The following is a 72089-nucleotide window of genomic DNA, read 5'->3' on the forward strand; positions in this document are numbered from 1 at the left end:
CTGCTTATTAAACATGGGAAGTTCTGAGGGTTAAATCAGACAGAATATGAAGATATTTGAAATAAATACTTTGCCCGACATTTTCCCCTTCAAAAATCAATTTCAACACTGTACATCTGAGATGTCAGTTTGAGTTGAATTAATTGCACGAGGTTTTAAATGATTATTTTTACAAACGAATCCTACTCACATCCATTGTTGGATGTTATAGGGATAGCTTTGCCTTCATTTTATTAGGGTTCCATTGGGACCTGAGAATTAAACTGATACATGACAGATGACCAGGGGAAAGCATACACAGTAGTTGGATGGATATGAGTTTTACTTGCTGTGGAGCCCCCATAAAGAAATGTAGACCCAAAGAAGCAGTTAGGGACCGTGGGAAATGGTGAGCCAGTAAGAAACTTGCTGTTCAAGCATGAGGACCCGAGTTTGAATGTTGGGCAGGACAGAACGCACCTGGAACTGCAGCATGGGAGACAACGGCAGAAGGATCCCTGGAACTCACCAGCCCACTAGTGTAGCCTTATTGGAGATATCTGGGTTCAGTGAATGACCCCCATCTCCAAAAACAAAGTGGAAGACAACAGAGGAAGATGCCCGGTGTTGACCTTTGGGCTCTGCATGCCCACCTGCATACACGTGTGTACACACAAGAACATGCCCTCACCCTGTCACACACACACACACACACACACACACACACACACACACACACACACACACACACACAATATACGTACACAACCAATAAACTTAAAACCATTTAAAAGGCAGCAGTTACTTTTCTACTTGTCTAGACAATGAGTAGCGGAGTGTGACGAGGCTGCTTTATTCCATGGGGAGGCTTCGGAGATAAGAACAGTTTTTTACCACGGTCTGGACAGAATTCTTTCAGCTTTGATTGAAGACCTTGAGAATAAGGAACCTGCTTCTCCTTCTAGTTAGGGGAGAGTCCTCCATGTGGGAATTCTATCTCCTGCTTTTATGTAACAGAAAAGATGCCAGCACAAGCCTGCTGATTTAAAGCATCTTTTATTCAGACTAGTACATGTATCAGATGTGTTACTTACTGTGAACTATTTATGAAGTCAAATTCCACATAGGGCTCTCAAGACATGGGCCTCAGTCTCAGAAGGAAGCAACTACTTTCTCAAAAGTCTTAACCCCCTGTTGTCCAGAATAAACTTGAAAATACTTAATCATTTAAGACCACTTGGCCTCAGACTCTGTCTTTCCTTTCTAGCCTTCTTTCCCAAGGCTTTTAATTGTATTCCCAGAGTCTTCATTGGGGCTGAATGCATGTTGCTTTCTGCCCTCTCCCTAGAATGGCTTTTATTTTAAATGAACCCTAGTGGCCATGTGATGAAGGTTTGGTACTCAGCCTTGGGTGGTTTGGGGAGGGATAGAGCCTTTAGGATGCAGAGGGATAGTGAGACTCCTGCCTCTTCAGCTTTTCACCGACCACGACATTTCTTCTGTGAGATGCTCTAATTACAACATTTCTTCTGTGAGATGCTCTAATTATGATGCATTGACTTCATAGTTCCAAAGCAATGTGCAGTAGTTTGAATGTAATTGGTCCCATAATCTCATAGGGAGTGGCATTATTAGGAGGTGTAGCTTTGTTGGAGTGGGCATGGCTTTGTTGGAGGAAGTGTGTCACTGTGGGGGTGGGTTTTGCAGTTTCCTATGCTCAGGATACTGCTCCGTGTCTCAGTCCATTTCCTGTTGCCTGAAAGATGCAGGACTCTCAGCTACTACTCCAGTACCACATCTGCCAGCATGCTGCCATGTTCTCCAGCATGGTGATAATGGACTAACCCTCTGAATCTGTAATCAAGCCAAGCCAATTAAATGTTCTCTTTATAAGTGATGCCACAGTCATGGTGTCTCTTTAAAGCAATAAAAATCCTAAGTCACAAGGACATGGTACTAAGGAACCATAAAACCTTTGGTATGTGAGCCAAACAAGACCTTTCGTCCCTGTAGGTTGACATGTCTGAGGTGGTGTTGGTGTTGGGATGCTAACACATTTCCGGGACCCCGCTGTGCCCATAGCCCTACACGCCAGTGTTCTGCTGGTAGGATCTGCGTGGTATCCAGTCTGACCTCCCTCATTTGTCCTCTACAGAAACAAAACTTTCTGCGACGTAATCTAGTCCCAACACTTTCTCACCCACTCCTCTGTCCTCCGTGACCTATTTGCTTCCAGCTTGCAGAGTAGCAATGAGTTGATTCCTGAATTACCCCACTGGCCTGAGGTGGGATGACCTTCACCATCATCTTCTCCAGAGTTCTTAGACCACAACGGACACAAAGGCTCCCTGAGTGATGTGGGAAATCACACTGTAAGCAGGTGACTGAAGGCAGCAGGCAGTGCATTGCTTAGCGCTCAATGAGAGATATACGGCTCTTTACAATTTTATCTTGAACGTCCAGGTTTAGAGATACGCTTTAAGCACAGTGGGAGCCCTTGGGTGCCCTTCATCTGGATTTGTCTGTCATTGCCACTTTGCCACATCTGCTGTATTGTTTCACATTCTGTTTGCAGGCTATTTTCAGAGCCATACGGGAATAAGTTGAGGGGATTATGGCACTTGTTCCTAAATTCGTTGGTGTATGTTCACAAAAATGAAGGGTGTTCCTGACAGAGCAGAGCTACAGTTGTCAAAATCAGGAAAGTTGACTTTGATATAAGATTACTCTACATCTTCATTAAATTTCTACAATTATCCCAAGAACTATTGCGTTTTCCCATCTCTTGTTCAGACCACACATTCAGGATAGATGATGTTTTAAAGGACAAAATGAACTAATTTTTGAGCCAGATTCTACTCAAAACCAAATAGATAGTAGGTTTTGCTCATAACAGCAAAGGAAGTTAGCAAAACCAGACTCCTGTGAGTCTGCTTTACCGGCATGCTTTGTTTGAAGCCTGGTCAGAGCTCCTGCTCCCCATCACAGCTATAGTGGAGGGAGGGGCCTCTGGCCAAATATAATGATTGTCATCTTGCAGCTTTTCACAGCCTCTTGGAGACTGATGAGGAGCTGGGCTCCTGTTAGACCAGGATATTCATCCCAACATGGGGATTTCATTGTGGGAACTAATATCACTGATGGTAATGATTAGCGCTACTTCTTTTAGGGTTCTAAATTAATAAGGAATCCATATCTTATGGATTACAGAAACAGCAATATTAGCCCCATCCTTACACATGTGCGGAAGTCATTTCAAGTCTTTCTAGAGTTAAGAGATAAATGACCCCAGCACTACCACTGAGGGATGCTGAGGGAGAACAGAGGCTACCCTTGTTGTCGCTTTATTGTGTAGCTGGGAGTTTAGGAATTTGTGTTTCTGTTTAGAATCAGATCTTCTCTAGGAGGCTAGGAAATCCAGCCTGGCTGCCACCTCCCAACTCCTCTCAGGGAGGCCAATTCTCCTCCAGGATATTTGGGTCAGAAGGACCTGTCCACCATAGAACACCTTATTGAGATTTCTTTGTGGCATTTCAAAGACGTTTTCCTAGTGACTTTTTAAAACATTCGTTTAAAATGTAATTACATCATTTCCCTTTCTCCCTTTCTTCCCTTCAACCCTTCTTCTGTCCCCTCCCCGACTTCTTTTCAAATATTTGGATTTTTCTTTTTTATTGATATATATGGCATAAATACATAAACACAACCTGTTGAGTTGGTTCAGTGTTGCTTGTGTGTATGTGACTTCAGGTCTGATAACCAATTAAGAAGCTCATCTCAGGAGAAGACTGATTCTCCCTCTTTTAGCAGTCAGTAGTTGCCTGTGGTTCTTTGTCTAAGAGTGGTGCCCCTTGAGATGTCCCCCTTTTATGTGAGCATGTCTATTGGTTTCGGCATTGTTGGGGATGTGTTTAGGTAGCAATATTGTTGCAAGATAGTGGATAGAGCTTCCCTGCCATTATTAGCAGGTACAGTCTCACAGCAGACTTCGCAGTTCTTTGGTTCTTTCAATCTTTCTGCCCCTTCTTCTGAGATGTTCAATAAGTTTTCTCTTTGTAGCAGAGGAAGACTATCACAGAAAATCACAACCAGTTAAAATGTAGGGGAAAAAAACTGATCATGAAATGGCTCAAGCCAACTGATACATGTGATGTGTACACACACACACACACACACACACACACACACACACACACACACACACAATGTGACATCTCAGGAGTTATGCTCTTCTATTCCAGGACAGTTAGCAGAGTCTCCTCGAAGAGCCATGACATCACTGGTCCTAGTTAGTGTCTTAGGTTTCTAGTCCCAGGCATGATTTAGTTCCTGTTGAGCTAGACTTAAGTCAAACTAGAGAACTGGTGGGCACCACCACAATATGACTGTCACTGTCATGCATTTAAGAGAATCTTGCAGGGGTGGTCATTGTTGTGGTTCATAGACACCACACATATAATTATATTACATAATATAATTCTTATATTAAATATAAGACTAATTTATTCTTACTTCCTTTGGAAGTCTGCGTATCACCTTCTGGATATTTTTATTTAAAAATGTAAAAGAAAAGAAAGCAACAACAACAACAACAAAAGTAGAGGGATACCTGTGACATAAATAGCTGGTTTTATGGGCGTGGTCGCAATCCTCAGTGAGCTTTCACAGTGCTCATCAGATAGTTCTGGCCTAATTTAATTACTGTGCTTCCTTCTAGAAACTGGTGACTCACAAATGGAGGGAGGTGCTGCCAAAAAGCGATGGCATGTCTCAAGTGTGATGGTAGTGATAGATAATTTGTCTCTGGAAGGTAAGACCTATAAAAGTTTAGTAAGGAGACATAGTCAAACTTTCTATAAGTTGAACATTTGATTGTAGCTCTCGGTGTTCTGTTGGGAAATTGGCAGGCAGCATGTTGGCTGAAAATGGAGCCGAAGGGGTACAAAAATATTATTACCTCCAAAACCTTGAAACATTTTTTAAGTCCTTGTAAAAACCAAGGCAAAATAGTTTTTTTTGTTGTTGTTCAAAGGACTGTGTTTAGCCCTCATTGTTGGAACTTACTGTTTGTTATTGAGGTCCAGGGTGGTGGCTACTTCCAGGAAGCCTCTTTAACAATTATTTATTCTTGCTAGGTGGTGGTGGTGCATGTCTTTAATCCCAGCACTTGGGAGGCAGAGGCAGGAGAGTCTCTGAGTTTGAGGCCAGCTTGGTGTACAGAAGAGTTTCAGGACATCCATGGCTACACAGAGAAACCCTGTCTCAAAAAGCAAATAAACAACAACAAACAACAACATCCCCCCCCCAAACCCCCAATTATTTATTCTTCCTTCTTTGCACCTCCAACACCTACTCAGTAGTCTATAAACTGTGTCTTTAGCTTTTCACTACTTTAAAGAACTATCTGATGCAGGGTGATTTTATAAAGAAAAAGAATTTCTGGGGCTGGAGAGATGCTCAGTGGTTAGGAGCACTGGTTGCTTTTCCAGAGGACCCAGGTTTAATTTCTAGGACCTCCAAAAGAATTTCATCCTGGCTTGCGGTTCTCATGGTTCAAAGTCCAAGATCAAGTAGATGCCACTGCTTGATCTGTGCTGGAAGATTCCTGGGCTGTGCAGAAGACCACAGTCCAAGGGATAGGGAGCATTTGCATACATGTTTCATATGTTTGTTTCTAACTCTGTGGTATTTCTCCTTTCCTCATGAAGGTGCTAGGATTTAATCTCTGGATCTTCGCCCCAGTGACTTACTCTAACTACTTTATAAAGACCCCACCTTTAAATACCATACTTAATGTTCCACGCTCTTGATATTGTTAACATATGACTCGGTGATTTAAATTCCTGCACAAATTCAGTGGACAATCATATTTTCTCCACAGTAGTTGTAGACTGTGCTGGAACAATAAGGTGGTCTTTGAGGTCATAAATGGATTTCATTCTCGCCTAGTAATATTTAGAAGGGTTACTGACAGCACATAGCTAGTGACCACGGAATAAATGAATCTCTGAGACAATCCCAGACTGACTTCCTAAGACCCTGTGACTCGGAATTCTGCGGCTCCAGTGGTTTGAATTGTCCTTCTCTGATGCACTTTTCTTACTTTACTTTTTACTTGGGAGAAATCGATATTGGAGCTTTATTGCAGTCAGAAAGGCTTTGGGTTACAGAGCATCTGTGTTTGTTTGGTGAGTGGATGGGGGTGGCAATTCCATTTGCAGAAGGCTGGAAAGCCCGAACCTTGAGGGCTCGGTGAATTTATCTTGTCATCTCTATTTCTCTTTGACTAATGGGTATTTTTCTCATTCTTGAAGACCTCTTTGGATTGCTCCTTTGTGTAGCCCATGATAGAAACTTTCACAATGGCAGCAAAGTGATGACGTATACCTGGGAGGCTAGGAACACAAAGAAAGGTGGCCTTGGATACCCTAGCATTGAATACAGCTTTCCAAAGCTGGCAGGCTGTGTCCAAAAGGAGGTCGCCCCATTCTGAGCTTTGAGTAGTGTGAGATTACCTGGTGCCACCGAGGCTTCCTGTCCCCTTCCCTGCCTCACAACACAGTAGCCTGTATCTCTGGCCCTTCTTATACTTGGGAACGTCTGCTGTTAAGGCACAGTCTCATCGCCTGTGCTTTCTTCTTTCCCAGTCTATTGCAGAATCATGGAATCTATAGTACAGCCCGCAGCCTCTGGACTGGAGCAGCTGTGCGTTCTATCTGTGCATAATGGCTTATAAATAAGGTGTGATGGAGAAGAGGAAGGGTTTGCCTGTTTGTTACCAGAATGAAACTGTTGTGTGTCTTACACAACGACACACCTCACATCCTGCGAGTAAATACTGTAATGTGCCACCTACCTATTCTAAACTCTAATTGTAAAATCGAGTGTCTCTCTTGACACTACCACAGGAATTGGCCTGTTAACGGGGAGAAGGTCAGGTGCACTCTGTCTTTTAGACCCTGTAGACATCTCTGCTCTGTATTTGTGTCCTGGCAATATTCCTTTCTTGCCGAGGGGCCTGGTCTATTGTTGGCACAGGACACGTGGACCACACTGGTAATTTGTGTCTTAGGAAGCTTCAGTTTACAAAAATAGTCCGGGCTGGGGTTTTCACAGTCACTTCCTCTGTAATTAAAGCGGCATATTTCTCAACTTAGGAAAAGGATGAGATGGTAGCGGAGGGAATAAAGCCTCTCCCAAGAGGCTGAGTCATATTCCTGAACTGTTGCCATGTATATAATGAAAGGCTTAGTATTGTTTGAAAGTCATTTTGAACACTCGAGATAGTTAGTGGTGCAGACTGGATAGATTATGCTTCAGATACTTTTAGAGAACATTTTGACTTTTTAAAATAAGAAAAAAACATTTTTTTTCCTGGTTAATCTGAAGGAAGTGGAGTGAATGGAAGCATCCTGACAGGAGTTTCTGTGGGTCAGAAAGTCTGTTTAGGAATAGCCTTCTCCTTCTCCAGACAAATGAAGGAGGGTTTTGGATTTCCACTTTCCTTTTGAACTCAGGTTCTACGGATTTAATACAGCGGAGCGCTTATGCTTGGTACTCGGTACCCATTTCACTGTAGATAGGCATGAGCTGCTGAGCTTTCTTTGGGGGTGGAGATGGTGCAGTTCTCATCCCAGGAAGGCTACCTAGCAACAGACCGGAAGCAAGCAGGCCTCAGTGCTGGATAAGTTACTGTTCATCGGAGACTAGTTAAGACAGAAGCAATGTCTCATACCTTCAAGGAGAGGAATGGGGACAACCTGCTTCTATGAGGGGCTCAGAGACATTTGGGAGAAATTTCAAGTTGAACAGAAGAGGGAAAATCTAAGAGAAAATCTGCTGCTTTCTATGGTGGAGAAAAGTCTCTCCACAGACAAAAGTCTTTCCATCATCTGGATGTCATTAAAGTGACAGACTACTCTGCTGGGCTGCTCAGCTCACTGTCCCATTTCTAACTTGTTCATGTCTATGGGGATCATAAATGCGACTGAAAAGCTGGTTCTAGTCACTACTGAAATAAAGAGAATACATTTTTCCATTCAATGAGTTAGCAGATATTGGGAGCCTACTGCATGTATAGCCTTACAGTAGAAAGGGACGGTTATAATTCTTTCCGTAGGCATCAGTGGTGAAACTAGAGTTTCAGATCGTGATATAGTGAGTCTTTCCATGGTGAAGTCAGATGGGTGTTTTCTCTTTCCCTGTCTCCTGACACACTCCTGTAAAATCTCCCTTCTCTTCTTGTGAATGTGACTGAGAGCTGAGCTGAGCCTTGCAACTCAATTCTAATGAACAGAACGCTGTCAGAGCTACGTCCTGGTCTAGGATATAACAGCTGAGAAATGAAATCAAGCTCTTTGGTGACAGTAGTCATGTTCTGAGTATCTAATCAAATTACATTCTAGCTGACCAGATAAATATTTGAATGATGTGGGATTCCCATCTGTATGCTGTGACTACCATTGGTTAGTAAAGAAAATTGGCTTGGCCCGATAGGGTAGAGTAGAGCTAAATGGGGGAAAACAAAAGTGAATGCTGGGAGAAAGGAGGCAGAGTCAGGAGAAGTCATGTAGCCCCTCTGGAGACAGACACGTGAATTTTACCCAGTAAGCCACAGCCTCGTGGTGATACACAGAAGGTCACCTTAATTTATAAATGAAACGCTACTAAAGTTAAACCACATAGTGGCCCTTATAATGTGACAGTGGATGACTGCAATATCCTACTCTTGCCAATAGACAATCCACCCTGATAACAACCAAACAGAGCTAACTGACCATATAAACCAAATGGACCTAACAGATATTGACGGAACATTTCACCCAAACACAACAGAATATACCTCCTTCTCAGAAGCTTGTGAAACTTTATCCAAAATTAACCATATGCTGGAACACAGAGCAAGTCTCAACAGATAGATACAAGAAAATTGAAAACACCCTGCATCCTATCTAACTACTACAGAATAAAGCTGAATATAAACAAGAACAGAAATAACAGAGAGCTTACAAACTCAAGAAACTGAACAAACCACTACTAAGTGAAAAATGGGTCAAGACAGAAATTAAGAAAGATATTAAAGATGTTCTAGAACTGAATGAAAATGGAAACACAGCATAAACAAATTCATGGTACACAATGAAGGAGATTCTTTTCTAACAAGCAAGTTCATAGCACTGAGCACCTACATAAAAAATTGAAGAGATCTCAGTCACATAACAGCACACCTAAAACCCTAGAACAACAAAAAGAAATCACACCCAAAAGGAGTTGATGACAAGAAATGACCAAACTCAGGGCTCAAATCAATAAAATAGAAACAAACAAAATTACAAAGAATCAGTGAAACAAAGAGTTGATTCTTTAAGACAGTAAATAAAGTTGACAAACCTTTAGCCAAACTATCTAAAAGATAGAAGATCCAGTTTAACAAAATTAGACATGAAAAGGGAGGCATAACAAGAGACACTGAGGAAATCCAGAGAATCATAAGGACATATATTAAAATCCTGTACTCCACAAAAGTGGAAATAAAGCCTGTACTCCACCACAGTGGAAAATCTTAAATAAATGGATAATTTCTTGCTATAAAGTTAAATCAAGATAAGATAAGCAATTTAAACAGACTTGTAACCTCTATTGATACAAAGAAGGCCCAGGGCCAGATGGTTTTAGTATGGAACTCTACCAGATTTTCAAAAAAGAGTTAATATCAATATTCTACCAACTAGAAACAGAAGGAACATTGCCCAGTTCCTTTTATGAAATTACCCTAATGCCTAATCCACAAAAAGACTCAGCAAAGAAGAATTGCAGATCAATTTCACTCAGAAACATAGATGTAAAAACTTAACAAAATACTTGTAAACTGAATCTAACAACTCAAAATGGTCACTCACCATGACCAAACCAAGTAGGTTTCATCTCAGAAATGGAGGATGGTTCAACATATGTAAATTAAGGAATGTAATTTACATAAACACACTGAAAGATAAAAACCATATGATCATCTCACTAGATGCAGAAAAGGCCTTTGGAAAAATCCAACACCACTTCATGATAAAAGTCCTGGAGAGACTGTGAATAGAAGAGATATACTTCAACATAATAAAGGCAATTTATAGAAACCCCACAGTCAACATTAACTTAAATGGTGAGAACTGGTAACAACTCCATTTCCAAGGAAGAAATGTACCCAGCAATAAGCCTTTTATCTACAGTGATGACCTACCTGCAAGATACACTTGTTAACAGAGGTTTCTGAGGCCCTGACACAAAACACATAATGGTGTTTATGAATAGCCGACAGCATGCTTCTTGGTGGTGGCAGGGACCTTGAAACTCCATAGAGTTGTGGCAATAAACATGGCTCCAGCCAGTACCTCTGCCATGAAGCCAGACTCAGAAAGCTAAGGAATGAGGTGGATCTAACTGTCAAAGTCACAGCTTTAATCCTAGGCATATCACTTAGCAAATTAAAGACTCTCGTGATCAGAAAAAGAGATATATACAGTAAAAATAGATTCAGACAAAAAAACCTATAAATTATTTACAGTGTGTTAAAAATATATGTAGGCTTGGGAGAGAAAAGAAGAAGATAAAGTCCTTTAAAAAAAGAGAGTAGTTGGGTGTAGTGACACATACCTTTAAGCCCAGCATTTGGAAGGCAGAGGCAGGTGAATCTCTGTGAGTTCAAAGACAGCCTGTTCTACAGAGTGAGTTCCAGGACAGCCAAAGATATACAAGATAAACACTGTCTCAAAAAAAAAACAACAAAAATTAAAAATAAAAGAAGTATAATTTAAAATAAAGCCATGTAAAGATGGAAGCTGTATGTTTTGGTGTTGTCTTTGAATTGTATGACTACTTAGGAAGGAGCAACAGCTGCTAAAAGACATTTGATTATAAATGCTGCTGGATTAATCCAACATACATATTTTGAAAATGCCTTGACTTCAAAAAAAATTTTTTTTTGGTCTTTCAAGACAGGGTTTCTCTGTAACTCTGGGGCCTATCCTAGAATTAACTCTTGTAGACCAGGCTGACCTCAGATTCACAGAGAACTTCCTGCCTTTGCCTCCTGAGTGCTGGGATTAAAGACATGCACCACCATCACCCAACTTTGACTTCAAAATTTAAGTCAAAAGACATGTTTCTTTGGAGAAGAGCTTTTACTTTTATTTCCACAGGAAATGAGAGGCCGTGGATTCATTCTGGGTTAAGAAAAATCAGGTTTGATCAAGGAAGACACCCCCCCCCCCAAATCTCCAATAGAAGTGGATAGCTCAGAGGATCCAACATTTCAGCAGACTTCTGTTGGAGTTTCCTCTGAGTTCTACATCTAGAATAGCCTTAAGACTGCTAACTGAGACGATCAAGCCTCACAGAATATTCCAGCCAGGACTTGATCATAATCCTAAGTTTTCTTTAGGTCTACATAATATTATTAACTCCCCCAATCAGCAGGAAGTAGCCTAGAAAACTATGCCCATATTTCCAAAAAAAATGGATTATGGACATTTGTGTTTGTTTAGAATGTTGGTTTCAAGTTATTATGGATAATGGTCAGGAAAGAAGCTAAACAAAGGAAATTTAGGAAAAAAGGGCGGGATGCTATGGGACAGTGGTCTTGTATCCTATAAAGATTTGTCACTTGTATTGGTTTAATAAAATGCTGATTGGCCATTAGCCAGGCAGGATGTATAGGCAGGGCAACCAGAATAGGAGAATTCTGGAAAGAGAAAAGGCTCAGTCTGCAGTTGTCACCCAGGTACAGAGAAAGCAAGATGATAATGCCTCACTGATACAAAGTACCAAGCCATGTGGCTAGCACAGACAGGAATTATGGGTTAATAAGATATAAGAGTTAATAAGAAGCCTGAGCTAATATGCCAACCAGTTTTTAATTAATATATACCTCTGTGTGTTTCTTTGGGACTGAACGACTGTGGGACTGGGTGAGACAGAAACCTCTGTCAACATACACTGGTAGACTAGGGACATAAACTTATGGGAGTAACCAACCAATAACTGCTGAATTTAAGGTCCACTCCATGAAATGGAACCCATGCCCAGCACTGATTGTGTGACCAAGAAACTGAAGCTAGATAGGTCAATGGCTTATGATAAAACCAGCTACTCCCAGTACTCGGGGGGCAGAAGCAGGTGGATCTCTGTGAGTTTGCGGCCAGTCTGTTGTACAAAACGAGTTCTAGGACAGCCAGGGCTGCACAGAGAAACTCTTGAAAAAACAAAACTACAAACAAAAAAAGAACTTTAGTTCTTTCCATCTCAGTTTTCCAGAAAAGCAGAGCCTGAGCAAACACTACATCATGCTACAGTATAGCATCCTGGTGTACACAGAAAGGGCCACAGAAGTGAGACCATGAATGACAGAGAGCTGTTTGAAGTACCAAGTATGATCGCCACTTGATTTCAATAGACCCGTCTTTCCAAGATGTCAAATAAATGATATCTTGGGGCTAGCCATTGAGGAAGATGGTGAAGAATTTATCTGTGGTCTCCATTTCTCTTGCTCAAAGTTTTGGTTAAGGTACAATAATTCCTTCAGCACTTTGAGTGTCAAACAGTAGAGGGTGCAGGCAAGCTGTGTTGCAAACTGGCACTCCAATTACTTTTCTCTGGCTGCCCATTTGTTTATCTGTCTTAGATGTTGGAGACAGGAGAGTTCGTTGCCACACGTCCCTTCCTAAGTTAACAGAGCTTTTCTGTGTTGTAAATTAGCTGTTATTAATTCCATATGACTTTGCCGTGTGTGCACATGATGCATTTTGAGCATATTCTCCCCTATTTTCTTCTCTTGTTCCCCTTTAATTCTTGCTAATTTCTTCCATCTTTTCAGGTATTCCTTTTTTTTCAATGTTTTCAATGTGTGTGTGCGTATCCTAGAGTAAACCAAATAATGTTGGTTTAAAAAAAAGAAAGAAAGAATGTAGTGATAAATTGCTCCTGATGACATTCTGATCTACTCATAGATCTTGTGTCTTGCTTAGTTATCAGGAGAAGCTTCCTGCTGCACCAGATGGGAACAAATACAGAGACCCACAGCTAACTATTATCCAGAGAGTCAGAGCTCTTGGAACACTCAGCCTTACATGGAATGTCCCATGAAATCCCTCCTCTCAGGGTTCTAGGAACCACGCAGAAAAGGGGGTGAAAACTGTATAAGTACCAGAGGGGTTGGAGGCCACCAAAAAAACAAGACTCTCAAAGTCAACAGGATCGACACACATATGTACCCACAGAGACTGAGGCAGTGTGTACAGGGCCTGCATGAATCTGCACAAGATGGGGTCCTAGAGATGAAAGGAGAAGTGAATACATGCCACCTTCTCTAACCCAGAAGCTCAGTCCAATTGATAACCATGTACAAATGAAATTCAGTTCCTCCCAGGGAGTCTCAGTGATGAAACAAGCTACTCTTCAGGGTAGGCTGCACGTCCAGTAGTAGATGACCAACAGAAAAGGAGCTCAGCAGCGTCTTTGGGGGTTCTTTGTCTCATAATGTCAATACGAGCTTTTCCTTGTTATGATTTTATCTTATTTTAAACATTTATTACATATATACACACACATATTTCTTTCTTTTCCCCATATATCATGGCTTCCAATACAGTTTTTTCCCCCATGGGATTCCTGAGTGTGCAAACGAGCAGGTTTCTGTTTCTTACGCCTTCCTTGTGCTGTTTCCTTCTGTTTGTTTCTTTTGTCCAATTTTGGTGTGTTAGTTTTTGTTATATCATATCATTATTACCCCTTAGAAGCCTGTGTGATTCCTAATGTGAGAGAGAGAGAGAGAGAGAGAGAGAGAGAGAGAGAGAGAGAGAGAGAGAGAGAGAGAGAAAGGGAAGAATCCAGATGGCATGGGAGGTAGTAAGGGAATTGAGAGGAGTGGAGGGAGGGGAAACCATAATCAGGATTTATAATGTGAAAAGAAAATCCATTTTCAACAAAAGAGGAAATATAGCTATCTCTTGGGGAGAGAACATCATTCTCCTTAACTATCATCTCAGCTACTGATGTTGACTTTGTCCTGGCTGGTTTTGTGTCAACTTGACCCAAGCTAGAGTCATCTGAGAGGAGGGAGCCTCAGTTGAGAAAATACTTCCTTAAAATCAGGCTGTAGGCAAGCTTGGAGGATATTTTCTTAATTAGTGGTTGATGTGGGAGGGCCCAGCCCATTGTGGGTGGGACTATCCCTGGGCTGGTGGTCCTGGGTGCTATAAAAGGCTTCGTAAGCGAAGAGAACAAATAAGTTAGCAGCACCCCTCAACTGCCCTGTTTGAGGTTGGGCGAAGCCAATTGGTGAATGTTCAGCCTCAGTGTCAGTTGAAGGCCCAGGACTGAAGGGGTCATGCAGAGAAATTGAGGCTTGGCACCATGATGAGGGCCTACCAGTGAAAGTGCAGCCCAGTTGCGGGAGAAGGCCCCAGTGTTTTGGAGATGCCAGGAGCATGGGATGACGACTAGAACAGCCGCAGCAGTGGAGTGGAGTCAGCAGATAAGCTGTGTGTGCTGCGGAGGGCAGAGTGGAGAAGTGACCCAAGCCCATTGGAGGAGCCCAGAAGATGGTTAGTGAGTCCCGGACACTGGACACTGAACTACTTATAGAGTTGGGCTTTTGTTTTGCTTTGTTGCAAACACAGACTGTTATTATATTTTCAGGCCACCCAGACCTGAATAATCACACAAAAACTTTGTTAATTACAACACTATTTGGCCTATTAACAAGGCTTCTTGACTAACTCTACACTTAAATTAACCCATTTCTATTAATCTGTGTATCATCATGAGGCTATGGCCTCCTGGTAAGATCCAGCATCTTTCTCCTTTGGCAGCTACCTGGTGTCTCACTGATTCTGCCTCCTTTCTCCCTGCATTCAGTTTAGTTTTCCTGCTTAGCTCTATTCTGCTTTACCATAGGTCAAGTAGCTTCTTTATTAACCAATGGTAATAAAACATATTCACAGCATACCTCTCCTACCCTTCTGCCCTTTCCCACAAGCCCCCCCTTTTTTCTTCCCATGTAGATTATAGCCATGAATGCCTTTCTTAGGGTCCTCTTTGTTTTCTAGGTTCTCTGGGATTATAAATTGTAGGCTGTTTTTTCTTTGCTTTATATCTAAAAGTCACTATGAGTGAGTGCATATTATATTTGTCTTTTTGAGTCTGGGTTACCTCACTCAATATGATGTTTTCTAGATTCATCCATTTGTTCGCAAATTTCAAGATGTCATTATTTTATTTCCTGCGGTGTAATACTCCATTGTATAAATGTACCACATCTTTTTTTTTTTTTATCCATTTCTTGCTTGAGGGGCATTTAGGTTGTTTCCAGGTTCTGGCTATGACAAATAATGCTGCTATGAACATAGTTGAGCACATGTCCTTTTGGCACAATTGAACATCCTTTGGATATATACACAAAAGTGGTATTGCTGGGTCTTGAGGTAGGTTGTTTCTTAATTTTATGAGAAATTGCCGTACTGATTTCTGAAGCAGCTGTATCAGTTTATACTCTGAACAACGATGGAGGAATGTTCCCCTTACCCCACATCCTCCCCAACATAAGCTGTCATCAGTGTTTTTGATCCTGGCCATTCTTACAGGTGTAATATGGAATCTCAGAGCTGCTTTGATTTGCATTTCTCTGATGGCTAAGGATTCTGAACATTTCCTTAAGTGTCTTTCAGCCATTTTAGATTTCTCTTGAGAGTTCTCGGTTTAGGTCTGTATCCCATTATTTTATTGGAATATTTATTCTTTTGATGACAGATTTTTTGAGTTCCTTGTATATTTTGGATATCAGACCTCTGTCTGATATGGGGTTGGTAAAGATCTTTTTCTATTTTGTAGGTTGCTGTTTTGTTTTGTTGACTGTGTCCTTTGCTTTTTAGAAGCTTTCCAGTTTCAGGAGGACCCATTTATTAATTGTGTCTTTCAGTGTCTGTGCTACTGGCCTGGGCCTGGTCCCATGTAGGTCGCTTGCTGGGGTCTGCTCTGGCAGAGGTGCCTGTCTTGGGCCTGCAGAGCTCACTTGCTTTGGCCTGCTCTGGCAGAGATCATTGGCTTAGGCCTGTTCTAGTAGAGGTCACTGGCTTGGGCCTGCTCCCACGAGTGTCCCTGTCTCAGGCCTGCTTGCACAGGTGTCCCTGTCTCAGGCCTGCTTCCATAGAGGTCACTGGCCTGGGTCTGTTCCTGCAGAGGTCGCTGGCTTGGGCCTGCTCCCATGGAGGTCATGTAAGCTCTCGACTTTAAAAAAAAAAATTTAAAATAAATAAAATAAGCTCTCGACTTTAAAAAAAATTTTAAAATAAATAAAATAAGCTCTCGACTTTAAATTTTTTTTTTAAAAAAAAACAAACAAAAAACAAAACAGAGATTCTGAGTATAGGTCAATGCTATAGCACTTGCCTAGTATGTGGGTCCTGGGCCCAATCCAATCACTATAATATCAGTAATGGCAGTAGCAAAAGCCTAAACTCTGTGATCATAGACACATTTACATCATGCTTCCCAGACCGTAGTATTCTAAAGGTTACTTTAAAGGACATTTCTCACAACTACCTGGAAGACGATGGAAATCAGTCTTATGAATTAATTATAAGGTCAGAGATGTGGATATTTGCACTACATCTCCACATCAAAGTTGGGATCATAGGAGTGCCAGGGAGCCTTGAGTTTGAGTTGGGCAACCTTAATACTTCCTTCATCACTGCCTCTTCCGGAGTCTGCTTACTGCCAGAGCAGCTTACTTGCCTCTTGCGTGGGAAGCACTTGTCCCTTCCCCATCACCCCAGTGCTACACAAAGCTTTACATTGTGGGTACATCAGGACACCTGTGGGTTTCCCTAAAATTCATTGCTCGTTCCTCAGGCTGTGGTTAAAACTAGGTTCAGGTAATAGCTCAGCTAGAAACAGGAAGTTGAAGCATGTTTTGTTCTGATAGAATTATGCAGAAGATTTGCAGGGTCTGCCAAATAACCCAAAGGAACTGAAGTACACACTTAGAGAGGGCCCAAGACTGTTACTCCTACTATGACTGTAGGCTGGTGTGGGGACATCATTGGTGGGTGCCCGTATGAAGGACTTTTTATTCTTGTAACACAGCTGTTGTTGTTTCTGTTAATAGCTTGCTGGAGGAGGCCAGGCAGACTCAATTATAGATAAAGGAGAGATACCAGAATTTCTTTGGCCTAGAAAGTGGTCAAATGCTTCAGAGAGCCTCTGGAGTTTGGAACATGGTTAGATACCATGGCTGAGAAGCCACTATGTGACTGTGACCCTCAGCTAGTTTGACATCTCTGCTTACTTAAGCCTAACGTTACTACTAGATTAATGGAAAACTTAATTCAGCTAGTCATATGTTATTTACTAAATAATCAATAAGACCCATTATAGACTCATCAATATGAGAAGATGCTGAGGACCCTTGATTCAAGGAGTTCTTTACCTAGGATAGAGGAGAGAGCAGCCTGGGGGAAAATGATCTTTTGTTGGCAAGGTCGCTGAGCAGTGAAGTCTTCCAACACATGTGCATTATAAGACAACACATGTCATCTGCACTTCATGACAGTTGTCCTGTAATGCTGCTGTTCCTATGTGACAAAATAATACGATACCTGTACAAAGGTAAGTGCATACTCATGCGTGGACCTGAAACTGTTAACTTAAAAAAAAAAGCACGGAGAAATACATAGATTCAGATGACTGTGCCTACATATAATTGGGTAATCTCTTTGTCTTTGGAGATTTGTGTTGGGAGGCTATGCAATCATTTTGAAGAAGTGACTGAAAGCATACATACTTTAATGTGAATTTCTCATTTAGATACAGCCTTAGAGGGACAGGCTTCAGGGGAAAACCTCATTAAATCTCTACACTTTGCATTTTGAAATTAATGCAAAGGTTTATGAATCGGAGGCAGAGAAAGAAAGATAAATTTCTGTCTTACTTCATTCCGTTTGCCACTCAGATATTGTTGGTGTTTTTAATGCAGGAAGAACTACTTAGTTTTTGATGATTTAAGCTCCTCATATAATTAATAGATACTTTTTCTGGTGCATCAACTTCATCTCCCCCCACCCATTCTTTAGTGACATGCGGGTTTAAGTAAGCCCCACAGTAGTAGTTAAATGGGGTAATTAATTTTCCAAATGTGCTCATCTTGATGATTTTCAATGACAATTAAAATCTTTGAACATTATTAAAAAGGTAAATGTCAAAAACATTGTTTGGAACAATTAATTAAAGCTGTTATGGTACCCAGAGGTGATCTATAAACATTTGGGTGCCTATCACAGGAAAGGCAAGCCGGTAACATCGAAAAGCAGCCATTTCCTTTATCAAACAAGTGCACTCTGTATGCTTGCATGAGAGGAATGCTTATTGATTGATTATACATAATTAAACAGAGAACGATGCATCAGGAATAGTGAACTTGGGCACTGGTAGCTGCGTGTGTTGATCTTGTTTTGGTAAATAACATTACGAGAACATGATGTTTTCCATTATAAATGTAATCTTGTTTATTCATCCATGCATATATTTTAATACAAAGAGTTACTTATAATTGCACGGCTAGGAATTAAAAATTAAAAATGTTACTATCTGATATCCTGGCCTTTGTGTTTGCAGATGTTTTATTATGTAGACTGAAGAAGAGTCTTGGATTTTCATTTTGCACCAGGGTCTCATGCATGTGAGGCAAACTCTACCACTGAGCTGTCTCTGTATTGCTAGGGCACCAATCCTTTTTCACTTCCTATCTTAAGTAATTCTGTTATTTCTTTCTTCCCTGCATCTTAACAACCTCTTTGGCTTCCTTCATAGCTTTTCTGTTTTCCCTCTTCTATGCAGTTACTTCCTGTGATAGATATGGTTACACCATGGAAACCGGAAAAAGTTTAACATCCAAGTTCCGCCCATGAATTGCAAAGTCCTTCAGTGTGTGGCATTCCCCCAGTCCAAGGGAGTTGATTTAAAGTTGCCTGATCAGTATCACGTGTGGAAAACTTGCTGAGAATTCTGGGACATAAAAATGCTGCCTCCTCTTTCTTGTGAAGGTGCTTTGGTCAAATGAAGAGCCTAGGCAAAGTAGACCCGTGGATGATTTTCCTGGCCTGATGGTCAAAAGTTTCAAAGCCTTGCTTGATGGTGTTAGCTTTCCCACACTTGTCCACAGCGGGTGCAGCAAGTCTCTGAGTGGGCTGTAGGCAAGTCCTTAGCTTCACATTCTAGCTTCCATTGGTTCCATTTCCCTGGAGATCCATGCCTACCTATTTGCTCTCAGGAGTAGAATTAGGTACAAGGAGGAATCAGTATGCAATTGTTGCATTTTACTGTACAATCTTTACTAGGATAAAATAAAATCTGTCTCTGTGTGTGTGCGCACATGTGTGCATGTTTTTTGTGTGATGTATGTGTGCAGGTGTACACATGGCTTGGGGTATAAACTCTGGTGACAGTTCTCATCTTCCATCTTACTTGACACAGGGTCTTTTTATTGTTGCCCCTCGTCTACCAGATAAGTGGCCTGAGAGCTTCTGGGGATTCCTAAGTCTCTGCCTCTCATCTCATGGTAAGAGGCTGGGATTACAGATGGTAACACGTTAGCTTTTGTCAAACTCAAGTCCTCACGCTTGCATGGGTGACACCTTACCTACTCTGTCTTAGTGTTATATTGCTGTGACGAGACACCATGAGCAACTTTTAGAGCACCTCTTAGAAAGAAAAGCAATTAACTGGGGCTCAATTGCAGTTTTAGGTATTTAGTTCATTGTCCTTATGGCAGGTACTCAGTACTAGGCTATCTTGAAATCTTCTCTGCCAATGCCATTGTTTCAAAACTTCAATTTAGCCTTAGGCAGATTTTTCAGATAAGGGCAAACCCAGCTACATTCTTCACTAAAACATCAAAAGAATGATCTCTAGTTGACTTTCTATCTGAACCTTCTTGAGCTGGGCACCCACAGTTTCTATCCCCCTCAGCACCATCTTCCATCTCCTTCTAGTATGGCCTCCTGGAGAAGTTGATGGCTACCGAGGTTCAGACTCCTCTGGCATTGCCAGCCAAAAGTTATGTTCTTTTTGTTAAAAGATTGGCTGCACACCTGTCTGTTTTTTTTTTTTTGATCCTGTGCAACAGCCAAGGTAGCCTATAATTTTTAAGGTCTATGAGGCGGTGGGGGGGAAGTAAAAAAAAATCTAAGTTTGAAGCAAGATGCTATCCTCAATAATGAAACCAGAATTTGGCAGAAACTGACCTCATTACTTCACAGCCAAATTCAGCAGGGAATTGAGTGGATGCAGAACAAAACAGTAGTGTTAGGGTTGGAGTGTAGAATGTTCCCCAAAGGTTCATGTGTTTAAATACTTGGTCCCTGGCTGGTGGTGCTGTTAGAGAAGTGGATTCTTTAAGAGGTAAGGCCTACCCGGCAGAGCCTGGTTAGGGTTTATATAGCTCAGTCCTGTTCCCACTGAGTAACATTTTTCCTTAGTAGAATTTTATTCAGTTCACTTTTTAAAAATAATTTTAATTTCTTTGGCAATTTTATACTACACACACACACACACACACACACACACACACACACACACATGCATGCACACACATACACACCCATACACACACATACATCTTTCTGCTGCATTCAAAAAACACATCTTAACCTCAAAGACAGACATCACCTCAGAGTAATGGGTTGGGAAAAATATTTTTCCAATCAAATGGATCTAGGATAGCTAAACAAGGTGGTATAGCTATCCTAATATCTAACAAAATAGACTTCAAACTAAAATCAATCAAAAGAGACAAAGAAGGACATTTCATATTAGTCAAAGAAAAAATCCATCAAGAGAAAATCTCAATTCTGAACATCTATGCCCCAAATACAAGAGCACCCTCATATGTAAAAGAGATACTACTAAAGCATAAATCACACATTAAATCCCACACACTAATAGTGGGAGACTTCAACACTCCACTCTTACCACTGAACAGATCTGCCAGACAGAAACTTAACAGAGAAATAAGGGAACTAACAGATGTTATGACTCAAATGGACTTAACAGACATCTATAGAACATTCCATTCAAACATAAAAGAATATACATTCTTCTCAGCACCTCATGGAACCATCTCAAAAATTAACCCATCAGTCCAGCTCTTGTTGCCTATAGAGGTGGTGGTATTAACACACACTTAAGTAGAAATTTTCTTTTACATTCTCTCATTTTGGTGTCCTGGCATTATCTCTCAGTAAACTACCTGTCTTAGTTTGAGTTTTATTGCTGTGATGAGACACCACAACCACACAACTCTTATGAAAGAAAGCATTTAATTGGGGGTGGCTTACAGTTCTTAGGTTTAGTCCTTTATCATGATGGTAATAAACATGGTGGCATGCAGGCAGAGTGCTGGAGAGGTAGCTAAGAGTTCTATATCTGAATTGGCAGGCAGGAGGAGGAGGGATAGAGAGACTCTGATCCTTGCTTGAGTTTCTGAGACCTCAAAGCCCCCTAGTGACACACTTCCTCCAACAAGGTCATACCTCCTAATAGTGCCATTCCCTATAGACCTATGAACCATTTTTATTCAAACAACCATACAACCTAACCAAATCCTCTTTCTCAAGCTCTGCTTTCAGAAGACAACTGAGACAGATCCTCACTCAGAATCTTGGAGCTCTGAGTACGGGTATTTGTAGGCACAGGTTCTGGGCCCTGCTGATGCGACCATGGAACCTAGGAAGTGTGGTTACATGTGTGGAAGGCTTCAACACGGAGAAGAAGCTTCTGCTCTGAGCAGTCAGCGAGGAGCTACAGAAATGGACTGTGGGGGAGGAGTGTGGTTAGAGGTGCCAGGAGGGAGGCTGTAAGTGTCTTTCTGGCCAGCCAAATAAATGTCACAGAATAACAAAGAAGACAAAAAGAAAGGAGGAGGGATGAAGTTGGCATTACCCAGAGCAAGGGGAATGTTGTATCTCCTTTTTCTCTTGTCAAGAAGGCTAAGAGTGTGAGCAGCATATTGCAAAATCATCCAGGGAGCCAAGGACACCGCCAACTTGCTATGGATGTTGGAACTAGACTCTTTATTTTTTTCTGGAAAACAACGCCTAAAAGCCTGGGGGAAGATGACCAAACAGAGACACCGCTTCCTTTGCCGTGTAGGTGGGTGAGGGTTTCCCACCCACAGGCAGCTTGGCAGGTGTGGGAGTGCAGCTCCCAGGGCTCCTGTTGGATTTCTAGTTTCTAGATCTGCCTTTTCATCTGGCTGTAGTGTCAGCTGGCTTCCCCGAGAACCCATCTACCCTTGTAACACTGCACCCAGCAACTTGCTCTTTCTCCACCTCAAGGTGCTTCTTAGGACTTGCACCCAAACCTCCTGATAGTACTCTCCTGGCAGACCCAAGTTCACTGGAGATTCCTCTTGTACTCTTTTTGGGTTATATATATGTGGCTTGGGGCTGATGTTTTTCTTCTTCGTTCAAATCCTAAAATTTTCCCTGTGTTTTTGTTGACTGCTAACTATCTTTTTTTTTTTACCCCAACCTCTTACACAAAGCTCCCAGGATTTCCATCGAGCCTCCATATGCAATGCTATCACTTAAGTGGAGCCCCAGTAATAATCTTTCAGACTTCCAAGGGCAAAGCTTCCCAGTGAAAGTCAATCTTGACATTTGTGATGATGTAAGTGTCCATTTTGGAGGGGAGAATAATTACAAGCAGATTCCCAAGGTCTCTGGGCCTCTTAGATGTCTGCAGCTGACATGGCTTTCTATTTTCCCAGGTCTGATTCCTGGCCCCTCGATGCAGGGAGTTCTTATTATGGGAATTTGTCAGTGAGTGGTCTTTTTAAGGCTGTGTTCCTAGCTTCTGTGTGGGGGATCTCAGGGAAACATGTTTAAAATCAGATTTTTGGAAACAGCCTTTCCCGCCCAGCTAGCTGGAGGAGGCAAGAAGAACACAATGAGATCTTTCCCCACACTTGAAAGGCAAGTAGTCTGCTCTTATTTCTGTATTCTGTGCTCAGAACTCTAACATTGGGGCTGGAGAGATGGCTCCATAGTTAAGAGCACTGGCTGCTCTTCCAGGGGACCCAGGTTCAATTCTCAGAACCTTTATGGTGACTTACAACCCATCTGTAACTCCACTCTGAAGGGATCTGATGCCCTCTTTTGTCTCCTTGGGCACTAGACATCCATGCTGACAAAACACACATACACACATAAAATGGAAATAAAATAAATGAACAAATGTCTCCAAGTTCCTCCCAAGATATGAGGGCAGTAGCCCTATTGCCTCAGTGCTTGTCATGGAAACTGAGTTAGTAATTCCAAAAAGTTTAGAACTCTGCCCGTAACATAAAAAGTATAATAATTACATAAAAGTATAATAATTTAAACAGTTCTTTAAGGATGGATTTCTGTTGCTCACAAACTTTTTATTTCAAATAATACAGTCCATATATTTTTACATAATTAGACAAGCAAATTCATCTAAGTGAGATAAATTTTGGCAGCTATTTTCAAATTACTTTCTAGAAGTTTATCACTTCTCTGTGTGTGTGTGTGCATATGTATGTGTGCATGTGTGTACAGTTGTGCTTATCCTTGCTCATATGTGTTATCTTACTTCTCCACTTTCGTTTTTGAGGCAGGGTCTCTCATTGAACCCAGAGATTACCGTTTTAGCTAGACTGTCTGGCCAGTGAGCCCCTGGGTTCTGCCTGTCTTTCCTCTTCTGGTGCTGGGTTACAGGTGCGTACCATCTTACTTGGCTTTTCCATGGATGCTGGAGATCCAAACTCTGATCCTCAGAGGCAAGCATTTTACCTGCAGAGCCCCTGGCCCTTCTTCAAACGTTTACCATTTGCTTTTACATTGCTTGGACTCTTTTGCTTAAAATATAGCAATGCTAAGTACTTGTTCTGGGCTAACAGGAATGATTTGCAATGTAGAGCAACATCTATGTGGTCATGCAGAGTTGGAGAACATGGGGTAGAATAACCTCAAGGTTGATGCTTTGAGGATTAATTTTATCTCAGGTCTGAATTGAACTTAAGAATGTATTGGACACTGCTCGTAGAAACAGTATGTACTTCTAGCTATGGAACCTCAGTGCACCAGCCTGCTTATGACAGTGGACACTGAGGACCCTCTTTATGTTTACATGTATGTCTGCCACCTAGCACATGTCCAATGTGGAGAATCTCAAAATCATTCCAACTGTATTCTAACTACAGAAGAAGACAAAAATATTCTTAGAAATGGATGCAGGACCTCTCCTTACTTTCCGACCATGACAGCCAAATTCTCCTACCATTTTGCAAGGCTTAAAGAAAAAGGTTGAAATATTTATTATATACAACCTAAACGAAGTAAGTTTCCTGCTGTGAAATTACTGAATCACAGAAAAATTCATTTAATTGAAATAATAAATCTTTATTATTTATTTGTTTAATTTCCAAAATGCATGGTTTGGGCTAACATATTCTAATACTGAAAAAGTGCAAAAAAAGGAGATAAGCTCTACCTGTAATCATGATACTTAAAAGTTATATGCATTAAAAATTAATTAGCCACCTAATTAACACGCCAACTCCTAACCACCTCTCCCTCCTCCCGCTGTAACTACTGTTAGCAACCTAAGGTATGTGGTGGAATTACAAAGTGGTTTGTTTATTATTATTATTATTAGAGTGGATGTGTGTGTATGTATACTGTGTATGTGTGCCCATGTGCAGCATAGAGAACCGCTCTGTGGAACTGGATCTCCGTTCACATTTGCCTGGGTTCTGGGTTCAATCACCACTTAAGAAAATGTCTTACGGGCTTGCCTGCCACCTGGTCTTAGTGGAGGCATCTTCTCAATTGAGGTTTCCTCCTCTCAAGTGACCTTAATTTATGTCACATTGACATAAACTAGTCAACACAGGGATTGAGGGCCAGGACTTGAAGGTGGAAGAGTTCCAGGTCCTCCTGCTCCCAGTGACCACCGGCCACAGGGCCCCAAAACATCAGCACTCACAGAACCCCTATTTCTGCTTTGCTCACCCGTGCTCCTCACCCGTGTTCTGGAACATGGTCCAGGATGCCTCCTGGAGAATGGAATTCTAACAGTAAGAAGATAATGATGGTAACGATGATAACATTGTAATCATTTTGGAATATTTGACATTGCCAAGTCTTCTAAAGGCATTATTTGCTTTAATTCCACCAATAATACAATTATTTCCATTTTACAGATGCAGAAATTGAGGTCAGGAATGTAAAGTATAGCCTGAGGTTACACAGTTGACTAACTGCTAGGGTTCAAAATTGCAGCTCACAGCTAGATGCCAGGCACACCCCTCTCCTCCTTGGTAACAATCCTGCAGAGGCAGCTGGCCTCCTTTTGGGCACTGTGCATCTTCTGGATGCCTCCAGGAAACAACATCGTCTTCTCAGAAACCCACTTAGCCCAAATCAGGAAGATTTCCAATGACCATTTCCCCCTTGATGGGAAATTTCAAGGAAGTGGGAATGCTGCTCATCCATACTTAGCCTGATTTGCTTCATAGATTCTGAGGCTTAAAAAAAAATAAACAGCCGGGGAAATAGAAGAATGATACCCAGGAGAAAAGTGGCACCAGGCAAAAAGTTGCCCCACTAATGTGGGAAGATAATGGGCGAGACAGAGTTGGCAATGCCAAGCCATCTTAGAAGTGGACATTTAGGGCATGACATAACATAAAAGAATTGGGGAATCAGTAAGAAGGCACAAACATTACTGTTAATTCTTGGCACGGGCAAAAGTCAAAGCAGGGATGGCTTTGGGTAAATGCTTAAAACGAACTATTGAGTTATATGGGTCTTCAGGAAGACCCGAAGAAAGGCCTGGGATTTGTGTGTTGTCCGATGAGCTCTCACTGAAGATATCTCTCAAAGACTGGGAAGATAAATGGAGTACTGGATTCTTATACCTCTTCTTTTCTTTTTAAAAATTAACCTTCCTTTTTTTTTCGTATAAAGGGAAGCATTTATCTGGGGCTGGCACACAGTTCAGAAGTTTAGTTCATCATCATTTTGGGAAGCAAGGCAGCATGGCAGGCAGACTCAGTGCTAGAGAGGTAGCTGAGAGTTCTACATCTTGATCTGATGGCAGCAGGAAGCGAATTATGTCCAACACTGGGTATAGCTTGAGCATATATGAGACCCCAAAGCCCACCCCCGTGGTGACACTCTTCCATATATATGAGAGACACACACGTGAGAGGACACAGAAATCCCACAAAACTCACAAAATTGGAAACCATAATATAGGCAGAAGACATGTAGGATAAAAAAAAGAAAGAGGAGGAAGAGTAAGAGAAGAATGCCCAGACTAAACAAACAACCCCCCCAAAAATCCAAACAAATACCTGACCCCCCAAACCCTCCAAACATTCCTTTGAGTTTGTTTTGTCTTGGCCATCTAATGCTGGGCATGGGGCCTGGCCTTAAGAGTGGTTTCTCTACCCAGTAAGATTTCTCTGGAAAAGCTCAGTTTTTATTCATCTGTGGTTATCAGTTGGAGACAGCTTCTGGGTTAGAGATGGGGGCTTGTGTCCACTTCTACTCTCATGACTGGGACCCCACCAGGTGGTATACCAACCTCTTTCTCCTACCACTTAGTAATATTGGATCTGTAGCCCATGGGTGGGGTCCGTATGAGAACTCTGTAACTTTTCATGGGCCAAAAGAGTTGCGGGCATATTTTGCATAGAAGGAAAGCCCTCAAGGGGCAATAGTCAAATACATCAAGAAGAATAGGGAAATGAAATTGACGGAAAGTCCTGTGTTCTGGGCACTGCACCTAGACAGGTTATATATTATTTCAGCCTTCCAACAAACAGAAACCTTCTCAAACAGAAAACATAGGTAAAATTATGTAAACAGATGTTAACTTATAAGAAGGTGAACCATCAGTCATGTGGGAAACAAGAAACCCCCAGGAATGGTGCTGGTTTAGGAATGAGAGTGATTGACAGCCTCTTTCAGATTTTGTTGGATGACGCAGAGCTCACAGTGGGAGGACAGAGTTTTGAAAAATAGGCAGATAGGAAAAAGGTCACTTCTGTGAGTGGTTAGGGACATGGGCTCTGGTGTCCCATGTGTGCTCACCCTTTAATCACTATGTAGCCTTGAGTAATTACAGTCTCTGCCGTTCGGTCTGCCGTCTGTGCAATGAGGCTCATAATTGAATTCTGCTCTAAGACCCGTGATAATGGAGCTCATGTATGAAAACAAACAACGGCCAGAGAGCAATGAGCTTCTTCATGACCTAAACACACACACACACACACACACACACACACACACACACACACACCCCATTACCTATTCTTGTTCTCCCTTCTCTCTTCCTGCCCTGCAGGAAGTCCAGGGCCCTCTCCACTCCATCCAGGCCTAGGAAGGTGTGCATCCAAAGAGAATAGGATCCCCAAAAGCCAGTACATGCAGTAGAGACAAATTCCAGTGCCATTATCATTGGCTTCTCAGTCTGCCCCGATTGTCAGCCACATTCAGAGGGTGCAGTTTGATCCATGTGCATTCATTTCCAGTCCAGCTGGAGTTGGTGAGCTCCTATTAGCTAAGGCATACTGTCTCAGTGGATGAACCAATCCCTCATGGTCCTGACTTCCTTGGTCATATTCTCCCTCCTTCTCTCTCTTTCTTATTCTGTTTTGAGACAGGGTTTCTATGTGTAGCCCTGGCTGTCCTAGAACTGGTTCTGTAGACCAGTCTGGCCACAAGCTTACAGAGATCTTGCCTCTGCCTCCCGAGTGCTGGGATTAAAGGTGCATTGCCACTGCGGCCCAGCTTGGTGATTTCATTTAGATTGCTTTCATATATGTATATATTTTAGGAGGCTTCTCCTGTATTAGGTTCCCATATTACCCCTTAAATGGATCTTAATTTTGGCTGTCTCCCCGTAGTCCCTCCCTGTTCTTCCTCTCCTCTCACCCTCTCCACTTGATCCTCCCATTCCAGTGCCCCATCCACCCACCACTATCTTCTATTTCCCTTTCCAAATAAGCCCCTAACTCTATAATATCCTCTGTGGTTCTATAGATTGTTACTTGGTTATCATTGATTTAACAGTTAATATCCACTTATAGGTGAAAACAGACCCTATTTGCCTTTCTGGGAGTGAGGCATCTGACTCAGGATGATTTTTTCCTAGTTACATTCATTTACTTACAAATTTTTTACAAACTTTTTAAATGGCTGAGTAATACTCCATTGTGTAAGTGTAACACATCTTTTATAAATCCATTCTTCTGTTGAGGAACATCTAGGATGCTTCCAATTTCTGGCCATTATGACTAGAGAATCTGTGAGCACGGTTGAGTATTGTCTTTTTGGTAAGCTGAAGCATCCTTTCGGTATACACTCAAGAATGGAGTAGCTTGCCCGGCAGTGGTAGCACACGCCTTTAATCCCAGCACTCAGGAAGCAGAGGCAGGCGGATCTCTGTGAGTTCAAGGCCAGCTTGGTCTACAAGAGCTAGTTCCAGGACAGGAACCAAAAAGCTACCGAGAAACCCTGTCTCGAAAATCCAAAAAAAAAAAAAAAAAAAAAAAAAAAAAAGAATGGAGTAGCTCGATCTTGAGGTAGAACACCGTCCATCTTCCTGAGGAACCACCACACAGATTCCCGTAATGGCCGTGCAAGTTTGCGCTTCCATCTGGTAAAGTCTTTTAAGACTATGTTGCCTTGAAATCTGGATAATTTGACTTCTTCTTTTAGCTGACTTGGAGCAGATGTAGTGTTCATTATGTTCAGGCGTGGTTCTTCTATTTACAGTCACTCCAGTGCTTTTTATCATCAGAGCAGTGTTGAACTGGCAAAGGCCCTATGTGCCACACAGGAGTAGGCCTAGGATTATAGGAACTTTGCTCAGCAAAGCAAGGGCAATGTTAGGCTGGGAACAGGCCCCACCATGGACTTGGACAGCTCTGTCAAGTGGGTAGCTTTTTGCTTCTGGTTTCCATGGAAACACATAAATCGATCTGTTTTACCCATAAAAAATGAATTAGAAACTTCATGTTTCTGGAAAGAAAATACCTATTGCATTCTAAGTTAAACTAACTAATCATTCAGTTTCGGCCACCAGTATTCTTGATAAATGCTGATGTGACTGTTTGGCAAATTTTACTGCATGTGTCCAGGTATGTTCATCACCGATGTCACTGACAAAATGCCCAAGAGGGAAATATTTATTTTGGTTTCATTGTCTCAGCAATTTAAGTCTATTGCTTGGTCCCATTGCTTTGGGCTTTAGGGAGGGTTGAGCATCATGGTCGAACCACGTGGTGGAATAAGGCAAAGGACCAGAGTTACATCATCCTCCTCCAAGGGAACACCTGAAATGGCCTGGATCCCTCCTCTACCTCTGAACACTACCTGCAGAGCAAGTCTGCTGCATGTATTTTTGATGGACTTTTAAGATGTAAGCCATAACACACCATGGACATAATAATAATAATGAAAGACTACTCATTTGCAAGGCTAGTGATAGGCCTTAGTGACACAAAGCTTGCCTAACCTGCACAAGGCCCTGGGTTTGCTCAAGGACACTGCTATACACAAACACAACGACTCACTAGCACTCGCTTTCTGGTATTTACTTCGGCCAGTTTTGGGCCGTAGTAGGGAGTGTCCTGAAAATTAGTTAGAAATCATCAGTTTGATATTTTGGTGACATTTTCCTTCAGAAGGACCTGATATATATATATATATATATATATATATATATATATATATATATGCACAGCACTAAGATTATTTATAAACGCCGTTGGAACATAACGTACTAAATTAATGATGCTAATTAATTCTGTCGTTACTTATGGAGAAGGACTAATTGTAAACAGAGAGCCAAAAGGAATGGTCTAGGGTATTCATCTGTCCCAGGCAAACTCCTGAGAGAGGCAGAGTTCCTCAGCAGTGTTATCAGTGCACTCCTTTTCCGCATCCGCTGCCTGCCTCCCGGAACCCCTTTCCTCATTCTGAACCAGAGGCTGCCACTGTGGGCATCAGGGTCCCCACTCTGGCCACCTGTCTCTCGTTTGTCTGCCCAACAAGGGGAATGTGACAGTTGATCTCAGTCAAGAGTCTGATTAGAAGTAGGAAGATAAACTCTTTCATACTACTGCAAAATGACTAGCATCCTGTGATATCTGTGGTGGTCTGTTTTAGAAAAGAGAGTATTTGTCATCTCTCCCCTTTTCTTCCTTTTTAAAAGCAGTATTTATTAATTTTATGTATATGACTGTTTTGCCTGCATGTATGTCTGTGTACAATATGTGTCAAGTGCTCATGCTGGCCAAAAGAAGGTGTTGGATTGTTTGAGACAGGAGTTATAGACAGTTTTGAGCCATCATGTGGGGGTGCTGAGAATCAAATCTAGGTCCTCTGGAAGAGCAGTCAGGACTCTTAACTGGTGAGTCATCTCTTTTTCTTTTTGTAGCTAGGATCCTACTATATAGTGCCGGATATCCTGGAGCTTACTATGTAGATCAGGCTGGTTACAGTGATTTTCTTGTCTCTGCGTCTAACATGCTGGGATGTATTTCATCTTGCCTGAATCAATCAATCAATCAATCAATCAATCAATCAATCAATCAATCTGTCCTCTCTCTTTCTCTCTCTCACTTTCTCTCTCCTTCCCTCCCCATTTCTCTCTATCTCTCTCCTCAACAGAAAACCATTTCAGCCTATGTGATGAGGTGAAGTGAAATACTTCAGACCTGAAAGGGTATTATAGATATATAATATTCCTGGCATCCGCATGTGGTCTTTTAAGTTCAGTTCTTCTAGTTTATCCAATGTGTTCTTGGATGCTTACAGGACTTGCCAGAATGGAGAACCCAGGGACAGGAATGTGTACAGATGGAGTAGGGCTTGATGCAAATGAAATGGGGGATCCTCTTGTTAACTTCTGCTTGAAGATTACTTAAAAATTATTAAGAATTTCAGGATACTGACAAGCAGCAAGGCTCCTTCCCATTTGCTCTTCTGTGTGGCGGACTCCTGGAGAGCTGCAATGACTTGGACCAGAGTGCACAGTGATGTGCTCGCAGAGTTGCTCTGTCCACAGTAGAGACCCTGGAAGGCATCTTTACTGCAGGTAGTTGAGAACCTTATCTTGATGAATGAACCATCTGTGAAGTTCAGTTCCAATAAAAATGGTGAGTATATTGATGAGGACTTACTCAATGTTTAGTCTATAGACGCTTGTTTTGGGTACCTGTTGTTCTTCAAAGACTCTTGGTAAGCTCACATCTGTCCCATTGTCACAAAGCTCCCACTTACTTTACTTGGAAGTTCTCTGACCTGTATTTTGCAGACTCCATTCCCAGCACAAAGCTCCAGTGGTGTGGGAAGTTCTTTTGTATATGTGTTGCTTTTATTGATTAATAAAGAAGCTGCTTTTGGCCAATGACTTAACAGAGTAAAGCCAGGCTGAAAGAGATATATAGAGAGAGCAGGCAGAGTCAAAAATGAAGCCGTGTAGCCTCTGCCAGAGACAGACATGCTGGAGACTTGCCAGTAAGCTACAGCCACGTGGCGATACACAGATTAATGGAGATGGGTTAGTTCAGGATATAAGAGCTAGTTGAAAATATGCTTAAGCTATTGGCCAAACAGTATTGCAAATAATATAGTTTCTGAGTGATTATTTCATGGTCTGTACAGCCAGGAATGAACAAGTGGTCTCCTCCAGTACTCCAATGTCCATGCTTCCCCACAGTGGCTAAAGACAAAGCTTGGGGTGCAGGTTGAACTTGCCCACTAAGGCCATTTGGGGCTGGGATGTCTGAGGAGCTGTTGCAATCCTGGGTTGCCACTGCTCCAAGCTGAATGGTAGCTTTTCTCTGATGCTGAGCATTGCCACACTTCAGCTAGGCTCTATTCTCTGCACATCACCAGAACCTCTTCAAGTGTCGTTTTGAGGGCTGAGGCTACAGATCAGTCAATGCTTGCTTTATGAGAATGGAGATCTGAGTTTGATCCCCAGAACCTATATAAAAAAAGCAGGGTGTGGTAGCATTTTCTTGTATCCCAGTGCTGGGGAAGTAGGGTTGCAACTCCCAAGGCTTTGACTTCCCCATGCACATATACACACATACTGCATACGCAAATGTATGTTAACACACACACACACACACCCTAAATAAAAAAGCCAAATCCCCGAATCCTATAAAAGAGTTCTTTGGACAGGAAGTTCAGATGAGATCTGAGCATGTCTCTCCACTGCCACAATAGCCAGTTGCGAAGGAAGGGGGCATGATTGAAACAGAAGATAAGAAGGGTCCCCTTGTAGGCCATGTGAGCCTTGAACTCCAACCTTGTGAGTGCTGACAGAGACAGAAGGATCCCTGGGGCTCACTAGTCAGCCATTCTGGCTGAACTTGAGGAAAGGAAGTGGAAACTGACAGATGGAGCACCCAGTAGCCTCCTCTGGCCCCTGCATGGTCATGCTCACGTACATGCAGAAAGAGTTACCTTCGGATCTCACTCTCACCATTTTGGCCTTGTGATCTAAGACTTTTAAGAAACTACACCTACCCTATTTTTAAAAGTGTCTGTCTTAAGTTAGACATTTTGCCTTTTATTTTTTAAATTTAATTCAACTCTAAGTCCCAAACTATCTTCTCTCTTTGTTCATACTGGGGCCAGAACAATATTCCTAAAAAGTTCTTAGTTTTTGAATTATACTACATAAATGATGATTTAAAAAATATGTATTTTGTTGAAGACAATTCCAACTTATTATGTACCATATGCATGGATCAAAATATCACATTACACTCTATACATTAACATAATTAAAATAAGATATGAACATTGGGTTTGACAGTCGCAATGGGCTTCAGACAAGTTGAGAGGAGATAAAGGAGCTGAAATAACTCCTGTAGAGACTTAAGAGGGAGCAGAAAAGTTGGACAGTAGCTGAGGGAGGAAGTGAGTCCAAAGCCATTTCTTGTCAGGGCGTGGCTACGATGCTTAGGAGTGCCTAGTCTGGCTAGTTTGCATCCGCCATCTAATTCTGTATTTGATTTTGGAGGATGGAGAATCCCTGGAGACATTTCTTGGTCCTGATGAAAGACTCCATCACATCATCACTGAAGGAACACAGCAGTGATTCTGATCTTTCCTGGCGGGTTGCTATGGCAACTGCAGGGAACTGGAGGCTTGGCTGGTACCAGTGGACCTCTGACCAACACTGGTCCATCACCTTGCCTCCTACCTTTAGTTATGATACCAAGATGAGGAGTTTGCTTGCTTTTTTAAAAAGAGGTCACAATGTATTATGGAAACCATATCCATATGGAAACCAAACAGACATCCAAGCTGCTGTAGTAGCTTATTATGGACCAGGATAATAGCTAGAACATACCAGGGCATTGTGCCTCGAGCCTAGTTCTCCATCACAGCCCTGCAAGGCAGGCACTTTACCCGTGTTCACGTTCACAAAGGAGGAAGTGAGCACAGAGCAGAGCTGACCCCGGGCACTCAGCAGGGCTGCTATTCCAGACAACTCTTCCACTGTGAATCATGGCATCCCTACGAATTTTGTTGTGTGTCTTCCCAGTTTTCAGACTCCATTTTTATATTCAGCCTTTAACCTTTGTGTTGGGAATTAGAAGATTCTATGGGAGCAGCTGTGCAGGGTAACCCTTGTGTAGTGTGGTGGTTACCCCAGCTTATCCTTGACTTACTTCATTCAGAACTGTCACCCCCTTAAACCTATGGGGAAATGTGAAGATTGAAGGTCTTTACTCGTTTTTTTCCTGTATTTACCATCTACATACTTCTGGCTTATCACTTTCTTGGGCTTTTGATGTTAATATTCCGAGTCCTAACTTTAAATCTCTCCTAAATGGCTGGCCCGTCATTCCTGTTTGACCTTTAAACTCCTTCTAGCACCGTGTTGCCCTCTTTAAGCAGAACTAGCTACAGAGTTCCTGTTATGAAAGCATTTTGGCTTTGAATGAGGTCAGAAAAAGAATTATATTTTGTTTCCATTCTGATCCTGACAACCTCTTACCTTACAATATTGGATGTACATGTTTAAGCTTTTTGTTTCATAGACTCTTGGGTTCTTTTTAGTGAGTTTGTTCTTAGAACCATGTGGTTAGCAGTCTGAAACTGCATTCCCCAAACAGGGTCAGCACATTGAGATTGGAATTGCGTCAAAAGAACTGCCCAAAGCCAACAAGTGTGGAATGGCTGCATATATGTTTCTTTCAAGGATTGGTAGAGCCCAGAAGCTTCTCAAAAAGCCAAGACAGAGCTGTATGGACAAAGAGGTACACGGTGTGACTTGTTGGGTCGCACTGCAACTTCCATGATGAGATTTTTAATTCTTTCCCTTTTTATTATTATTATCACTTTTCTCTTTTGATTTTTTTCATTTTTTTCTCTTTAATTTTTTTTATTTGTGGGGGGGAGGGAGGTGCAGGGACAGAGGGCAGATGCGAAGTGTCAGGGAATGATTAAGATCAAGACACATGATATGAATAACACATAGAATATAATAAATAAATTTTATTTTAAAAAACAAAACAAAACAAAAACCCACATTGCTGTTTAGGTACCATCTAGTGCATGGGCCTTTGCTGATCTGACCTCTGTTTGGGAATAGAGGAGGCTGATAAAGTGTCAGTTAGAGAGTATAGAATCCCAAGAGACAATTTAAAAAACGGTCTAAACTTAAGAGTCAAAATATAAGCTACATTAAAAAAAATGGTCATAACTCATGAGAACATTTAAGTACTTGCAGCTTTCAAACTTACCTGTTGAAGAATGGAGAAAGGCCACTGCTCCAAACCAAACAAGAAAGTCTGTGACTAGATGATACGATTAGAACCAAGACACTAGGCACAAGGAAGGAGGAAGCGACTTCACCTCAAGAAGGGTGAGCAGGGATGATGCAAGAGCTCCGGCCAAAGACTCTTGCTTCAAGAAGAGGGACCCCCTCGTTATATAGTGTTTGAAATATTTCAAGAACAGAAACTCGCCAGCCAAGGAAGTGAGAGGGCTTACTGTAGAATTTTCCCGGTGACTGTCTACCTCTTGGTGTTATGAACTTTCCCCCTCATAATCTTATAATTTGTGCATTAACCTTGGACTTGGCCGGTAGGCATGAGTTTGCCTCATTTCTATAAGGGATTTCGACCCAAATAGAATCTCCCTTATCAGCTTCCTCCTGTCAGGGTACAACCATTGCAATTTAGAGCTGTCATTTGTTGGGCCAGGTTCTCTTGGCTCTGGACTTTCCATTGATGTTAGATTTAACCTTTGGAAAAACTCTGCTAGACAGGTGGATAAATTGAGGTTAGGAAAGGTTAGGCAATTTTCCCAAGGCCACACAGCTGGAGCAGAGCTGGGTTCTGAACTCAAGCTCGAATGATTCTTCAAACCCCAGACGCCATCCATCCTCCACCTAACATTGCTCTGAAAAAAATCTCCATAAATCCACCCTCCCCGCAAAAAAGTAAAGTTCAGTGTTTCTTTCAGAAACTACCAGAACTGGCTTCAGCCAGGTAACCGAGAAGGCTCTCAGAGACAGATAGGGAGAGCAGGGTAGAGGCAGGATGGTGAGGAAAACCCTTCAGAGAGCTGGAAGGCTGTTTTAATCGGGGTTCTACTGTTGTGAAGAGACACTGTGACCATGGTAACTCTTTTTTTAATTAGAAATTAATTAATTAATTTCTTCCCAGCTCAATCACTGATCCCCCTTTCTTCTCCCAGTCCTTCTCCCAACCTCTCTCTTTTCCCCACATCCACTCCCTCTCTCCTCCCATCTACACCATCCAGTCATGGGATACCAAGCAACAACAAGAGTAGGTACCTCCCTACTCCCCCTCCCCTGCCAACCAAGGTTGGAAAAGGCAACCCAGTAGGGGAAACAAGTCCCAAAAGCAGGTAATAGAATCAGAGACAGGCCCTGCTCCCTCTGCTAGGAGTCCCACAAGAAGGCAAAGCTATTCAACTGCAACATAGGTGCAGGGGGCCTAGGTTAATCCCATGCAGGTTCTCTGGTTGGCAGTTCAGTCTCTATGAATCCCCATAAGCCCAAGTTAGTTGATTCTGTGGGTTTTCTTGTGATATCCTTGGTCCCTCCGACTCCCACAATCCTTCCTCCTCCTCTTCCACAGGATTTCCTGAAGACTGTCTAACATTTGGCTGCTTAATGCTTGGCTTCCGGTCTCTACATCTATTTCCATCCATTGTTGGGTGAAGCTTCTCTGATGACAATAGGGCTAGACAATGATCTATGTATATGTATAGCAAAATATCATTAGGAATTATTTCATTGACTTTTTCTCTCTTTTACCAGCCACATTTAGTTCTTAGGTCTCTGGGCTGTCAACCCTCTGGGTCCTGGCCCTCCAAGCTATGTCGGGGGTACACTCCCTCTCACAGTTCAGGTCTCAAGCTGGACCAGCCATTGGTTGGCCACTCCTACAATTTCTGTGCCCCAGCAGATCTTGTAGGCAGGGCAAATAGTTGACCAGAGTTTATGTGGCTGAACATGGCAACTCGTATAAAGAAAGGATAACATTTAATTGTGGTTTGTTTATAGTTTCAGAGGTTTAGTTCATTATCCTCATGTTGGGAAACATGGCAGAACACATGCACCCATGTGCTGGAGAAGCAGCTGAAGAGTTCTACATCTGGATATGCAGATGGCAGGAAGGGAGAGAGAGACACCGGGCCTGGCTTGGGCTTCTTAAAACCTCAAAACCCACCCCCAATGACACACTTCCTCCCATAAGGCCACACCTCCTAATCCCTTCCAAGTAGAACCATTCTCTGATGACTAAGCATTCAAATCTATGAGCTAAAAGCAGATCTCTCCAAAGAGAGAAATCATCAGGGGGGTGAGGAGGAGGAGGACCTCCAAAATGCAGGAAAGAGTGACGAGAAGATGGGTAGCTGCTGTCAGTGAGCGCTGAGGAGAGCCCCTGGATATACAAAAGGGTACCGTGCTAGTGGCTTTACATGGTTTAGGCACAACATGATGAAATTCTTTAAGGAAGGAAGAGTTCATTTTTGTTCAGAATTTCAGAGACAGCGTGATGGCAGGAGTTTGGGGTGCCTGGTCACACGGCATCCACAGTCAGGAAGCAGAGAGTGATTACGCTGGTGCTCACTTTCTCCTTTTGATTCAGTTCAGGATCTCAGCCCATGGAATGGTCCCTGTCGCATTTAGGGTCTTCACTTCTTAATTTGCCCATTCTAGAAACTCCCTCACAGCCGTGTCTGGAAGTTTGTATGCGTACAGTTCTAAGTTCCTTCAAGTTTATAATTAAGATTAACCCATAGGCCCAATTTTGAAACCTATAACCAACTTGTAGCTAACCTGTACTTAACTGAGATTGTATACTGAGGGTGGTAGAGGGCTTAGTTTGAATGTATAATGTGAGTAAATATTCTTAGGACTCACCAGTTCGCATCTTTCATGTGTAAGAGCACAGCATGATTAAAAGCTAAGGGGTCTAAAACCATCCTAATTAATCAAGCAAGCCTCCTTGGGGATGTCTGGATACTCCAGTACAATTGGATACCAGGAACACTTGGGGGATGGGGGAAGTGAGTCTTGAGAATAGCTAGCTCCTATGACAGGGCTGCTATTTTCTAAAGAAACAGGAATTTGGGGGCTGCAGGGTGTTGTCTATGCATTAGTGAGAGCCTTATCTAGAGTATTCACGAGAGATGGAAGGGCTGCTGAGGCCTGTGCCATGGCATCCCTCAGGAGAGAGGTGAGCAACAGCTTTGTTTATTCTCAGAAATCCCTTCAGGGTGGAATGAGTTTATAAGCCTTGTTATGTTTATAGGTTTGTAAGCTCAGTTTATGAGCTTTAATTCCTTAGCTGCCTAGAAAAATCCACAAATTAGATAAAGATTTAGCTCTGCTGAGGAAGCCACAGCAGTGAACACTGGTGGTGAGGAAAATATTAATAATAAGCAGTGTCACCAGGATGTCAGGAATATCGGTCTTAGGAACATCTGATGCAGTATCGCCTACTGACTGTCCTTACCACAGGTTGACACCACTTCTTTGTGCACGGTCTTGATATTTGGATGCAAGCTAAAGCATAGGGAGACTCATGTGGTTAATGCTGGACACCAGGACCTGCATTTGTGATTGTGACGCCATTGCAATGGGTCCCGTAGACTGCCTGTTTGCTCTTTCTTTCTTTCTTTCTTTCTTTCTTTCTTTCTTTCTTTCTTTCTTTCTTTCTTGCTTGCTTGCTTGCTTGCTTGCTTGCTTGCTTGCTTGCTTTCTTTTTCGAGACAGGGTTTTCTAACTCATCTAAGCAAGCCAGGCTCTCAATTTGCTCCATGTTTCAGCCTTACTCCATGTCATTCCAAGATTAAGAGGAATCAACTACACCCCTAGCTTTCGGTGGATTCCAATGCCTCTAGTCCGATAAGCAAGTGGCATTTCTGCAGGCACAGTTCCAGGGCTAGAGGGAGGCATGGGGCTACTAAGACCCAAGTGTGTTCTTTTATTCCTCAACTAGGAAAAGTGTAGTCTCTACTGTCAGAAACAAGTTGGTAAGTGGTCCTAGCTGGGTGAGGCAAGATGACCCAGGGATGTAATTTATTCATAGAATTCAAGGCAGAATAAATAAGCCAATAGTGCTGGATCCCATCACTCTATGCCTGCAGCACTGTTGACTGACTGTGTCTTCTGCCATCTAACAAGCCTCTTCATTTATTGAAGCTACTGAAAACAGAGTCCCCGTCACATAAAGTTCAACATTTTCTAGCTTGTAAAATATGGTACCTGGTATCTTTTAGGGATATTTATGGTCTCATTTATACAAATAATTTCCTGGTTTCCTTTAATAGTTAATCAGTTTTTAGCATTTTAAAATGCCTTAACCATAAAAACCAGGTCCTCAGCTATGTTCTTAGTTTCCTCATCTCATAAATGGTGCCTACCTTCTCTCACGCCAACTCAGTAAGAGGCATTAATAATTTAATTAACAGTTTCTCAGTGTTCTAAAGTGAAAGATAAAATGAAACAACAAAAACCCCCCAAAACATAAACCAAAACCAAACAAACACTCAAAATCCCCCATCTTTTCAATCAAAATAATGATAGGTTTTGCAGAGAGTAAAGACACTACCCTGAGGAAAGCATGTTTCTTCGCATAGGCCAATGTTAGTTATGTGTGTCTAAGCGTGTGAAGGGCTGATGGTGGAAAGGAAGTGGACACTTATAAATCCCACAAGGGGGCTCAGGTGAGACTGATGTGATGGGGGACGAGGTGAAGGATCAGGAATCTCCCAGGCCAAATTCCTCCATTGCTTTTCAAAATTAAAGGTTGAATAGAGGCTGTTTGTGACCTATATTTATGTAGTGAAACCTGGCTACGACCGTGAGCATGAACTCAGAAGCAAGTTAGGAATGACAAGCAAAGAAGTGGTGTGTGCTGGGAGCACGTGAGACTTGGAACTGGTGCCCTGAGACAGTGGCAGCTGCATTTAAGGAAGATGTAGAAAGCTGAGGAAATAAGGATATTAGGGACATTGTCACCAAATTGTACATGACTTAGTATCTTAGCTAGGGTTTCTATTATGATAAAATATCATAACCCAAAGCAACTTGGGAGGAAAAGGTTTATTTTATTTTATACTTCGGCCCATCACAGAGAGAAGTCAGGGCAGGAACTCAATCAGGACAGGAACCTGGAGGTAGGAACTGAAGCAGAAACCATGGAGGAGTGCTGCTTGTTGGCTCATTCCCCCAGTGACCTGCTCAGTCTGCTTCTTGTACCACCATGGACCCCTTCTCAAGGTTGTTACCAGCCGGAGTAGGTAGGACATTTTTATATCAATCATTAATCAAGAAATTACCCTACGGACTTGCCTACAGGCCAATCGGATGGAAGCATTTTCTCAGTTAATAGCCCCTCTTTCTAGACATGTGAAGGTTTGTGTCGAGTTGACTAAAACCAGCCACAGGATTCCTGCTATCCATGCCAGTGGGGACAGAACATCCTCCTTGTCGTTATGTGGATGGGAGGGGAAATGAAAATGTTAGAGATGCCTAACGGTACTGTTCTTGGGCCTGCACTGGAGCTTTTTAAACAAAAAAACCCAAAATACTGTCATCCTTATGCATGGTGATATCATCATAAACTTAATTCCAGAGCAACTAATTTCTTAAGAATATAAGAAGGGTAGGCTCGTCTGAACATGATTGTGCTAATTATGTTTCTAGCGTGGAATGTAGGCAATGTCATTGATTGTTTTGTCTCTACATGAGCCTTTTCTTTGCCATTCTAGAAAGCCAGAATCTTACTCTGCGATTTTTGTTTGGTCAGAAAAGATAGAAAGTAGGCCAAATAATTATGGTGGCTGTTTCTTTAAGAAGGAAACATGCTTAAAACAGGAGGCAAGATGAGGTATAAAAGGACCCAGGGTTTCATGCTCTAGCCTCATCTTGCCTCCTGGCTCCTCACACGGTGACTGCATTAAAGCTTTAGTTTCAGCAAAGAGATGCTTTAAATCTGCTCCTAGATGCCCAGATGACAATACTCACCACAAAAGCAAGAAAAACGTAGCTGTTTGAAAATTTGTTTTAAACAAAGGTCCTCTTATCATATAGTCTTGTATGTTGGAGGAAAAGTCAAAAGGTTTTGATGCTAGACCTGGGCAATTTTCTACACTCACTAACCAGACCAAGAACTTGGCTGAGGATGCATGCAGATGTCATTTTGGTGTTAAGGGGCCAAGAGTACTGTTTCTCAGCCATAGAGAAAGGATCCCCAGACAACAAAAACTAAAGACAAACTCTGCCCTCATCCCTTGCAGAAAGCAAGGGAGGGAGACAGGTAGATGGGCAGCTGTTCTTGGTGGGGACGAGGAACAGACAGAGGCCAGATCTGTTTTTATCAAATGCTATTGCACGTGTTTTAAAATAAGCATTGGCTGGAACCCATGATGTCTGGAGAGGGTGGAAAGTTGGTGAGTTGAAACGGCTGTTTCCCTTTTTCATTTTGAGTGGATACGTTTTCACCCTGAGAACATACTTTTTAGGCACTAAAATCTCACCATCAAGAACAGTCATTTGCTACAGTATGTTTCTTCCTGGAGCTTCTTTTAGCAGAAACCTCAAGGAACTTCAAGGGTTTCTGGGAACTAGAGATCTGCATTTCAGAAGGAAAATGTAAGACAATAAAACCAGATGTAGGAGAGTAAGTAATACACAAACCTGAATCTCGAATCAGAAGCAGTTTGGACTAAACTAAGTCATGGCAAGAATACTTGACTTTGTTCTTCAAAAAATTCATGCATTTTGATCATATTTACCCTCAGCTCCCCTCTCCAATTCTCCCTAGATTCCTTCCTTACTGCTGCTCCCACGTGCATGTTATAGCAGCGACTATGCCGTATACCAAACATGAGAACCTATGATTTCACAGCTCAAGCAAAAAACAAAAAACAAAACAAAACAAAAAAACTCATAACTATAACTAGAGAGGAATAGAATGTGACACAACAGGACATGAGTTATTGAATGAAAATCTTAGTGCCAGACTGGAATAAGATGCCTCCCTACAGCTTATTGGTCAGGGAGGCACCAGAGGCATCCTGCTAGCACAGACTCTTAGCTGCCGGTCTTAGCCAGATGGCCATTTCAATACTCTAAAGAGAAGCAGCATCCAGGAGACTTCAGAGTCCTCGCTGTCTTCTGTTTCCAGACTCCCATAAAAGGGATGGGTTGTGGAGAGTTTCAGGCTAGAGTAATTAAGTTGCACCTTAACCAATGTGGGCTTTAGTCAGCTTATGAGTGTTGGGTCTTATGAAGCTGTTGGGAGCAGAGGGAGGAGACAGAGCACAGACTCGTCTTTCCCAGACTCCCTCACAGACAGGAAGACTTTGCACAGGAAATGATGTCATCGGTAGTAGAGTGATGTTTTTATTTCCCTCACATAATAATGTTTGTGTTTCCTTAATCTATGCTAGATATGCACGCCGCTTAGTGAACTCTGTGAAGTGAGTAGTCCAGCCCGCACACACAGTGGACTTAATTGCAGGAGAAGAAACAGTGTTTGAAGGTAGGCTTTCTGTGAGAAATGAAAGTGCCTCAGGGCGCCTCTTCCCTCTCCTGCATCTTCACATCTGGCAACTTCAGGGACTTTCCTAGAGATCATCTTACTTAGGTCACTGAGTCAGACCCAAACAGGAAATCATGTCCCTGAAGTGTGGCTGTGGGCCTCCTTCCTTCGCTCTAGAGTAAGCGTCCATTTTGTACCAAGATATGAAGCCAAGTTGATGATATGGGAGAGAGCCCCATGGCTGACTACCTACTGTATATTTGTCTTGTTCCACGTGAGCCAACTGCCTTAGAAATTCCTTATCATCTCGCCAGTGACTTCCCTGAGTCGGGTTTGAGGGCAGCTGTTCGTCTCCCTTGGAAACCTGCAGATTTCCCCTTAAGATGAGCTAAGATGCAGGATCATAGGTTGAGAGGCCGCTACTTTGTTGGCTTTTCTTTTGATGTCTTGCAGGGCAGGTATCCTGCAGCTCCCAGGCCTGTTTTAGCTCCCGGTGTAGAGTGTGACTGTTCCTGGGTTATTATTAGTTCCGAAAAGAGGGAGCTGTTTTGTCAATTCAGCCCATTCAGTGACGGCTGAGGAATGCCTGGGCGCAGTTGGAGAAATAGTCTGTGGCATTATTGAAACGATAAAGGATTTTTCCTTTGGCAGGACCCTCTAGTTGAGAAACACTTCTGCAGCCAGAGAGACAGTTCCTTCTGGCTTAAAAAGAATGTACCGAGGGAGGGTTGGCTTTGTGATGCAAATGTAGTGCCAGTGAGTAAGCCACTTTGAAGAACAGAAGGGGAGAAGAACGGTGTTGGCAGAGCTGGGAGACCTGGAGGATGTTCTGAACAGATGCAGAAAGGCTTATCTTAGACTCGAAGGTTGCGTGTCTCTCATAGAACACGGTGTCTTTGTCAAGGAAGTTTATAGATTTCAGTTCTTTAAAAATTTCACTTCCTTTGACTAAGCTCTCCACTGGAGAGAGGTCAGTAAAATGCCTGAGCTTGAGTATGATTTTATTGTTCGTTATCTGTGTGCCCTTGAAGGAATTATGCCAGTAAGCCCATTTTCCTATCTACAGAGGGAGGAAAGATAATAGCATCTATCTTGTAGTATTGTTTGGCGGACTAAATGAAAAACAGCACAGTGCCGGGCCTGGTGAAGTGGCTCAACTGATGCCGGCTAGGAATATTTTCATCAGCAAAACGTCTAGCAGCTAATATTTTATAACCATCCTAAGCCCTAGCTTTTTAACTTTCTCTTCTGCTTTGTTTTGTACAATATCCCATTGGTCCTGTCCACCAGGAGCACTCCACACTCCTGTAGTTGAGAAGATTTGGTTTGCCATTTCTCACGGCAGTGAAGGAAACACACACACACACACACACACACACACACACACACACACACACACACCCCAAGAGGCTCATAGGAAAGAATATTTATAAAACTTGGGCTGTGGCTGGGTGGCTACAGGTAGGGCTGAATGGAATCGGGATTTACTCTAGATTTGATGCTGTTAGAAGGGTTAAACAGTTATGGTTGGGGTGTTTCAGGAACTCACCTGTTGAGGACCGAGACCACAACCAGAGAATAAAATCACAGTAAAAAGGCGTGGGCCTCATTTTGGTCAAGATATGTGCTTAGATAAAATTATGAAGGGGCTCTGTTCTTGTCTTATTTTCAGGCTAGCCCGGCCAGAGTCTCATATTCTGAGATGGTTCCTGTCTGGTGGGAGGACTCACAGGCCAGCTGTGGTCAAGGGCTCCTCTTTCCCAATTGATATATCTAGAATTTTTGAGAATACTACAGTAATTCAAGTGAACCTCATCTTCCTTTCCTCCAAATTATTTTTGCAGTATTTTACGAGATATTGTTTTGTATGGAATCTTGGTCTGGAATGTTCAACAAAGGCCCATGTTTAAGGCTTGGCTCCCAGCTTGGTCCTATGAGGAAGGAATGGACTCTTTAATTGGTGAGCCTCATGGGAGGTTTTAGGGAACTGGCAGACTCTCAAGGGGATGCTGGAACTTGTTAGTTCCTTCTTTTGTTTCTCGGTCGTTATTGTTAGAATAAATCCCGAACAAAGTCTGTCAGACCCCAACCAAGGAACTTTACATTTCTCTAAGGCTTGATAAAATCCCCTGCCCCCTATGCTGAAACTTCAGGCCCCTTCTCGCTCCTTGCCATTGCCTAACTCAGTCGCCCACTATCACCTGCATCCCAAGCTGCAGTTCCTAAAGATAAAATGGCCTTGTGTGGACAGACAGCTCCAGGGAGTAGAGAGGGCACATAATCCCTGAAGATACTTTTAACTTCCAATTCCCCAGACTCCTAAATAATCTCCAAGCACTCCCTTCCCCTTTCCCACTGTGTCTGTCCTTTCCTGTTTTAAAATAAACAACCTGCTGTCGCTCTAGGCTGCCTCAGAAATCTAACATAAACAACCCCCCCCACGTCCACTGCGATGTGGTGTCTCACCACAGCCCTCAAGAAGGAGTCTCCTGACAGTTGTGGCTGCGACCTATAAAAGCATGAGACCCAAGACCTTTGAAAAGTCGATCACCTCAGATTCTTGTTACCACACAATTCTAGAGGCTTCTAAGTCCCAGCAAGGAGAAATCTAGTAGCTTCAGCTTTTGATAAAGTTCTCTGTAGAAATAAGTTAGAAGATTATAGAAAGGAATGACAGAGAATGGGATTCTATTCAAAATGAGGAAACATAATATAGCAAGGCCTTTGCAGACTGTCTGAGCTAGAATTCAGACCTTTTTTTTTATGCTATACTTTCAATGAAAAAAAAAAGCACACTCCTCTCACTTCAAAAGGAATGAGAGATAGTTTATTCTGGAGCCAAATTTGAGTGAGCCAGGCTGGGGAACATATATTTAGGTCTCCTCAAATATAATGTTCCAATGGGGAAGCACTTTCGTGGAGTTTTTAGAGTAGTAGAACAAAGGAAGTTATAAATCCAGGCAACTGAAAACACAGGGGCAGTGCCAGCAGCGGAAAGCCTCTCGTCCCAGCCCTCAGGCTCCATCGCACAGCTCTTAGCCCTGTAATTGATGAGAACTGAGATTTGTTAATACATTCCAAATGATTGTAGCTGTTTATCAGACTATTAGATCTGACCCAGAGGTGGGCCAGGAGTGGCTCTTCAGAGGGTTAAAGAGAGCCCGAGAGAAGTTGTAATTAGCTTCTCAGGACCCGAAACATTCAACACTCTTGATAATCACTGAAACTTTGTCAGCTGATCAACCTGCGCAGGCAGCTTCTTTCTGGAGATTCCTGGTCACAACACCCTGTGCCTAAAAGCCAAGTCATGCTTTTGAATAATAGTAATTGAGTTACATTATGATATATTCACATACACAAACACAGACACACACCCAGATACACAGACATACATAGACACACACCTAGACACACTCATACATAACAGACATACACAGAAACATACATATAAACACACACACAGACATACACAGATACACACACAAACACACAAGAACATAAACATGCACACACATACACAGACACGTACATATAAACACACACACAGACACACACACAAACACACAAGAACATAAACATGCACACACATACACAGACACGTACATATAAACACACACACAGACACACACACAAACACAAGTAAGGACATATACACAGACACGTACATATAAACACACAGAGAGACATACTCAGACATACACAAGCACACATACACACACAGACACACACAAACACAAGCATGCACACATATACAGACGCATACATATAAGCACCCCCCCCCACTTTACTATCCATGCTATTAGGCTTACTTAGTAAATATAAAAGAGAATCATTTGTTGTCATGTAAGAATATTCTAAATAGCTAATCATTCTGAAGGTGATATTTTGTTTGTGATCTAATAAATAAAGCTTGCCTGAAGATCAGAGTGCAGAGCTAACCACTAGTTAGCCAGAAAGGCCAGGCAGTGGTGGACACACCTTTAATCCCAGTACTCGGAGACAGAGGCAGACGGATCTCTGTTAGTTCAAAGCCACCCAGGGCTACACTAAATTGATCTAAAAAAGAAACAGAGCCAAGGGATGGTGGTACACACCTTTTATCCCAGTACTTGGGATCAAACACCTTTAATCCCAACAACAGGGAGGTGGAGACAGGAAGGGATATGGCTGGGCAGAGGAAAGAATACAAGGCGGGAGGAGACAGGCGCTCAAGGCATTCAGTCTGACTACGTGTAGAGACAGGATACCCCATTCGGTCTCAGGATTCCATAGAGGCAAACACTAGTGACTGGCTGCCCTGCTTCTCTGATCTTTCAGCTTTGGTTTTTATTATTAAGACCAATTAGAAATCGTGCAACACTAAACCAGGCAGGGGGAAGAATAGAAGGTTATGATAAATCATTAGAAAATTCACATTTGTGGATGTGGGGTTTGCAATATGTTCATTTATTTGAAAATCGTGGCGTGAAAAATAAGTCAAATTTAGAAGAAAAATCTTTAAGCTATTATAATTGTTTATATTTAAACACATCAAATTTGTTTCTTCTTCTTCTTCTTCTTCTTCTTCTTCTTCTTCTTCTTCTTCTTCTTCTTCTTCTTTCTTTTCCTCCTCATCCTCTTTTTCTTTTTTCTTAAAACTTGAACCAAGCCTTTTAATTCTGTGTGTGTGTGTGTGTATATATATATATATATATATATATATATATATATATATATATATATATATTGGATATTTGTCAACTAAAATGATTATTTTCCTTTGTAATGATGTAACTTGCTACTTAAAATCTGCTTAAACTTTTTTTTTTATCTCCTTTGGAATCATTTTGTATCAAATAATTTCTCAAGAGGCTCAGGATGAACACCAATGACCTATTTCCTAATTTGATTAACCAAAGATAAAGCCTTAAAAATTAGTCGAGTCCTTCTTTGTCAGTAGTAGTTTGCCCCTGAGAGACCTGTCTGGTGGCTTACACCTTTAATCCCAGCACTCAAGGAAGCAGAGGCAGGTAGGTCTCTGAGTGTGCTCAAGGACAGTGTGCTCTGCATAGGCAGCCAGGGATATGTAGTGGGAACCTGTCTCAAATAATGATGATGATGATAATAACAACAGCAGCAACAACAACAATAACTAGAGAATTTTGGATACTTTATTGTTAATGGCTCTTTCATGTGTAAATTAAGAAGTTTATTTACTTGATGGTTAATACTTTTTAGGTTTTGAAATTATAATATAATTGCATTATTTCTATCATAAACCTTCCTTCTGCCTCAAATTCAAGACCTTTTAAATTTTATTTGTTGTTATACACACAGACATACATATACATTTATTCTTTCATGTTACTAACATAAATTCAGTAAAATAATTCAATTTATTATGCATTATTTATATATATTTATATTATACTAAGTACATAAATACCACCTGCTTAGTGCATATAATGCTATGTATGTATATGATCTCAGGGCTGACCACTTGGTAGAAAAAGATGTTGCTTTTTAATCTTTCCATCCCTACCTTTAAGTGATAGCTTACAAACATTTTTAAGAGAAGAACTAGTGTTATATTATTTTTCATTTCGAGTCCTTATTTGCATCTAGCAAAATGAAACTGTGTGGCATTTTGAAGTAATTCTCCAGACTAGGTTGATGGTATTGTATTTAGCAAAATTCACTGAGTTCTAGTTGCCAGTAAAGTCACTGATAAGTTGGACTGTGGGAAGTCTGGAGGGGGCGGGTGGAAGCTTCCTTAGTGAGAAGAGGCGAGAAGATGACGGTCCCCTGGAAGGGGCAGATTTCAAGTTGGAAGGATGCTGTATATTTTTCAGTGTAATTTGCACATCTCTCTGGTTTACCTAAGAAGTGTCTATTTTATTTTATTTTAGTTCACTTTTACTTCCTAATACAGTGTGATATTTTGGGCACAAACTTGCTTCTTCTTCAGTAATTTCTGCTTCTTATATTGAATTAATAACCCTTTTTTGAAATAATGCTTTGTTATTGCTGGGTCTTCTAAGATGTTACCTGAACACCTATAGGAACAAGTCAACATTACTTCCCATTTACATTTATTCTTTCATATTAACAACAGGTCACTAAAATGACAAGGCAATTTATTAAGAGATGGGACGACAGGATTTTCAAAACCCTTCACAACTTCAAGTTCAAAGTGTGTAGGAGGCACTCTATACCGTAAATCCTCATTCTGGGAGCTGGCTCTCCTTTATTCCTGATAGATGCCGCTTCAATAGAAAGCTGCGATGTTAGGAGAGAGAAGTCTCACACCTTACACACCTATGTGGTTTTGCTTCATTTTCTTGGACAGAAAGGTGAATTAAGGAAACCTGAGAAAAGTTGATGGCTAGAAAAGAATCCAGTGGGACAGGACAATGGGAACAGTTTGGTCTTCACAGATCGCGCCTTTTCCTTTCCATGCACACATGGGAAATATCCCCTAACTTTCTCCATGGACAAGAGCCCAGTGAGTGGACTGCTTTACCTGTAGCACATTCACGGTATTCGATGGGTGGTGTTGTGTTCACCCCATTGAATACTAGATGTTAAGAGTGTTCTCGTCTTCTGGTATCAACTGTCCTCTGTCCATCTTGTGGCTACTGAGAAGTTCACTTGGCACATTATTATGATTTATTAAGGAGTCTGCTTTCTCAGAAGTCTGGCAGATTGAGAAAATCCCTGTGAGGATGGATGCTACAGGTACAGAGGGGATTTCTCCATGCCAATTTCTTCACTGGTCAAGGATACATAAAGCAGCCATGGCTCTTTGTTTCCTTCCTCCCTAAAGAGGCCCTTCTCTCTACTTTCTTGGTGGTAAAGTTTTGACTTCCATCATAGAGAATAATGAAAATAATCATGATTAGGAATTATTTTTTTTTATCAATTTTAGTGGTCAGTTATATGTCAACTCAACTGTGCTAAGGGATGCCTCGAGAGTAGGTTTAACATATCTGTTTTTGAGTACACTACAGAAGAGATTAGCAGCTGATTTAGGGGATTGAGTGAGGAGGACATGTGGATGGACACCATCCAGTCAGCTGACAGCTCAAATAGAACAAAAAGATGGAAGGAAAGGATACTTTGTGTCGATAGAAGTTTCTGTACTGCCTTGTCCCACTATCATTCAGTCCCAAATAAACACACAGAGGATTATATTAATTATAAACTGTTTGGCCTATTAACTCAGGCTTATTATTAACCAGCTCTTATAATGTAAATTAACTCATATTTCTTATTTGTATTTAGCCATGTGGCTTGGTACCTTTTCTCAGTGTAGCATTCTCATCTTGCTTTCTCTGTGTCTGGCTGGTGACTGGTCTCTCTGCCTTTCTTCTTTTCAGAATTCTCCTAGTCTCATCACCCTGCCTATACTTCCTGTCTGGCTACCGGACAATCAGCATTTAATTAAACTAATACGAGTGACAAATCTTTACAGTGTACAAGAGCATTATCCCAAACCAATTTTGTTTTTCTGTCAGTGGGGATGTCCGGTCTCCCTTTGCCTCAGACTTTGCAATCTTTCCTCTCAGATCTTCAGATCTGAAATTTATTGTATCATGAACTTTCATGGCTTCCTAGCTTGGGTACAACGTATCATGGGGCTTTTCCTTCTCTCTGTAACCTCATGAATCAGTTTCCATGTTAAGGAGATACTGCATTGCATTTGTACATTCGTCTTCTCTGGAGGACAGGAAGACACCAACTATTGCCAGGACAGTGGCTATCCTGAAAGCCACTCTCTTGACAGATTGCTCCCTTTACTCCCCAGCTGTCCACTTCCCTTATTTGAGAGGAGATGTGGGAAGTAAAAAGGGAAAAGTACATAAGTAAATATAATCTATGTTCCCAAAGAATGATTGCTGGAGTTCTAGGACATCAGAATATTTTAGTGCACTCTAAATATTAATTTTGGAAAAGAACAAAAAAGCTCAGAGAACAATTTTCCTTTTCTTTTTCAGTTTTAAATCTCCTCTTCCACTTGTCTTTAGACTTACATAATCTGTTGGCTGCCTTGGCCGTTTTTATAGGTCTTGTCAACATGCGTGTTTTTGGATTATCTTTTGGCAAAGCTGGGGCTTAGAAAGAAAATGATATTTGCTACCCCTAAACTTTTGGGGATATTTATCTCATCTTTTTTTGAGCAGTACTACAAAACTAACTTATTTTAAAATCTATTTTCCTTGTGTTCCTAGCCTGTCTTTGATGAAGAAATGTTTCTACAATGAAAAATGTATCCAAACTTAGTTACAAATGATTGTATTAATGTTTGCATTCCATGTTGGAGATCTATTTTAAACATTCATTTTAGCACTTGGGAGGCAGAGGCAGGTGGATCTCTGTGAGTTCCAGGCTAGCCTGGTCTACAGAGAGAGTTCTAGGACAGGCACCAATACTACAGAGAAACCCTGTCTCAAACAACAACAACAACAACAACAACAACAACAACAACAACAACAACAACAACAAAAATTCATTTGAAAGCACACAGGAGAAAATTGCCCAGATCCCTCATCCCTCAAAGGCAGTCTTCCTTACTGTAATTTCGAATAATTCTGAGTCCTTGGAAGTAAATTATGATCGGGATATAGTAGCTGGTCTCACTTCATTCTTTTCTTTTCATCTGAAACGATTACAGTGGGTGACTGTTTGCCTTTCTGCATTAGCTCTCCTTTAGAACAGCTGGGATCCATTGTCAGCTGATCCCTCACAAGATGACAGAGTTCATAATACTAGTCTTAAGCATAGTTTGGTAATTTTTATGTTAAAATACCCAAACCCCTGGTCAATAGGCTATTCATCTTAAAAGCATAGTAGTTAATTCAGTGCCTTGTCAATTGTATCATTAATACCTTCAGCCCCTTAATGTTCCCAGTCCCGTTTTCACACGCTTTTGTTCTTTTTGGCTAACTTTCAGTGTTCTCCATGTTCCCAGCTGCATCCAGGGGTAGGCGCAGAGAAATGTGTCTCACTGTGATGATCCTCATTGCTTATATTCATTTTGTGCCTGTTTTGTTGACATATTGCCAGCAGGCTCTGTGAACATTTTCTGTAATCCTCATGGCAATCGTAGAAGTTAGGAACATCCAACGTTATGGATGAGAAACAGATTCAAGAGAGGCCCAGGTTCTCAGCTAAGAAGAAGCAAAGCAAGATTTCATCCTCTGGATTTATCCCATGCTTTTTCAGACCCAGGCCAGCTGGCCTTGGTGAGTTCCCAATAGAACATCCCCATTAGCTGAACATAGCAGACAATGAGGAAGACTGGGAACTCAAAAACAATCTCAGTGGGTTTTTGATCCTACTGCACGTACTGGCTTTGGGGGAGCCTAGGCAGTTTGGATGCTCACCTTACGAGACCTGGATAGAGGTGGGTGGTCCTTGGGCTTCCCACAGGTCAGGGAACCCTGATTGCCCCACAGGTCAGGGAACCCTGATTGCTCTTAGAGCAGATGAGGGAGGGGGACTTGATCAGGGGAGGGGGAGGGAAATGGGAGGCGGTGGCGGGGAGGAGGCAGAAATCCTTAATAAATAAATAAATTTTAAAAATAAAAAAAAATAAAATAAAAAACAACAACAACAACAAAAAAGATTTCATCCTCTGTGTTCTGGAAAAGCTCTGCACGGTGCCATGTTGTTTCTCTATGTGTGGCTATGTTAGACCATTTGGCCAAGTTGTATGTCCCTGGCCTCCCTCTCTTGCCAGCTCTTGCCACTGGATTCATTATACTGACCCTGTCCAGTTCTGCGCTTAGTACTGCTTCGCTATCCCTGCCTTAAATTTCCCACTGAGCTCAGCATGCGTTACTTTGGAATTTATTTCCATTAAGAAACAGCCAAGAGCTAAACCATTCTGAGAGTTGAATTTTGAAAAGGAATTAAATATTTAAAAATCAAAGGACACCATCTCCACTTCTCAGTTCACATGAAATATTAAACGCCTATCATATTTAAGGTGGTAAAAGTAACTTGGCTCATAGCTTTGAGTGGAATCACTCAGTTGTTCCCACCTCTTTATCTCACACCACCTGGAAATGGTTCCTACATCCTGACTCCCTGAGGTATGTGTGTGTGTGTGTGCGTGTAAAGGGGGCACTCCTAAAAGCTAGGGAAAAATATGAGTAGTAGCCATTACTGTCACCCTCCCTGCTGCCGCCGCTATAAATATTTGGGACTGCTTTGCCAGTTGGTGGCATCATCTGAGTCTGATGAGACAGAACTGGTCCTATGTCGCCCTCATTGTTTACCCTCTGCTCCTGCCTACGCCAACACTTCCCTCATGGAAGAAGAGACTCAGAGGCTAAACTGGTAAGGCTTGGATTCTGATCTCCAGATATGTAAAAAATAAGCATCCTCCTTCTTCAGTATACCAAGAGTTGAGCCTTTGAAAGTTTCCCTCCAAATTCTAAGAAATCATTTTCGTCCCTGATTTGAATTGAATTCCTTGAAATGACTATTATCCACCCTTATCAGCACCAGGGACAGATGCTAGCACAATAATTTAGAGCCAGCCAAGTGCTACTCACAGGCAACCTAGAGGCCTGAAGGGATAGGGTCAAAATTTCGGAGGGCTAGCTGCAGCTAATGCCAGTGCCAACCGAGTGTGGGGCTTGAGGCCAGAGGGCCTTGGTCAATCCAGGGGTACTTCTCCCAAAGAATGGGTGGTTATTAGGCAGGTTATAAAATCTCCTTATGAGACAGAAAATTTAAAAGAATTAAAGCGCTTGTGTCAGCATTAAATAGAAGTTATGGGCATGTAAACACTGTAAATGTGGAGTACTTGAGAGGTCCATTGCTTATGTTGTCATTGATGGGATTGTTATTGACTTCTTGAAAGGAAAAGAAGTATTTCATTTGGAAGGAGAAAACTCCCAAAGGGAAGAACACTCTCATCTATCTCGGGACGTTTCAAAGCTAAAAACAAATGGTAGTATATTATATATTAAAGGGTTGAGAGACGGGGTGTCATGAAGATTGAAATCCCGAATGCTTGAGAACATCACTAGTTGCACGGATTTAAAATGGGGTACTTGTGTTCAGTTAAAATCAGCAAACCTTTATTGAAATCCTTGTCCTAAATACCATACATTAGGCCCCGAGATTCTGAGGTAAATGAGACACAGCTCCTATGTATTAGGAACTAATAGGGGAAAACAAGAGCCAACACTGACTTGAGTTTCACACACCATTCTTGAGAGAGAGGTGTTCATGGTGGTTAACAGCACAATCTAGGTCTCCGGGAGATTTCCTGGTCCTTATGCAGATGCTCTGCTGATTGCCATCCTTGACACATCTTCCTTCTTCCTCTTGATGTTCCTCTCTTCTGTCCTGTGCTTGGTGATGAAAGGGCTTTGTCCCTGAGTCTGTGTTTCTCAGAGTGCTCTTTCCAGACCCTTTCGATAGATGTCATCTTACAGAGTGATTCCTTACCTGTATATCTCTGTTCCTGACTTCTCCAATAAGCTACAGTGCTGTGGGACAATCCTTTTCTACACCGTGAATATGTATTGCTCTCATCTGCTAATAAAAAGCGGATTGGCTGGGCAGGAAGAGATTGAGCAAGAGAGCCAGACTAGGAGAATTCTGTGAAGAGGAAGGGCAGAGTCAGAGGAGACACATGCTAGATGAAGAATGAGTCGGACATACAAAATGAGATAGAGGTAAAAGCCACGATCCTCAGGGCTGGCTGCTCATGGATGAATAGAAATAGGTTAAATTGTAAGAGCTAGTTAGTAACAAGGCTGAGCTATTGGATGAACATTTACAATTAATGTAGGCTTCTGTGTGGTAGTTTGGAAGTGGCTCTAGGGACAGAAAAGCTCTGCCTACACTGTAGAGTTCTCTGTCCAACTCGGTTGGGCTCTTTCAGATTTTCTTCCAGCCCAACTTGTCCTACACTGAATTGAGCTGCTTTGCTTCAGAGATTTTGAACCTTGGGTTATTTTCTACATTGGAACTTTCATCTCATGATAGACTATGACACTTTATAAACACTGTGTAAGAATGTGATAAGGCTATTGCCTGTTAGACACATGTGCACAGGAAGAAGAAAAGCAGCACAGGGAGGCACCTGATGCCCATAGAAGCATGCTCTTAGAATCTTGTGATGATTTATGGTGGCCGTGGCTGGTGGTAGTGAAGCCAGTCTTTGCTGTGACAGAGCACAGCTCTTAGGTGTTTTCAGGGCATGTAACATTCATATCTGATTACCCTGGAAATTCAGCAAGCTGACAGGCATCCTCATTTGCATTTCTTTTGTTTAAACAAACCATATTGCTTGCAAGTATCAATACTGGCTGCTATGACCTCAAATCAGAATTTTGATAGTCTTTGTTAATGGAGCACTGTTGACTTTTCAGCCAACCTGAGTGGATCTTGTCTGCTGGACCCGGGACCTGAGGACCTGAAAGAATGAGTAGACTGCAGTCTAAACTTCAGTTTCTGTGTACTTGAATGTAACAAGAAAACAGTGATCTAAGGAAGGCTGTTTGAGTTCAGAAAAACATGATAAAAAAAACCCCATGGAAATAAACGCCGGTCGGCACTTACCAAATATCAACAGAGCTGCCCTTCCTCAGAACTTTCTCAGGACAGACCTGACACACACTATAGATTGTATCTGGGCAAGAATGAAAACAAGGCAGGAGGCCATATCCAGATTCTGGTATGCTGGCCAGATTAGTTCTATAGTTGTGTTCCGACATCCAACAAGAATAAACACACCTGATAAATTAAATTTAAGTGTTTGTCACAGGAGGCCCAAAATAACATCCAAGAACAGTCCAGTGAACAAAACTCACCAGAGGTAAAAGGGCCTCTGCCTTCTGTCCTGGAGCCGCTCTTACAGATGTCCGATGCGTTGCTCACCATGGATCATTCTTTCCACTGTTTCCCGACAGAGGGCTGCATGTATTTGTGTTTGTGTGATGTGTACTGCTTGCTCTTTACAAGCTTCTGCTTCTAATAGAGTACTGTGTAAAAGTTTTAGCTACGCAGCAGAACTGAGTGTAGAGATCCTGTAGAAACCCTACCCTAGCACATGCAGCCTCCCCACAACAAACACCTTCCCAAGATTAACGTTCATCACCATTGTTAATCTACACTGATGTCATGAGTGAGTCACTGGGCCTGGCTTGAGCATCTGAAACCTCAAAGTCTTCCCCTAGTAACACACTTCTAACAAGGTCACACCTCCTAATCTCTATGGGTCTACGGGGGCCATTTTTGTTCAAACCACCACAAATGTAGAGTGCTATATGTCCACTATTATGTTATACATATTTTGGCTACCAACATTTTTTTCTAACAAGGATCACATAGACTCTTCTGTACCCCCCATATTCCTTCCTTTCTCTTTCCATTTCTTGGCTACCATTCATTATTTGACCATCTCTATGAATTTTCCTTTTCCAGAATTTTATGTCATTGGAGTCACAATCAAGTCATATTAAAATTTTTCAGATTGACTACTTTCACTTACAAACACATACTTAGATTTCTTTGGTAGCCTGTTTTGAGATTGAATTGGTCCTTATTCCTTTATGTGAATGGAGGCTTCCAGCTGAAGGACACACACATTGGGTTTTGGCTGTTAGGAAAAAAGCTTCTGCCAGGCAGTGGTGGCTCACTGCTTTCATCCCAGAGGCAGAGGCAGGTGAATCACTGAGTTCAGAACCAGCCTGGTCCACAGAGCAAGTTTCTAGACAGCCAGGACTACAACCCTGTCTAGAAAACCAGAACAACAACAACAACAACAATAACAACAACAGAAGTGCTTCTCTAAGCACCAGTGTGAAGATCTTAGTGATGCGTGCATTTCCAGCTTTCTTAGTTAACTATCGTGAAAGCGTGATTATCAGCCTATGGCAACAGTATATTTATTTTGTAAGAAACTGCCAAAATTTTGGCTTCAAAAGTGTCTGTACCATTTTCCAGTGAACTGGAGTTTCTGTTGCCCCACACCTTGCCAGCATTTGTAAATAGTCTTATTATTTAGCATTTTGTTTTGACCCTTTTAATAGTGTATAATTGGCATCAAATTGTTTTATTGGCCCTTCCCTAGTTAGATGATGTTGAACATTCTCAGTTAATGATTATTTGCCTAAAAATATGAAAGTTTCAAACATGAATTTGCTATTCTACCTTGCCCAAACCCTTTTTGTCATGCTGGAAATATAAAACATTAGATGTGGTCCAGGGCTCCTGTTTTCTTACTCCGCTGTCAGTTCAAGAAAGAAAGGAAAAGCGGAAGGACTAAGAAGTGATTATGAATGAGTCAGATTATGCTACAGACGAGAATCACGCTCCTGGAACTGTGGTATTAGATAACAGGCAGAGACTTTCCTCTTTGATGGGGTTACTGACTGAAGTGGGAGTCATCATCTTCCTGGTGCTTTCTCCTTGGCTGTTGGGCACTAAGAAGGCAGCTGTGAGGTAGGTTCTTAGGTATAGCAGCTCCTGTTTGGCACAAGACTGTCAGATTTTGAAACTGATGCTCACCCCTCACCCTCCTTTGGAAATGCCTTTGCCCATGTTTGCCTTGGCTCCCTCCAATGGGGCTCTCTAGCAGGACCCCTTGGCTTTTTATTCTGACTCTTTTTCTTTCTGAACAAGAAATTACCCACCCACAATAAAGATATTATTCAGGTAAAATGTGACTGTGGTATTGAAAACAAATTCACAGAATTAGTGTTCCACTTTGGCTTCTTGTTGATTCTTGTCTCTTGATTTATGGGTTTACTGGGGGGGGGGCATAAATGTTCATCTACGTTTAATGAGAAGATTTATTTTCTTTGCCAAATTCATTTTACCTAACAAAACCTTACCATGTTTAGTACTAAGATGTACCTACCTACAGCTATTTGACATTATCAACATTTTAAATTATGGATTAAAAGGCTTTTAAACAAAGATTCAGCCATGGTTCGAAGAAGCTTTAACCTTTAGAACTGCAAGTCACCATGTTAAGATTTCAGCACCTGAACTACATGGTAATTACTTGAAATATTTGGTGATGGAAAGTTATCTATGGATTTGTACCACTAGCAACAAATAAATTGCTCCTTGGGTGTGTGAGTTAGAGTGGCCTGTCTTTTAACCACAGCTATTCCTGCCACCAGAGACTTTCACTTGAGATTATCATCGTGGGAGGATTTCTTTTCTAGTTTGGCATCTTCCTTGACTCTCATCTCTAAAGCCCGAAGTTGGGATTTTTAGTGTGTTCTTACTTTCTTTCATAAACGGTCCATCAGCAGTATTCCTTATTATCTTTCAAAGCCTTCAGCTGCTCCTACAATCCTTGGTTATCTATACATTACATTTTAATTTTAGGCAGGTTTCTTTTCTGTTATTTCCTTGGAGTAGGTCTGAAGAATGATTATATTTTAGGATAAAATATTGTTGCATATAGTTTTTTAAGCAAACAGTTAACCCAATAAATAAATAAATAAATAAATAGTTATGATGGCTACTATGGATGAGAGAAGACAACTGTCACTCTTAGCTTTATTGATTCATTAATATCACCAATTTATAATAGAGTATGTGAAGAAGCTCTCAGAAAACCTTTGTGTGCAAAAGCACCATTTCCCCCAGGAATTAACTAGTCAGATTTCCAATTAGTGTTCAAATAAGCCAACAGGTAGTGACACCAGTCAGTTGCACAGTTAACCACTACAGACCACAGCACACAATGTGGGTTTCTAATTCTTTTATTTTGATGATTTTATTTTATTTTTACTTTTATGTGTGGTATCTACATAATGTGTATGTCTTTGGAGACTGGAAGAGGGCAACTGATACTTTGTAGCTAGAGTTATAGATAGTTGTGAGCTCCTGCATGGCTACAGGGGACCAAACGTGGTTATTTTGCAAGGGCAGCAAGTGCTAATAATTGAGAGGCTATTCCTTATCATTTGGATGTTATCAAAAATATAGACATCCAAAACATCTCTGGATTTCAACACTGGAGCAGTATCTTACCTTACATTATATGTTTAGCTCCAGGGTGGAACTTCTCCATCCTGTGAGGAGGCAGTTTTAAATGAAATGTTTGCTGAAGACTAGTTACCCATTCTGGATTTCACAGCGAGAAGCATCAGAAACCAGTGTTGAGGAAACCAAGTTGAAATGGATTAAAATAGGGACTCACTTATGGTTTGTAGTGATGAGGTGAGCAGGTCTGCTTTTCATCCCGCCCGGCTCCCGCACAGCTAGCTTAGCCCTGGAAATAATAACATAGAAACTGTATTCATTTAAACACCATCTGGCACACTAGTTCTAACCTCTTATTGGCTAACTCTTACATATAGATTCAACTCATTTCTAGTAATGTGTATTGCCACTTGACTGTGGCTTACCGGAATGAGTCTAACCAGCATTCATCTTGGAGAGGAGAGCCATGGTGTCTGCCTGACTCTGCTTTCTTTCTCCCAGCATTCTGTTCGGTCTATTCTGCCTATCTAAACTTCTGTCCTATGAAAAGGCCAAGGCAGTTTCTTTATTCGACCAATAAAAGTAACATATAGACAGAAGGCCCTCCTACTCCAATGGTTCTCAAATAACCTCTTGAAATTGCCCGATCAACAAGATTTCAGTAACTGAACTGCACAAAAATTGTTTAATAGGAAGGGTTAGCCAAGGGATCATACCACTGCCACAAATTAATCTTCCATTTGGGAAAGAAAGTTGGAGGTGGGTATGGAATTCACATGGCTCTATGCTGAGCATCTGAATGGTACAGAAAACAGAAAAAGAAACGGCTCCCAAAGGAAGTGGCACTATTAGGAGGTATTGTTTTGTTGGAGCAGGTATGGCCTTGTTGGAGGAAGTGTCACTGTGAGGATGGGCTTTGAGTTCTCCTGTGCTCAAGCTGTGCCCAGTGTAACACAGAGTTCTCTCTGCTGCCATTGGATCAAGATGTAGGACTCTCGGCTCCTTCTCCAGCACCATGTCAGCCTGCGTGCTCCCATGTCCCACCATGATAATGGATTAAACCTCTGAAACTGTAAGCCAGCCCTAGTAATTGTTTTGCTTTGTAAGAAAAGGAAAGAAAGAAAGAAAGAAAGAAAGAAGGAAGGAAAGAAAGAGAAAGAAAACAAAAAAAAGAAAATTAATGGGGGAAATGTTGGCAATGTATTCAGTGAAGTTAGCAAGGACACTGGCACAAGCTGAATTAAAATACCATCAAAACAGTTTGCATTGTAGCTTAGCCCAGCCGCTTCTCCCCCTGCTCTGTCTCCAGCCAGCAGCTCAATGCACTCTGTTTCTGGCTGGTGCATTCTGCGTTCTCCAAGTCTCTAAGCCTGAGGCCAGGAAGTCATCCTCCGCCCCTTCTTTGTGACCCTCACATTTATCACAAGGTCCATCAGTTTCCTCCTGACGTTTCTCAGATTCACTCCCTTCCCTGAACGGAATGACAGATGCCCCTACCTTGTCTCCGTCTCATTTAGAAAGCATTTGTCTCGGTCACAAACTTGTGTAGATTCTTTTTATCCCAGAAAGACTGACTTGAACTCCTGACTGCACCTTGTAATCACTTGAAGGGTTTGAGAAGATGGAGCTGCTGTCAGATACGTGGACTCAACTGATCTAGGATGCAGACCATAATGAGATTTCTAAAATACTCCCTTGGCGATTCTAAAAGACGCCAAGGTTGAAAACCCAAACAAGAAATTCTCTTCCTTGTTTTTCCTCTTTTATCTTAACTTGCTGCAATTGTTTTGAATTCTTATCAACATCAGCCACACTGGAGTGTTTCGGGGAGCAAAAGGACCCTTGAGGCTACAGAGATGACTCAGTGGTTAGGAACATTGGATGTCCTTCCTCAGGACTGAAGTTCCTTTCCCAGCACCAGCATGGAAGCTCTCTGTCTTTTACTGTCTGTAACTCTGCTCCCTTTTCCGGCCTCTGCAAGAGTCAGGCATGCACGTGGTGCCCAGACATACACATGCAGGCAAAACACCCATACACATCAAAATAAATACATAAGTAATGAAAAAAAGAACCTTTATAAAAACAGAGATTCTTTGGGGTTATGGCGAATATATGCTAACCATTTACTCACTGTTCATCCCAGATCATGACATCATACGCTTGTGAAAACCTTTCTGTGATCGTGAGGAGCATGGGTGAGGCCTAGAGCTTATTTCTGAGTAATAGATATGACAAAGGAGACATGAGGTTGCCTGATGAGTACATCGGGATGCGTTTTACTAATGAACTTTCTTCCCCTTCCTGGCTCCGAGGAAGTGGTTGGCTGTGTTCTGAGAGATCCATGCAGCTGTGAATAGCCTTTCAAAGCAGAGTGGCCATGTGTTCGGAGCTGAGCAGAGCTCCCCCAGGAAAGATCATGGATTCTGAACAGCTTCAGGGAGTCTTGAAGCAAATGTTTGGCTTATTGTGTCTTAAGAGAAGTGGACTCCGGCTGATAACCGGGGGCAGTCCTGCAGAGGACCTTGAGATCTGCTGGACTCTGGCGTGTGGAACTAGTCAGACAATGGAAATAAATTGCTAAGTTTAAGATGATTTTGAATCCAGCATTTTTGTGAATATAGGGTTCTCTTGGATTTTTCATTTAGAAAGTAGCCTTCCTGAGGCCTCATTTTCATCTCCACTCAGTTCTGAAATATTGCCACTGAGGGCCCAGGACCGAGGACCAGTCTGTAGTGTCCTCTGAGATGCTCCAGCTGGGACAGGTCCTGATGTCTTTCTGGTTCTCAAGCCAGCCATGAAAGAGGTGCTTTTAAAACAAGGGAGTTTCCTGTTGCCATCTGTATTTGGGCAAAGATTCAATGCCCAACTAAAGATATAAGCCGAGGGGCTTCTACATTGGGCCAGAGATTGGATGGGATAATGGGAAGATATTCAAAGCTCTTTTCTTCCAGGGGAGATAAATTCAATACAAGATATTAGACTATAGGAGTTTCTCTGTTTCTATGATAATATAATCAGGACTGGCCAGGTAGTTAGTGGTATTGGTCTATAACGAAAGTCCGTTGAGCTCTATCTCAGTATCATACATAATTTGGCTAAATTTTCTCATACTTTCTAAATTTATTGCTTGGTTGAGTTCTAGCAAGCATATTTTAGATTCTTTTAAATTAAAGTATGAAATAAAAAAATGGGATATTGTTTAAATTTCAAAGCAACATATTTCCAGTAATTTATACTTGGTTTCAAGTCAACTTGCATATTAACATTTAACTAACCACTTTGTGGTAAACTTTGATAATTATCCTAACTTGAAATTAACTCTTAAAAAGGGATTCATTTTAATATTAGTTAGGGTTACTATTGCTGTGATGAAACACCATGACCAGAAAGCAAGTTGGAGAAGAAAGGGTTTCTTTGGCTGACACTTCTATATCACTGTCCATCACTGAAGAAAGTCAGGACAGGAACTCAAACAGGGCAGGAACCTGGGAGTCAGGAGCTGATGCAGAGGTCATGGAGGGGTGCTGTACCTCATAGCTTGTTCCACCTGCTTTCTTACAGAACCCAGGACCACCAGTCCAGGGATAGAACCACCCACAATGGCTGGACCCTCCCTCATCAATCACTGATTAAGAAAATGCTCTACAGACAGGCCCATAGCCTGATTTTTTAAAAAAAATGTTTTTATTGAGCTATACATTTTCCCCCAGTTCCCTTCCTTCCACCCCTCTCCCTTTCCACCCTCCCCACCTGCCCCATGCTTCTAATTTACTTAGGAGACCTTGTCTGTTTTTCCTTCCTAGTTGAATCCATTTATGTATCTCTTAGGGTCTTCTTTGTTGACTAGGTTCTCTATGGTTGTAGACTGTAGGCTTGTTATCCTTTGTTTTATGTCTGAAATACACTTATGAGTGAGTGCATATTCTATTTCTCTTTCTGTGTCTGGGTTACCTTGCTCAGTATGACTTTTTATAGTTCTGTTCACTTGCCTGCAAATTTCAAGATGTCTTTATTTTTTTACTGCTGAGTAGTACATCATTGTGTAAATGTACCACATTTTCTTTATCCATTCTTTGGTTGAGAAGCATCTAGGTTGTTTCCAGGTTCTGGCTATTACAAATAATGCTGCTCTGAACATAATTGGGCAAATGTCCTAGTGGTATGATTGAGCATCCTTTGTGTATATGCCCAAAAGTGGTATTCCGTAGCCTGATCTTATGGAGGCATTTTTCTTGATGGAGGTTTCCTCCTCTGAGATGACTATAGTTTGTGTCAAGCTGACAGAAATCTACCTAGTACAATTTTACTTTTTAAATTCAGTAAAAATAAAATACCTTTTCTAAGAGGAGCCATTTGTTTAGGGATACTTTAAAATATCTATGAAAGAATAAGTATTTTTCCCATCGTTTGTTAAAATTACGAGCTTTAAATTTATTGAATCATAATTGCTTATCAATTTTTAAGTATTTTTATAAATCCCTTCTAAAATCAAGTAAGTTTTCCTCCTTGATACCAACTGTTTTACATCATTCTACCCTAGACCTGTGGTCACATACCCTTGTCACATATCTCTGATTGACTTCCTCTGTACATGAGTGTCTTGGTACCTTTTCCCTTATAAGGACAACAGTCATAGTGGATTAAGAACCTATTTCACTCCAGTGTGACCTCATCTGAACTTCTATTTTAGTTATACCATAAAGAGTTATTTTCAAATAATGAGTCCCACTTATAGATTTCAAGGCTTCCCATTTTCTTCCTTGGAGATGCAATCCAAATTATACCAATGTCTATATGTGTGAGAGCAATGAGTTAGGGAGATCGGTACAGTGCTGAGTCCTAAGCTGAGAGCTTCAGGTGCAGCATGGGAGCCCTGCAGATTTCTGAAGGTTTCTGCTTCTTAGAAAGGAAGAGGACAAGATGGAAGCAAGGTGATGATGATCTGCGGACTGTCAATAGGAAGAAGAGGAAGGCCAAACGATGCTGTTGGGGAGGCCATATCATCAGAGTTGGAAGGAATCCACTCGCCAATGTGGATGAAGAAGTAGTGAGGAGAAAGCAACAATGTTGTGAAGAGGAGTGGTGGAGCCAGGATGGCTGAGATGGAATTTAAATGGTTCTGCTTCCACAGCCCTCACCAGTTGAGAACTTCTTGATAGCCCATCACCAGCACTATCAGCTGTCAGAGCTGACTTTAGGAGATCCAGCTACATACCAAAGGACTCAGCATCAGTCTCCTGCTAGCCTTGGTCATAATGACTAAGTCATAAGCCCCAATGACTAGGCTTGTGTTTTATCTGGAGTTGTGAAGCCTGTGTGTTCTTGTTTGGGCATTGGCTCCTGAGTTCATGTTAGGGCCAGGCTTCTGATTTGTTTTTGCCAGACGCGTTTCTCTAACCCATTTAACTTTTGAGTCCCAAAACTTGAGGAAAGCATACAGATGGCCCCTCTTGGAGGGTGCCCTGGGCACTTTCTCCCCTGACTGGAGTAGAGGGGTGTCGCTTTGTTCAGATATAGTCATTATATTTTTCTGATTTCTTCTTTACTTTCTGAAGGGAACTTGTGTCTTTGTTTTCTTGAAGTTCAGCATCCTATTGAAGGTGGTCATGGCCTCCATGCAAGCCCTTCTCAAACTTTCATCGCCCTCCAGTTAACCGAGTAGGACTAACTGTTGCTGGAGAGGAGAAGTCTGGGTTGGTTTCTGGCTGGATGAGAGGTTAGGAGACTGTGTCCTTATTACTTATCTAAATGGTCTTGTAGGAAGGGCACACGATGTATAATTGCATGTACGGTGTGACAGTTTGATTCGAAAGCACTGTGTTTTTCTAAAGAGCGTATTTCTGTAAAATCAAAAATCTAGCTTCTGGCCTTTCTCTTATCAATTTAGTTGCTTCAATTAAAAAAACTCTACACAAATGTCATCTGTACAATAAATAACTGTAGTACTAAAAATATGCTTGTGGCATTTTATTAAGTCGAGCAACCTTGAGGTGACTTCTGAAAACTTTGTATGAATTGTATTTTCATTGGAAAGTCATTTGTTTGTTCTCTAGATTTAAATTTCCTTATATTGGGTTTTCTAGCTCAGTCAGGTCCTATACATCAAAAGACCTTGATGCCAACAAATAGAAATATCCAGGCGGCCTTGTGTGGTTGCTGATGTTCTATTTGTGGCTGCCTTTCTTGGTGTCCTTGTCGCTTTGGGTATTTAACTTTAAACTCATGTTTTCCTCCTTGCTTTAAAATTGCACCCCATTCCTCATGGGGTGAAGACTACTTATACGGCCTGTACAACCCTGGGAGAAGGGTGACCTTGTCCCATATGCTAAAGGACTTGCAGCCTAGAGAACAACCCAATTCAATAGGGCATATCGGGTGGAGCTGAGGGGACAGCCATGGATGCAGGACCCATGGTGATCTCACGGGCAGTGGTAGGAGGGGAGCATGGGTGTGGCTATTTGAGTGAGATCATAGCATGGGAGCAGAGCAGAGAGAAGAAGGTGGTGTTGGACTGCACCTACCATGGTTTATGTACGTGTGTATGATCTCTATTCCTGTGTTTTGAGTGTTAATGTTATCAGGGTTTAGTGATGAGCATGAGAAATTATAGAGACTGCTTTTTCCAGATGCACCATCTCGCCATTTGCCAAACCTTGTTCAGGGTTTTCCAGAATATTACCACTAAATCCCCAAACAGGATAAAATTGCAAAACTCAAATTTTTTTTGCCTTCATAATCTTTAAGAGGCTTAAACAACAGATGCATTTTGAATAATAAATAAGATGTTAAAATTAAACATGAAAGATTCTTTGTGTTGGAGGGCAGCTCTGTAGTATGCAATTCTTACTTAGTATGTGGGAGGCTCTGGGTTTCTTCTTCAGCACTAAAATAATAGGATTGCTATTACTACTATTCCTATTTTGTTCTTAACTCCTTGGATTCAAAGAGACTCACAGTACAGTTGAAGAGCAGAGTTCCATCCTTGGAGTTTAGCCTTTCCTGAACATCCTATTTTGGGGCAGTGACATTTGTAAATGGAAGAAAGGTTCAGAGAGAGTTATTCACTTAAATTCAGTATACCTTCCTAAGCTTCAGTCATAATTCTCACGCTAGGAAAAGCATAAGGCATGACTGACTCTGTCTTTATTGGCAAAGAAAGACATGCAGAAAAGTACATGTCTATAGCCTTTTGTTACATTTCTTTTTGAAAGAAATATTTAATGTGTGTATTACATGTATGTGCACACATGCACACATAAACACACACATGCACATGAGTGCCACAGCATGCATGTGGAGGAGGGAGGACAACTTGCAGGAGTAACTTCACCAGGCATGGTAGTAAGTGCCTTTACCCACTGAGCCATCTTGCTGGTCTTCCTTTGCCACATTCCTAAATCACACGAAATTAATTGTCTTTTCTATAATTCATATGGTGGTACAATTTGAAATAATGCCAGGCTGTTTATGTGCACCTCTTACTTATCTCTTGTGGTGAATCTTGATGTATTTTGCCTAAGGAAGATTAATGGTTCCTCACCCCAGATACTACCAGGAGTTTATGTAATGATTCTGATTGTGTACCAGCTTTCTTTTAAAAATTACCCAAGTTTGGAACTGTAAGTCATATGTGCTCTAGTCTTGTGGCTAAGGTCTTTTAAGCTGTATTTGCTCAGAACCTCTTCTCCCTTGCCTGTCCCCTCCGTGGGAGACCCTGCTTTGAAGACACCTAGTATCCTCAGGACTCAGACTTAGCTGGTTATGAAGAATTTTCCCATCACACTTCAGCCTGGCTTTCTCTAGAGCTGGGGTTGTCCTTCCCAATTAGGGTCTTCCAATTTCCCTAGGATTTTGAATAATTTTCTTCTGTTATTTAAAGTCTTGCTTTGCCAAGGACTTATTCCATTTTCCTATTAGAGAGATTAATTTCTCTCATGTTTTCCTGTGTAGGTATTGTTTAATCCTGGAGTACTTGATTGTTGCTCTCGGAACTCTTACTAGTCTATGTCCTACTTAAGCTGGCTAGGGCTCCAGTGCAAATACAACATGTGGCAGCCCCAGGGCTTTACCTCCAATAGCGATGCCTCATCTTCAGACAGAAAGCCCTCTGCCATCTTTATAAAGTGTACTCTGTCATACTGATGTCCCCCTTTCTCTTCTTACCACTCGTTCTTCATTGACTAACATTAGTTGTATAGCAGATTGTCTTAAGGGGTCCCTGCTCATACTTGACCAAGTATACAATAGAAGGCTGGAGAGCCAGTTCTCCTGCCTGAGTGGGAGGAGTCATTGAGGAGGCCATCATTGCTGGGACTTTGTTTCTCTGGCATTTGAAATGCCAGTCACTCACATGCATGGGTAGAGGTCAGCTCTAGAGGTTAAAGCCTTTGGCTTTTTGTTTGTTTGTTTGTTTTTGTTTTTGTTCTTCGAGACAGGGTTTCTCTGTGTAACAGCCTTGGCTGTCCTGGAACTAGTTCTTGTAGACCAAGATGGTCTTGAACTCATAAAGATTCCCCTGTTTCTGCCTTCCGAGTGCTCAGATTAAAGGTATGCACCACCACCGCCCAGCCCAGAAGACTTTTGAGTCTATATCTTTGAGTCCCACACTCCTATAAAGAGGTGTCTTCTTTGTCACAAAGGACCCACAAACTAGAATGGATGTTCCCTCCAAGAAACAAGACCAGAAAGACTTTAGTTATTTGTTTTTTGTTTTTCTAGACAGGGTTTCTCAGTGTATCTGAAATTAGTGGGCGTGACGAGGGATCACAAGGCACACAATGGAACCTACTTTAAATGTTTATTAACAGAGAAAGGAAGGGTAAGAAAGGGGGTGTCCAGGCCTATCTGAAACATGGAGGAAGAGGGCATGGAGTGGGTGTGTCCAGCTTTTAAAGGTCATCTAACTCAAGAGTACAGGACCTATTCAACAGTAGGTCCCACATAGGTCTTACGACCACACTGCACGTAGATAATGTAGGACTTGAGGACCCTAGGTGGCTTGTAAGTTGCCTGAAAAGCTTGATGGAGCATACACAGTCATGGAACCCAGAGGTAACAGTGCCTGGGGTGGCTAAGCAATCTGCCAAAATGCTGGCAACTTTGGGTGGTGAAAACAATAACAGTAGCACTGACTGTTCTGGAACTCACTTTGTAGACCAGGCTAGCCTCAAACTCAGAGATCAGAACTCAGGAGGCAGAGGCAGGCAGATAGATCTCTGGAAAAAAACCAAATCACCACCCCAAGCAAGACTTTAAGTTTTTGTTTTGTTATGTTTTTCTTTCTTTCTTTGTTTGTTTATCAAGATGAGGTTTTGCTGTAGCTTTGGATCAAGCCCTGGAAATAGATCTTGTAGACCAGGCTGGCCTCTAACTCACAGAGATCCGCCTGCCTCTGCCTCCTGAGTCCTGGGATTAAAGACGTGTGCCATCACCACCCAGCAAGACTTTCAAGTTTTTAAAGAAACACTCAGAAAAAAAAATTGCCAGAATTAAAACAGCAAACAATGTTGCAATATTTTATGCTAACTTCAAGTATTTTTCACTACATTGGTGGTGTAGGAGGGTCTTTTTTCTATGTGTTGCTTTCATTGGTCAAATAAAGAAACTGCCTAGGCCTTTTGATAGGACAGAACTTAGATAGGTGGGGAAGACAGGACTGGATGCTGGGAGGAAGAAGCCAGTGTGGCAGATACCATGGCTCTCCCCTCCAAGACAGACACTGGTTAGACTCACACCGGTAAGCCACAGTCAAGTGGCGATACACATTAATGGAGATGGGTTAAACGAATATGTAAGAGTTAGCCAATAAGAGGTTAGAACTAATGGGCCAGGCAGTGTTTAAATGAATACAGTTTCTGTGTTATTATTTCCGGGGCTAAGCTAGCTGGGCAGACAGGAGCTGGGCGGGAAGTGGCCCGCTGCTCCTTATTACTACACAGTGGTTATTAGAAAAGTTGGCTAACAATATTTATCTCAGGTGCATGAACTGGCTTTTTGGAGCCCATTCCCTATGGAGGGTTACCTTGTTCAGCCTAGATACAGGGAAGAGAGTCTTAGTTCTGCCTCAAGTGATGTGACAGACTTTGTTGACTCCCTATGGGAGGCCTCACCCTCTCTGAGGAGCTAAAGGGAGTGGGGTGGGGTGGGGGAATGGGAGGAAGGGAAGGAGAGGGAACTGGGATTGGTACGTCAAATAAGATTGTTCTAAAAATAAAATAATAATATTAATAATAAAAAGAAAAGCTGGTTAAAAAGTATAAAGCTAAGGTGATTATGTGGTGGAAATCCCCCATATTGTCACATGTTAAAACAATGGAAACTCCCCAGTGCTGAGATAGTCCTATTAATTCCCCTACCCCCAGTATCTCCAAGAACTCAAGGCACTGAGGAGGTGGGTAGCTGAACTTTCCTCTCTCCCAACTGAAATGGCTAAGTGATTCAGTTTCCCAGAAATTCCCACATGCAATGTTAAACATATTTGGAACCCGTTTCTTTAAAAACGTTACCCAAAATACTTCTTCGTAGAAAATATTGCCCAATTATTAAAATTCCTTAGCATCTTGGTGTATAAAAATGACCACCTTCTTGTTTGATTTAGTGTTCACCTTGGCTGACATGTTCCTATGCTGATTTTTAAGCTATCCTGCTATAAACTGTTCTGCCATTTAGAGGATTAACAATCGTTTCCTTTTTCTTTCCTTCTTCAAAGTTGTTCAGGGCAGAGTCTTTGTCTGAATAGTAGGTTCTGTTCTGAGTTCATCCTAAGAGATCTGGTGGCAAAATAATTCCAAAGTTGTAGGTGGAAGGATTTTCCATCTCTCATGCAATTGCAAGCTGAATAGCCTTTGCATTGAACACTGACCAGAACCAGTAGTAAGGAGAGCCTGAAGATGTTCATGCAGCAGCTGCAAGAGGCACTGTAGGAAGTGATGGCTGCATTATAGCCACTGCAGGGCTGGTGCTGGCCCAAGAACTAAGTTGGCTTCTCCTCAAAGACCCAGGATCTGGGGCACTGTTCACACTTGCTAATGAAAGATGCTGGGGTACCCATTGTCTACCTAGCACCTCCAAGGGAGGTGCAAACCAATTATTGCCTGGTTTTGAATCCAATCAGTGCTTTTCTGTGGATTGCATGAGTGTGAGCATCTCCCTTTTGTTGGGTCTCAGAAGGGCGCTAATTAAAGATGCTAAAATGATGTTCAAGAGTGTGTGGCTTTTCACAGCATTTGAGCTAGGTGTGAGGGACTCTCCTTCTGAAAAGGAAAACACTCCCCATAGAGACCCCCCACTTTGAGGAAAACCACTGTTTAGATAGAATTTTCAATATGAAATTATGAGGACACAATCCTCTGATTAGCTTGATTTTGTTGCTTTCCATAATATTTATTTTACATCCCAGATAAGCTAGAGGATTACTGTGTCTTTTCCTCCTGTCTCCTGGGGAGGGGATGTGGTGGAGAGCTAAGGGTGTGTGAGCAAAAAGAGAATTAGGTTCTCTTTTCCTGTGTGGGGAGACACAGTCAGCTTAGATACTGTGGACTTTTCTGCACTCAAGACTTCCTCAGGATGCATTGGGGAGACATACATATTTATGTATATATTTATTATGATTTACAGAAGTTATTCATAAAATTGCAGTGGATAGATGAAATGCAAAATAACCATAAAGAAATACATAAACATATATATCACCAATAATATATTAAAAAATCTGTATATTATATATACATATATACATTTAAAGTTGCTTCCTTCTCCCACTAATTCTCCCATTTATTTGGCTTTAAGACTTTGGAAATTGCCCCTCTGAAAATTTGCAAGGAACTGACTTACATATGATTAACAAATTGGTTAGAACATTTCTCTCCCTGTGCTGACATGAGACCAGACATATACACCCCCTGCCACCATTATCCGTAGGTGTTTCTTAGGGAAGACATATTTTTCCCTGACATCTTCACTTTCTCAATTTTGAGACAAATTGCGCTACCTTAAATCTCCCCAGTGAGTAAAATGCTGTGTTGTAAGCTCTACAGAAAGGTCAGCTTCTCTTGGCTACTGTCCAGATGGTCACTGAACAGGGATGCCTTCCTTGTTTTTAGTTCTTAAGTATGAGCCCACCTCAGTCTTTTGAGATGATAGTTAAAATTTTAGAAACTCCTCAATATCCTAAGCCTTTCTCCAATAAAGACTCTGCAATGATAACTAAATGGTTTCTTCTTCTGAGAAGGTAGGGTCTAACTCTGCAAAGGATTGTCCTCTGGTATTTGCTTAAGATTACAGTCAGAGGTACAAGCTAAAGTCCTTACAAAATCTAGCCAAGGGTTGAGCGATGAGGGCTTTACTTTTTACCTACTTAATTGTTCATCTTCGTCTTAAAAATGCTTATGCTGAAGAGAAAAATGCTGTTAACTTCTTTTTGTTTCTCAGGCCTCTGTTGAATGCACCAAAACCACTTAGGTTATCTTGTAGAATGGCACATTTTATTGTGTATTTTTTTTGTAATTTTATTAATATCATTTGCATAGTCTAAGAGCACAGAATATCTTAAAGAAATGAATAGTCCGTATTAATATTTGACTTTTTGATCTTACCTTCCATTTAAACGTATCTACTGAGGTAGAATTTACACGTGATGCGATCTGCTTAAATTATCCTTGAACTCATTAGTAGACAGGTACACCTTACCTTCCTTTGTACTGCATCCCCCAACTCTAACAACCACTGACGTTCAGAAATGGGGAATGTGTGTAGAGAAAACAGATATCACTAGATTCAGACAATGTGTGGTCGCATTGCCTTCTTCCACTTATTACGATGGCATGAATGTTCATGTATAGTAGTAGAATATGTTTCCCTCAGTCATTCTTTCCTATTGCTGAAAAATTCGTTTCATGCAGACACCACATTTTGTTGATCTATTTTTCAGTTGTTAGATACTTTATTTTTATTTTGTTGATCTTTCTTCCAGGCACACTGAGGCATATTGTTAAAAAGAACTGAATATCTTTATGTCAGATGATGTTTTATTTCAATATATGTTTATATTCTGAAATGTAATCTTACACTAAATGATATATGTATCACTTTTACCACACTTATTTTTAAAACTTTTTTATTGCAGTTATTTATTTACGTGTGTATGTGCGCACATATGCCATAACATTTGTGTGGAGGTCAGAGGAAGTTGATTCTTTCCCACACCTGTGTTCTGGGGAGCAAACTCAGGTTGTCAGCAAGTGCTTTTATCTTCCAGGCAATCGTGATGGCCCAACATACATGTTTTGTTTTATGGGAAAAAATATTTAACAAGTTTTAAAGTGTAATACATTACTATGAATTAGTTAGGTTTTATTTTGTTTTGATATTTGTTTCTCTCTCTCTCTTTTTTTTTGTCAGCTTGATACTTTTTTTTTTTTTGTCATTTGAGAGGAGGAACCTCAGATGAGAAAGTGTTTTCATCCTGACTGCCTATAGGCAAGTCTGTAGGGCTGGTCCTTAAGCTTCTAGGGACTCTCCCGTCTCTTGTTCCCATCTTTCCATAGGATTATATCCAAGTGTCACAGCTTCTGCCTTATCTGGGATCTGGGGATCCTAACTCAGGTCAGCATCACCCTTGTATGGCAAGTCCTTTTACCAATGGCCATCTTCCCACCCTGGGTCCTAGCTTTTAATGTTTGTATGTATACACGTGAGTGTGGGTATTGGTCATGAAACTAGAAAAGAAACCGCAAGGGGGTGGGAGGAATAGCTACGGAGAAAAGGAAGTGGGAAATAGGACACGCGTGGCATGCAGGTAAAGAAGTAGCCACCGTAAATCCTGGTATGGGGTATCTTACCATTTATTTGTGACTTCATTCATTTCCTTTAGCAATGTTTTATATTCCTAAGTGTAAAGTCTTTCGTCTTCATAGTTTGAATTCACCTCTGTTTTTGATGCCACCACAGGATTATGTCTGTGACAGTTGGTAGTTAGTACATAGAAACACTACTGATTTTTATATGTTGGTTTTTTTTTTTTGATCCT

The sequence above is a fragment of the Microtus pennsylvanicus genome, chromosome 15 (genome assembly GCF_037038515.1).
Source record: "Microtus pennsylvanicus isolate mMicPen1 chromosome 15, mMicPen1.hap1, whole genome shotgun sequence".
In the NCBI taxonomy this organism is placed as follows: Eukaryota; Metazoa; Chordata; class Mammalia; order Rodentia; family Cricetidae; genus Microtus; species Microtus pennsylvanicus.